Here is a 72,089-nt window from a genome sequence, read left to right on the forward strand (position 1 = left end):
CTCCCTTTCAATAGATCGTAAACGAGGTAAAAAAAAACAACTAACACATGCTATCTTTCGAATCGAAACACACCAGCAATGTCCTGTAAAGTAAGACTTGGTTTTAATATGAGAAGAAAAAAATGGCTACACATTATCCCACTGGTTATTCTACTTATTCAAATATATACAATAACTTTCATGCGCCAACTTTCGAGGCATTTTTTAAATTGTGACTGGAAGATATTAAACAAAGAGACAGCATGTTTTGTTGAAGTTTGTTCGAGTGCAAATAGGTCACATAATTTTATGTAAACTACATTGCGCATCAATAAAAAGTTTACACTTTGAAAAAGTCATTGGAATTGAAAAATATACAATATGGTGATAATTTATATTCTTCGGTTTTGGTCTCATCTATCACATGAAAGCAATTTTTTTGACAGAATGTTACACTTGAGTGAACACTGTCCATTTTTGTAAAGCTTGCAGAAATCGATATGCGCAAAAATGCAGTCATTTTGACGCTGTATCAAGGAAAAGGGGCGAAAACAAACTGACCGTGTGGTACATAATTCATACATTTTCTTTGTATTTTTAGCGAATTGAAATAAAACAGATTAATTTAGATATTTTCAACTTTGCCACCAAAATTAACATTTTAACACGAGGTAAGCACAAAACACCTTTACTCCTTGTTTGTGCAAGGTGGATTTGAGGACACAACTGAATATACACATAAGTCTATTTTAGACATCTCCAGCATTCGTTCACTAAGTGTAAACTTTTTTTTTGATACGCACTGTAGAAGCAGACTCAGGACTGATTCCAAGTTATGGTACGCCATAATCGGTTTTCTTGGATCACCTGTTTGCATTTGTAATATACTTCTTTATGTATATATAATAGATATAATTGTATTCAACATGTTCAAGTGGTATTCGTATTAAGCATGATGTACACTGTAAAAACTGTGGTGTTAAAATTGACACCAATTGGTGTTAATAGAGGACCACACCCTGAGGTGTTAAAATTACACCCTAGAGATTAAACATAACACCAAAGAGTGTAAATGTAACAACAAAAGGTGTTGTAATAACACATATAGGTGTAAAACTAACACCACCAATTTAACACCGGTGTAAAATAACTGGTGTGGTCCTCTGTGTACACCGGTTAACACCACAGTTTTGCTGTGTAGGAACGCTTGAGTGTTTCTTGAAAGTTATTTTGCCGATTTATCCAATCGTATTTGTGTACAAAAATAATCTTATTCAAATCGTTTGTAGAATACATGATTGATTGATTGATTGATAACGAATTTATTCATTCCAAAATTTCAACAAGGTTACAAAGTAAAGCAAAATATAATATAACATTATGAAATGAAATAGAAACCTTCTGAAAAGCAAAGCTCGTTGTTGAAGGTTTCCTTCAATAAATAAGACATATTAATGCAAAAAACAAAGTTCAATATATACATGTATATACATGTATATATATATATATAATATACAAATCATATCTTTCTTGTTGAAGTTAAAAATATATGTAATACACAAGTCATCATATCTTTCTTGTAGAAATTATATGTAAATCCTTGTTAAATTTTTTTTTTTTTTACATATTCTCCCAAGTAAAAGATAAACAAGGCTGGATTATATTACAAGATATGAAGAAAAAGTGAAAAGGACAAACAAAACAAAACGTTAAAAAAACAAGACGTGACAGAACGGTACAAGAACAAGGCATGACAAAAAGTTATTCAAAAACAAGACTTACGAAATAGTATACGAACAGCCAAATTGAAAAAAACACAACAACAACAAAACAGAGGACACAAGACGAGTAAAAGAAAACAGACAAAAAACAAATCTGCACAGGTAGAGCGAATGAAAAGAGACGGGAAAAGAAATGAAATAAAGGGGGGGGGTCCGGAAGAACAGAAGATCCACAAGATATCCTAAGTAGGATGAACGATGTGAGTGTTATAGTTATTGGTTAGATTACAAACCGCAAGCATAATATAGGCTACTCATGTGCAAGGAAATTGCATTAATGTAAATATGGTTTGCGAAAAAAGACAAACATGCTCGAAGAACGCGAGATTATGATGTTCAATGTATTTGTCTAGATATTCTGAATAACATTCCACTGTTTTGCTCAACCAAAGTTTTGTTACATAATGGTTTTGAACTGGTTTGCAAAAAAGCACAGCGTAATAATACTAATACACTGCAAAAACTCTGGTGTTGATTTAACACCAGCCCAGAATCTACATATGTCCACACCAGAGAAGTGTTAAACAACACCAGTTTCGTTTAGGTCTAACACCAGATAGGTGTTAATACAACACCAATTAGTATTAAAACAGCATCGGTTTGGTTCCAAACTGGTCTTGTTTCTGGTGTGGACATATATAGATTTCGGGCTGGTGTTAAATCAACACCGGAGTGTTTGCAGTGTACGGACCATGAACCAATTATAAAGTTGTCAGATTCTTTACAGAAAAAATACATAAAATCCTTAATTGCAATTTCTGTTTCTCCTATAACCCCATTGGACTGTTGCTGCATTTGCTTTGTTTTTTCTAATCCTGATTTCAATTTTAACACTGTTAATCTTTATGGCTGACCTTCGCCTTTACATTGTATTTGAAATATTTAGTGATGCTAATCTAATATATATATACTACATTGCTGTATATCTGACTTTAAAGAAGTTAGATACTGTGTTAAAGTGTAATAAGTTTATGTGTATCAAAGTTTTATTAGATACAATTTGTTTAATTTTGATGTCTATTCTGATCAATATACTTGTATTCAGAATATCTATTGAAGTTACATGTATTCTTGGTATTTGGCAATATACTCTCTACACTGTATAACATTTAAGAAATTAGATTCAGATATTTCAAAGTACAGCGCGTCCCAGAAAAACAAACAAACCGTAATTCACTGTAGTTGTTTGCTATCGGGATCATAAATTTGCTTCATGAGATGTACAAGAATAAAAGATATGCTTCTCTTCTTTCATTTGAGGCCAATGTAAAAGTTCATAATGCACGCATGGTTAAGTTAGAACAATGGAAAGAAGTGCTACCAAATTTTCTTTTGCACGAGCAAAATAACAACTTTGAGTGAGTTTTTCTTGCCTTTGCTGCAATTTTTTTCAGAAAACAAAGTTCATAACTGAAATATTCATCTTATCTTCTTTCAAATGAGACCTTGTGCGTAAAATAATGAATGACGCATGGTTGAGAAAAAAAAGTTCACGAAAACATGCTCAATTTCTTTATCTACTCGACGGATAGTTGAAAAACGACAATTTCGTTTTCCAACTAAAATGCGCAGTGAGTGCCATCTTGCGGTCGGCTTAAATGTTATGTGTGGACCCGGTGTGTGGATTCTTTCTTATTTGTAAAAAGTTGCTTAAAATGATTGGTTGAGGCAGGGGCTGTGGGGTTGCCGACTTAAAACAACCTTTCGACCCAAAAAGGGATCCCAATTTGTAAAAGGCAGGGGCCGCGGAAGCGGGGGGGGGGGCACTTTTTTCCAAAACCGTGTACAAAAACGTAAAAATGACCATAGGATTGTGATTTTTTGCATGGTCAGCCCCCACATTTGGCGCTCAGCTTCCCCCCCCCCCCTCGAAAACCGTTCCGCGGCCTCTGAAAAGTGATGCGCTCCTTTTCTGCTTCGCCCCACCCCCTTAAACATTAATCCGCCACCTGTGAAATGTATTGAAAAATAAGGGCCTTTTCACACGTTAATATTGAATCATCATTGTAATGATGATTGCTAATCTAATCGTGACCGTGCTTTGATTAGCGTTCGTGATTCTAATTACTAGTATGTTCTTGTTTGGTTTCACAGGTGTTAAATATTCAGCATTAGCCTTATTTTTCACTGGAATCTTCATTCAAATTACGATCTTTTTACCGTGTGAAAGGGCGGTAAAACGATTTAGAGAAGTTTGAGATACATAATTATCAAAATTATTATCATTGTAGCTAAACCCACAATAAAGGGCACTCCTTCCCCGGCACGAACAGCATTCAGACATTCACCGTTGTCCCAGTGTCTGCTGCTTCATCGGGAAGCGAAATATGCTTGCTTTTCAATGATCAGTCGAATAGATAAAAAATAAGCATATTTTAAGCAATATTTTCTCGACCATGCGTAATTCATATTTTTACGCATAAGGTCTTAATATATATTAAAAAAATAAGATGAATATGTGATATATGAACTTTGTTTTTCCGAATAGATGGCAGAAAAGAAAAGAAAAAAAAAACTTACTGAAAATTGTTATTTGCTCGTGCAAATGAAAATTTGGAAGCACCATTTTCCATTGCTCTAACTCAGTCATGCGTGCATAAAGAATGTACAGTTGAAATGTGCTTCAAATGAAAGAAGAGAAGTATTTCTCTCCATTCATATGCATTTTATTGTAATTCCTTAAATGAACACCTAGCTTAGCCGGGTAATATAGGAGCGCCTTGAGCACCTAACAAGGTGGATATGTGCGCAATATAAATACCCTATATTATTATTATTATTTTCATGAAGAAAATATATGATCATGATACCAAAAACCTATAGTGAATTATAATTTCCCTTTTTCTTGGACACACTGTATAGTAACTTTACAGAATCTTTATTTAATGCAATGTGTTTAAGTTTGATGCCCTTCTCTGACAATTATATTGTATTTGGAATATTCATTGAAGTTATTCTTAATAATTTGGAATAGCTATAATTTTTATTACGGTTTATCTGACTTTAAAGAAGTTAATATATCATTTCAAAGTACATTAACTTTATCGAAGCTTTATTAAATACATTGTGTTTAATTTGTCTTTTTCTGGCAATTTTATTTTACTAATAATATTTGTTGAGGCTATTCTTGGTAATTTGAAATAGCTGTATACTCTTTATTGTGTATATGACTTTATTTTTCAAAGTATAGTAAATTTATCGAAGCTTTATTAAATACACTGTTTTAATTTTGATGTCGTTTGATGTCTGACAATTATATTGTATCCAGAATATTTGTTGAGGTAATTTTTGTTAATTTGAAATAGCTACAAGCTCTCTGTTACTGCGTATCTGAGTTTTAAGAAATTAGATATTATTTCAAAGTATATACTTTATAATCGAAGCATTAGTTGATACAATGTGTAAAATGTTGATGTGTAAGTTTTTCTGACACTTATATTCAGACGACGTTTAAATCCGCCTTGAATGTTTTTACTATCTATTTGTTTGTTAGTTTTTCGTCCTAGACATGTTATATTGCTTTAGAAAATACACCCTATATGCGCTTTTCAGCAGGTTTTTTTTGCCAGAGTTTATATAAATTATTACTGATATAATTGTGTGTTACATTGATCAGTTGTTTATTGTGAACAGAAGACTGATAGCAAGAAAGAAAGAAAGAAAGAAAGAAGGAAGGAAGGAGAGAAAGAAAGAAAAAAGAAAGAAAGAAAGAACTCTAAATTCCTTAGATTGAAATAGATTGCGATCAGCGACCATTCCAGAGTTTGAATTCAAGTTTTCAATCTCATAGATTTGAAATTTAATCTTATTCGATTGAAACTTTCTCGCCAATTTTGGATTGGTCCCTGACCACAATAATTTATTAGATTGACTTTCAATCTACGGAATTTAGAGAATATAAAGAAAGACAGAAAACATGAAGTAAAGAAAGAAAGAAAAAAGAAAAGGGAGAGAGAAAATGAAAATAAGAGGGGGAGAGAGAAAATGAAAAGAATAGGGAGAAAAGAAAGAGGGGGAGAGAGAAAATGAAAATAATAGAGAGAAAAGAAAGAGGGGTGTTAACGGAGGCAAACTGCAGAGACAGAACAGCATCCAATAAAAAAAATATTACTAAAGAATAATACCCAAAGGCCCGCGGAAACGAGGGGGCAAGGGCGTAGGCTGGCTTGAACATGGAGAGGTGCAACATGGTGCAAAATGGTAAGGGGTGCAAATCTTGGGAAGGTGGAACTTAAGTTTGGAAAAATAAGCTGTTGAAATGATAGAAGAAGGGGTACAAATTTCGATTTGCTTGCCATTGTCGGAACTCCTCTGCCTCAGCGGGAGGGTGCACTCCCCAGCCATACGCCCTTGGGGGGGGGGGGGGGGGTGGGTAGTCTGCGGTGCAAACCCTTCACTCGAGTTTAGGGTCTAAATGCGCAGTCTGTATAACGCCTTGTGTACTGAAGGCCCTCTTGCTATACCAAGTTTTGTTTGTGCTAGTGTTTGCGTGGAAGCAGACTTGATGACCAAAGTTTCAATCAGGGTTGTGCCTGCAGACGGGGGGGGGGGGTGAAGCTCCAGCCCGCGCCATTTTTAGTGGCCATGTACAAAAACGTGAAATTATCATCAAGTAGATTTTATGCAGTGCTAAACTTTCGGCTTAGCCCTCCCCCCCCCCCCTCCCCCTCCCAAGCACCCACTTTCAATATTCGTTCTGCGGTCCCTGACCTTTCGCTAGCCATTTTTTCCAGTCTATGTTCCCTTTTTGGAAGAAGATGGTATTTCGCGGAAGATGTTAACGGTAGACCACGTGTAAAGTCCTGGAAGGAATGAGATAAGAAAAGTGAATAGAACTGGAGGTTTTCAGTAAACGTGTACAAAATGCAACCGTGATAATGGCCAACAAATTGTAACTTTAGGCATATTCGCCATCTTTCACCTCAGCCCTATTTAAAAATCATTCCCTGATAATTCCACATTTTTCAAATTTGCCCTCTGCCATTCAGTTGGTAGGACAATAACAACAAGTCATTAAAAATAAATACACATCAGTTCATAGAATGCTCTCTAAAAATCATCATTCTGTTGCAAACCATGCGGGGATGACTAAGACCGTTTTCCGCATTGCGCAATGTCATATCTATCAAAGTTCATATGACGCAATAAAGAAAAAAACCAGAAATGAACTTTCGTTGTTGAATTCTCTCGCATTTTTCTAAGAATACTTTGCTCGTATTATTCCATAATTCAAGTACATCGGTGTGCGCAGACCTGGCCGGACGTCCCGAGCGTACTCATCTTGAATCTTGAACCTTAACAAAAAAAAAGAAATCAATTTTCACGAATTTAAAGGTTTGTGTTCTGATATATTTAGCTGCTTCTAGTCGGGGAAAATTTGAGAGATCTCCAGCGAAAATGGCAGAGGTAAGCATTTTATTTGTTCGATATCTAAGAAGAAGGCAAACTAATTTCTGATTTATTAAGATAAAATTCGTGGGTGTTTTCTTGTAAATGTTGTTTTTACATCAATGCAAACGCACTGGTATCTCATGTTACCCGTTAACTACTGAATACCATGCGATAAAACAGCGAAGGATGGGAAGGTTAAGGGGAAACTTAAGGTCAGATACTCGATTGGGATTCCCCATTTACTAACTGTGACGTCATCACACGGTGAAGAGGAAACTTAAGGTCAGATTCAGATTTTATTTCCAACAGAAATAACATAAATATTGATACAATTCATTTTCATACATTATAACAAATATTTGCAATACGAATCATTGTCATAGTTATATTAAAAACATCAATGATAATTAACATATAAAGAAATATACAAACTATGGTGCATTTTGTAGACAAATTGTAATATATAATTTAAATAGAAAAAAGATATCTGTGGAAATGTGAGATTCAATCAAAAGCATAGCTTGTATAATGTGAACCTCCCTCAAGGAAGAGAAAAGAGGAGAGAAAGAGAGAGGGGGAGAGAGAGAGGTCAGATGCTCGGTTGGGATTCCCCATTTGCTAATAAATCACCTTTTATTCATAAAAAAGGGAATCAATTACAATAATGGGCCCAGGTTACCAGTTAAGGTTAGATGTTCGGTGGGATTCCCCATTTACTAATTGTGACGTCATCACACATCAAAAAAGATATATCATACTTGTCATAGTTACGACCAATGCAGAGGCTTTAAAGTGTCATCGACTTGTACTAAACATATTCAAATGTATACGTAACGAATAGGTTATTTTAACACCGGGGTGACCACATAATTATGGTGCTAGTGTTGGGCAGAGTTTTTTTTTTTTTTTTTTTTTTTTGGGGGGGGGGCTTTACATCATTGCAAACAACATTAAAGCTTGTCCTAAGAAGAATCACATTTTGATTATTTTTGTCAAATTCATCAAAATAATGTAAGCTGTTAAAAATAAGAAGAGAATATCCCTTCAACACAAAATACAGGCACCGAAACTTGAAATTATCCATTGGCACAATGAGGAAATACTAGAGGGGGGCTATTCTTTAAGTCTGGTATATATACTCCTGGGCCCCGTCTTACAATGACTTACGATTGATCTGATAAAGCTTAAGTATGGAAAGCCAGTAACGCCCATGTTCAAAATGCATGCATGTTCAAAATGTTTACTACAGTAGATGTATATTCATAAATAAATTAATTGTATAATTTAGTGTGTTCGCCTTTGTTTAAAAAGGCCAATTTCCAAATATCCTATAGAAAAAATTATGAGACTGATCGATATCTATAGAGTTACGATTGATTGGATCAATCGTATAACTCTTTGTAAGACGGGGCGCAGATATGCTGCCGGTCTAGTGGTTAAGGCACCGGCGTTCAAAGCTGGGGGCCCCAGGTTCGATTCCATTTTTTCGGCATTACCAATTTTTCCAAAAAAAGGGCAGATAGCTCTGGGGAACCTTGATTTAAGCTACGCCTACCATTGTTCTCTTCATGCACTTCTTTCACAATATATATATATCGATTCACAGTAATTATGTACATATAGGTTTTGGTTGTTTGATACATAACTTTTTTAAATCATATTTTACGTACTATGATCAACTTTGAACAGCAGACCTAATTTGAAAAAAAAGACCTCTCGTGATACGCCTGGACAACTAATACATTTAGTTTTCTTTGCAGGCAAACCTGCAAGAGGCCCGCATACACGGCCGGGAAATTTTGGGCACCTTTTCGACGGACGAAAATCGGAAATATTGCAACGATAACCGAAATCGACGTTTTTACATCGAGCCCGACAACGAAACGGATTTTGACTACACTAAAGGCTTCCATAAATACGTCGATATGGAAGAGGATGCTCGAGTGACGTCACTGGAGAGTGTGTTGTCTTGGATGCGAGATCACCGGAACTTGTTAATAGCAAAGGATATTTTAGACACAACAGCATCACGGTGAGAGAAAAAACAGTTTCCTTCAAGGTTTAAATTCTGTCATCATTGACGTCCTATTGTTTGAGTGATAAAGCAACTCTATTTGCAGCAATACCCTGTAATAAAAAAATGTTATGATAAACTGGTCAGGTATTGCGTAAATTTTTAGCAAACGTTTTAAAAATAAAAAAGCAAGTTAATCTATAACATTTCGTGCTTTTTTAATCTTAAAATCTTTTATTAAACAACTGCATGCTGATGTAATAAACACCATATATCATCATACAGGTAGTATTATATATCCAACAAGAACATGCAATAATATTCACTTAAACAATCCCAGGACACTATTTGCACATAAAACACTAAGACATCATGGACCTGATATTTGGAATGCATTGCCAGATTCACTCAAGCTGACAAGATCATTTTATTCCTTTAAACGAACTATAAAAGAAATGCAATTAAACCAATACCTAACAAATTAAAAAAGAAAATCATTACCATTGTTATCATTATTTTAATTAGACATTGACTTTTATCTAGAACATGTATAAATTAAAATCAAACAACAAAACGTGTTATTTTCTAAAATTCCATGCTAAGGACCAAGCATCTCCCTCCCCCCCCCCCCCCCAGTCCCTCATGCACCTGCACGTTTAAATGACAATAGATATTAATTATTTTGGCTATATTCCAGGGTTGTTACGTTTTCAAGCTTTGCTTTTGTGACGACCCTTGCAACCATCCTATTTATTGTGAAACAGAAAATACCACTTAATGATTTTCATTTATGTAAGATATATTTGATGATTTATATACAAAACTATTGTTCATTATCATGATGTCAAGTTTCAGATATGTATTTTCTTGTCCAGAATTTTGTTATGAAAATGTTGCAAAAACCAATAAATGAAATGAAATGAAATGAAAATAAAGTCACAAAGGTGTGTTCACATTGAGTTTATGGGGATTTCACAATGTGTTCACAGTATGTTCACACTATCTCACTGTGTTTCCGGTGTGATGAGTGGCGCGCAGTATGATCACAGTGTGCTTACAGTGTCCCATGCAGTGTGTTCACAGTGATCCATACGTATTTTTAAGTGTAACTTTATTTAATATTTTGTACAATGTATTTTGTTGTGAATTTTTATACGGTAAACAAAACTAAACATAACAGTTTCTCACAGTGTGTTCACAAAGTCGACAATGGATGTTGAAAGATGAGATCCACAATGTTAAACTACTCACTTTTACCATTATAAGCAGTGATTTCATATTGTGGACACCTCGACAATGTGAATGGTCACAGTGGGAGATTTCAAGTTCGGTGTTGGCCTTGGTGTTGGTGTTAGTGTTGAAATTTCGATTGCTTCCCCTAGCTCCAAAACTTATTCAGAGTTTGTAAAACTGATCCAGATTACATTATTGACATCTCAACAACCAGTGAGTGACTTTTCGGGACCATCCTCATTTTATGTTTGGTGTTATAATTGTGTAAAAAAATTGACCCAACACCTAAAAAACCAAATGGTCAACACTGAACTTGAAATCACCCACTGTGTTAAAACAGTCATTGATTTCTGTGAATATGAAATAGGCAATGTCAAAGGTCAAGTCCACCCCAGGAAAATGCTGACTTGAATAAATAGAGAAAAAATCAAACTAGCATAGTGCTGAAAATTTCATCAAAATCGGATGTAAAATAAGAAAGTTATGACATTTTAAAGTTTCGCTTATTTTTTACAAAACAGTGATATGCACAAATAGGTGAGTCAGTCGACGATGTCCATCACTCACTATTTCTTTTGTTTTTTATTGTTTGAATTATACAATATTTCATTTTTTACCTATATGACAATAAGGACCAACTTGACTGAACCATATAGTATTAAGCGATGCTAATTCCACATGTTCAGGGAGGAATTAACCGTGTCTTGACAATGAGGAGAAAATTATATTTCATACTTCATATAATAAGATACAAAAGAAATAGTGAGTGGATGACATCATAGTCTTCTCATTTGAATACCGAACAGGATGTACATATAACTGTTTTGTGAAATTAGGCTAAACTTTAAAATGTCATAACTTTCTTATTTGACATCCGATTTTGGTGAAATTTTCAGTGTTATGCTTGTTGGATTTTTCTCTTTTAATTCAAATCAACTTTTTGTTGGGGTGGACTTGTCTTTTAAATTACAGCATTTGTACCCGTGTGGGGACATTATTTTTAATACGCACTATGAAAACTCGGTAATTGACACACTGTGAAACATTTTGGTCCGTAGTGTTATTTAGAGCAGTTTTGTGTTATTTCCCCTATTGTCTAAAGGCCTTGCCCGACCTTTCTTTACATTTCTTTCTTTTGTCGAACCAGACTTAACATGGATTTTGTCGGGCGACGTGGAACGTTTAAAAACCTATTGGAAGCTGGCGGTAACCGTAAAACTGATATTCGGCTGGTAGTAACTCTATACCGCGGTACCTACTACATCTCCGAGTTTTCGGGTCTCTGGAAGACCAGCAAAAGACCCCAAACCAGAGAGGGACGTTTGAGAGCGGCTTCTTCAAAATTGTTTCTTCAATTTATAACAAGCAGTGAGTATATATATATCTTAATCTCATAACTAAGCATTGAAAGATTCTTACAAATCAAATTAAGTTGCTGAAGGCGAAGTCCATAAAAAAAAAGCAAGACAATTTGAATAGAGGATAAATATTGATCAAAATCAGATACTATTATGAAATAGGGTATTTTGAAATTTTGTCGAGCGTCAGAGTAATATTATTGACAATTAAAATATACAAAGAACAGAACCGATTGGTAACTACAAGTTCTCACCATTTCGTCCCATGGAATATCTTCTTTAAATTACTTCATAAACAAATTACGTAAATAATATTTTATTTCAGAAACTTATCAAAATATTATATAATACTGGTGAAGACATCAATGAATCATTAGTATTTAGAAAAATTGTGATAGTAAATGTCCAATAAGGGGTCACCGCATGTTTTTATTCTTCGGGGATTGTGAATTATCACATACACCCGTCTGGTTTTGCCAGAATATTTCGAAGTTCTGAGTCATTAATTTTCCTCCCAGAATATTTTGGCACGTGGTTTTGTTTGTTCAGGTATACCAAAACTAGTTTATTAGATTTTTTAAGGATTTCATTTCTTGCTATAACGAGCAAAATGATTCAGCTTTGATAGTTTATCTAATCAGAGGATGGATGCAATCAAGACATCACTGCTCCACTGAACGACAATGCTTCATATTACGCTGTGATGATCGCCCTCTGCGGTGAACATCGGATGCTGTTCAGCTTTGAGGTGCAGGCAGAATTGAAAGATGAACTCACACCCCCTCCTTGGAATTACATCAATGTACGCACAAACGGAGAACCTTCGATAAACCCGTAAGATGATTTGATCATGTTGTGGTAGCAGGAGCCGAAAAATCAGGGGGGGGGGGTGGGGGCATGGTGGGTTAACCCCCATGTTTCCAAACCACGTATGAAAAAAACAAACAATGAAAGTGATGTCATAAATGTTCATGTCAATGCAGCCTAATCAGCCCCTACCCTAGGCTTCCCCTCTCGCTTCCCCATCCCTCTCTACATAATTTATATCTCTTTTCCTCTATTTCTTGCCCTGACATTTTAGTTGACACTTAATGTGGGATAGGGCCATTCCTTACAGGGGCCACGGAACGTTTTTTTTTTTAAATGGGGGGAGGGGGCTGACTATGCAAAGATGAAACAAGCAGATCTTCCTTTTTTTTCGTTTTTGTACACTGTTTTGGAAAAAGGTAGGAGGAAGAAGCCCCCCCCCCTCCCTCCCGTCTGCGTCCCCTGCCTTAATGACCACCTGAAGCAAGTTTGTATTGTATTAACCTACTCTTTTCGACAACACAATGTATCCCCAAAATGTCTATAGGCCTATATAAAGAGTTTGGTTGCAAAAGGGGTTAGGTCCACTTTGGACCATTACGAGAAAAACCATGTTTTTTATTCTCACTTATTGCTATATTCTTATGAGAAACTAAAGTGGATGTACTACTTTATCATGTGAACATAAAATTGGGTATAAAAGAAATCTACCTGTCTTCATTTTTTTCTTATATATTGAAAAAAAAAATCATTGTGGACCTAACCCCTTTTGCAAGCAAACTGAAATAAATCCAATCTCTTTCGATAAAAAAAGTGATTTTTCTTTGCCACTTTTATTCACGTTTTCATGTAAATTTTAAATTTTCTTTGGTATCATTAGAGTGAATAAAAATTCAGAGGTTTTGAGACAGAAAAAAATAAAATTTATGAAAAGTGGACCTAACCCCTTTTGACAAATGAGCTCTTCAGAAGAGTTTGGTTGCAAAAGGGGTTAGGTCCACTCCAAGAAAATGGTTTTTTTTTTTATTCTCCTATATTGCAATATTCTTATGCGAAACCAAATTGTCATGATACCCTATTATCAGAACATAAAATTACGGTATAAAAAGAAATCTATAGACCTGTGTTCATATTTTTTTAAATATTCTTTTCCAAACAAATTCTGTGTGGACCTAACCCCTTTCGCAACCAAACTGAAATGGACCTAACCCCTTTTGAAAAGTCCATTTTAGTTCACTTTTTAATGATAATTTCAACTTGTCTTTGGTATCATTTTATTGAGCTACTAAAAATCTATACATTGAGACCAAAAATCAAATTTGATGAAAAATTGACCTAACCCCTATTGCAAGTGAGCTTTTCATATGTTATTTGGAAAAGTGTAGAGCAGACGGATTGGTGTTTTGGGTTTTACTAGTGTGTGTGTGGGGGGGGGGGAGGTATTTGATCTCGAATTCTCAAGATATACATATATATATGTTTCTTTGATGAGTTAAATAAGGTTAACATGACTTTATAATTTATTGCTTTTCATCGGTGCAGTATGAAGGCTTTAAGATGGTGGGCTCCAAACGTACTTGTCGATATTCCGGAGATCGTATGTGGGCTACGAGACGACAAACATGGCATTGTGCGAACTTTCCAGTATATCCAGACCAATAAACTATCCATCGAATATACTCAGGTGGGCCACACTCTTACTATGATAACCAATATTGTATTCATGGGGTAATTAGACCCCCCACACACACACACATACAGTTTCCACGACCAAGAAACAAAAAGAAAACTCAAAGAAAATTAAAAAACCCGAAGAAAAAAGATGGTTAAACGTGATGTTCTTTCCTAAACATCACAATGAATCTATCGCTTAATAGATTTTTATTTTGAAAAAAGATCAAAATTTTGGTTCATATTCCATGGAGTGTCCCTTAAAATATTAAAGTTATTACACCACGGATGATTACCAACTGAGCTCCCCAGGTTTCATCAAGCTTACGATTATTATTAGGTTGCTATTGACGGAAAATTATTTTGGGTGGCTAGCTATGTGGTCAAGTCCACCCCAGAAAAATGTTGATTTGAATAAATAGAGAAAAATCAAACTAGCATAACGCTGAAAATTTCATCAAAATTGGATGTAAAATAAGAAAGTTATGACATTTTACATTTTCGCATATTTTTCACAAAACAGTGATATGCACGACTAAGGCTGCGTTTATGCGACCTCAAGCCAGAATCATGATTTGAATCATGATTTGAATCATGATTCAAAACACAAACATGAATCACAATATCACAGAATCAGCGTTTAGACGACCTTCATTCCAATGCTGTTTCTCCTCAGATTCGGGCCAATCCAGTGCGCATCACTAGTGCGCAGTTTGACAGAGGAAGTTTTTCGCACGTGTTTCGGCTCTCGAAAATTATTTTGCTTCCATCAGAATTCAGTCTATACCTCATTTTGTTTACTTCTATCATAAAGGGTCCATATGCTTCTATTCATCTTGTTAGTTTATCCAAAATGGTGTTCGGAAGTGAATTTCAGCCCCATTTCAGCGTAGATCCAATTTGATATTGATACTGTATACTCAACAACAACTGAGATCATTGTCTGTCCAGTTAATTCATTTACTAGAACTTGAAGTTGAAGACATGACCAAAAAATGAAAAATAGTGGACGATGCGATGACCAACATAGAACTTGAACATGACAAGAAATGAATTCATAGTCATGTAAATACAATGAGCATATAGAGCGCCTTGAGCTTGGCAATAGTCAAACCGAAAGTAGCCCGACACAACAGTGAGGTCATATAATCATGATTGTAATCACGATATCGTTTATTCGAACATTTTCGTACGTGATTCTGCAGAAACGTCTTTCCAAACGCCCCTTTTTTCGTGTTTCATGTTTGTGATTCTAATCATGATTATATTCAATTTCGACTAAACGCAATCGTGATTCTGCAGAATCATGATTTGAATCATGATTCAAATCATGATTCTAGGGTAAAAAAGTGGCGGATAAACGCACCCTAAGTGACATGCAAATGAGACAGTCGATGATATCCCTCACTAAATATTTCTTTTGTTTTTTATTGTTTGAACTAAACAATATTTCATTTTTTTACAGATTTGACAATAAGGTCCAACTTGACTGAACCATTAGATAATGCAAATTCCACATGTTCAGAGAGGAATTAATCGTTGTTTCACTTGACAATGAGAAGAAAATTAGAATATTTCATACTTCATATAATAAAATACAAAAGAAATAGTGAGTGGATGACATCATCAGTCTCCTCATTTGCATACCGATCATGATGTGCGTATAACTGTTTTGTGAAATTAAGCGAAGCTTCAAAAATATCCTAACTTTCTTATTTTACATCCGATTTTGATGAAATTTTCAGCGTAATGCTTGTTGGATATTTCTCTTTTTATTCAATTCAACTTTTTGTTGTCCTTCAACAAGCAAGAAAGACAAAAAAATAATCCGTTTTCAAATTGAATCGCCATTGACACCAAGTGTTGACATCCTATGAACGCACACTTTCACTAAAGGCCACCGCACACCTTACGACTGTTCGCGATCCGATTTTGGAACAAATCGCATTTTGCTCATTTTCTGAAAAAGTGAATGGAACATATCATTTTTTTAGGTTAAAATTAATTGAAAGAATACTAATATAACCATTTTGAAAGATTACAAGCCTTTATTTTAGAGTAAAGGCCAAATTAGTTTCAAATCGTAGGCAATCGTACGACTGCTATGACGTCATGACGACTAGATATTAAATTCGCTTTTATTCTAAGAAGGATGATAGCACAGTCACAGATTTGAACACAGGTGTTCGTACGATGATTTAGAACATTACACAGTAAGATATTCCAAGTCTCAATATTAGCATCAAATTCTACTACATCTTATTCTGAAATCGGGTCGCAGACCAATCGTAAGGTGTGCGGTCGCCTTTATACGCAGGCGCGCATAAAATAATGAGGGAGCAATGTCCTGCTGGAAAAAAAAACACAGTGTCACGCAACGTGATCACATGTAGTGTGTTCACATAGTGGACTATGTGAACACACTGTTAAATGCTCAAATTCAACAGTGTGAAGATATTTTCACACTGTGGACACCTCGACACTGTGACTGTTCACAGCGTGTTCACACGGTCGATTATGTGAATATGTTATTCGAACTCCCTCTCACATTAAGACAATCCCGAACTATTGAATCAGTTAGGAACTCCCTAATAACTTTTTTTTTGTTATAGGCAACCGCCTTCATTTTATATGTTTATCATTCTGTATTTGTTATTGTATAGATAAGGTAAACTTAAATTGTGAGTGCTTTTGGCCATTTTGGGATAAGCGCATTATAAATTTTGATTATTACTATTATTATTACACTGCAAAAACTCCGGTGTTGATTTAACACCAGCCCGGAATCTATATATGTCCACACCAGATAAGTGTTAAACAACACCAGTTTCGTTTTGGTCTAACACCAGAAAGGAGTTTATACAACACCAACTAATATTAAAACAGCATCGGTTTGATTCCAAACTGGTGTTGTTTCAAATCTTCTCTGGTGTGGACATATATAGATTCCGGGCTGGTGTTAAATCAACACCGGAGTTTTTGCAGTGTAGTATAAAATGGATGCAAGTAATGATAATTTCCAATATTCATATTTTATTTTTCGTTTCAACAGAGAAAGTGGGAAGCACAGGCTTGCTTCAGAACAATGGAATCTTTGCTGTCTCAGATCAGAGAACTGGTACAAGAGGACAATATTAGGTAACCATGTAAACATAATTTATATGCCCCTTTAAAAAAAATGTCCAAGTATTCATGTAGGTACTGTTTAAGCTACTGAATTGGTGTCAAACTCCGTTTGTCAAGGACTTTTAGCCTACACCTACTCTAGACATGTGTGTGTGAGGGTGTGGGCGTATGTGTGTGTGTGTGTGTGTGTGTGAAATGGCGTCTTGACTAAAAGCTGGGCCAACATAATTATTGTCGAAAAAACATAAAAACATTGACATCAATCTTGTCATTTTACTCGATGATTTCCATTTATTTCGACTGGATTCACGTTCGGAGCAAGTAAAATAGATCCCACGGTGCATAATAATGGACTAAGGATTTATCAGAAGGGGTATTTAAAAAAGGACAAGACCCCTCCTTAACCCCCTCCCCCCGAAAAAAATGCCAGCTCATCCCCTGTATCCACGCCAGCTGCCCCATTCCCCATACACACACACCACACCACCCCCCCCCCCCCCCACGCACAATACTAAGTATGGTATTGCGTTAAAACCGTTGAAATTATATGTGGTAATAATAACAATAGTAATACTGATAGCGGTATATTTACCCAGGGTAGCCACTTCAGTTCCGAAAACTGTTCTCCCACCGGGCCCTGCTATTACTACCCCGGCTTTAGCTGGGCTGCCTATAGGCGCTCAAGCGTTCAAGGAATTAATCCTGCCGGGTACCCATTCACCTCACCTGGACCGAGTGCAGCACAGTGTTGATTAATTTCTTGCTGAAGGAAAACACGCCGTGGCTAGGATTCGAACCCACGACCCTCTGTTTGAAAGGCATGTAAGAACCACTAGACCACGACGCGCGCACGCGTCAATATTTTGTACCTTGCATTCCTTGCAATGACAGGGGTTACCACACCTAGCTGTTGTTAGAGTAATCTACTTGACCTACCTTCTTTCCTTCTATTACTGCAGCTCCGTCTATCATCTCCTGCTCGAACCAGTTGATGAAAAAGGTCAGGACTTGGATCATCACCTACCAAGCCGTCGATTTGTATCCCGTGGCAAACGAACAGATGATTTTACGTTCATTAATGAATCGCTTCTTCACTTAATACTCGAATCGGATTGAACAGAATAAAAAAAAATACAGAGCTCTTTTATGGAGAATCATAGTACACATCTTGGGTCAACGTCTCTGTGGCCCGTATTCTAAAGTTCGTATAACTTAGACAATGGACTATGTGTAAAGATTAAGGGAAACCGAAAATATCAAATTTCTGTTAACATGTATATTATGCTTTTTTACTGTGCTATAATGGTGAATAAAACTAATTTATTCAGCAATTATTTTCAGACGATTTGAATGATCTGTGCAACAGATAAGCTGAAGAAAACCCCAACCTGTCCTGTTGAATATTTGTGTCACAATTGGGTATCTAAACGGCAACTTTAGACCAGAGCTTAAATCATACCAAAGTTAAGAAAACGGGCCCATGAGTTTCCAAAGAACTGGCATGATATTAACCCAGCTTTCGCCTACTAATGAATCCTGCCAAGTCCCCATTTACCTCACCTGGATTGAGTTCAGCAGAGTTTGGATAGATATCCCATGCTAAGAACTATCGATCGGATCCGAATTACGACGATCTTCAGGTTGAAAGGCGAGAGTCGGGAACCACGCCATCACAGGAGACGATGGGGGGGGGGGGGGGTGAGCTGCACCCCCCCCCCCACACACACACACACTCTCTTTTTCCAAAACCATCTGATTGTGATTTTTTTGTGTCAGTCACCTGCCGACTTTCAAAACCGTTCCGCGGCTATTGTTTCAGAGGCTGAAGCAATTGACCTGCAGGCGTTGATGATATGCAGCTTGTTTGACTACTTGACGATGAATATATAGCCTAGTCACGAAATTATATCCAAGGAGCCTATTTTGGTCCTTCGTCAATTGCTCCAGTCTTATTAGAATGTTATCAACCTTTGACATTCACGTAATTAGAATACTCTTGAAAAGAATAATTATAATACCTGAAAATTTTAAGCAGTTAAAAATTCCATTACTTGAACTAACTTTAATATGATATGTTTATCCCAGAAACCATAAAAGCTAATGGCTTGTTTAAACTTCTTGCATCGATTCAGGGGGTGAGAGCTTTTCTGTTTTAATACTGCAATAACTGCGTCTGGCTCGCGGACTTCTCAAATAACTTCGCCCGACCTTTTACATCTTCATAAATTTAGTTCGAAAAATTGTGAAAGGGCATTTATTTCATTGAGCTACGTACCGTTTGGAAGTCAATTAGCTCAGCTGAGACATCGCTTATACGTCACATCCAAGCGGTAAGCAACATGAATTTGTCATTTATCTCTAAAGTAAAAAACAAAAATACAGGGAAAGAGTTGCCCGCCCCCACACATACACAATAAATTTGTGAATATACCTACGATTAAGTTATTTGGGAGGGAGATTACGAACACTAAAATCTACTGATATTTCCTTGTTTTTTGCTCTGATGGAATTTAATCATAAAACGGAATGACTTTTCTTAAAAACAAATTCCATTTTTGTATAATTGTCACAATTTTTTTATTATAGGACTTAGAAATGTTATTTGTGCTGTAACATGTCAATGCTGTCCCTGTCGTGGAGACAGAATTAGTATATTTTTACTACACTCTCTGGAATGAGATATTATTCAATTTTTAGCAATTTGCGCTGATTGCAAAATATGAAATGCGTAATATAGGTATTGTTATAATGTGTAAATGTATTATAAAGTGTGCGTGTTATTGTTATAATGAACATGTATTGCTATAAAGTGTTAGTCCTATTTTCATAATGTACGAGTATTTTTACAATGTGCGAATATAAATATTCATCACGATCAAATTATGACTTCATAGTCCTAATGTTTCTTTTGAATGTTGAATGTCCCTTCCCAATTTATTTGTATTGGAGAACCGCAATACATCCTTTTTGGGCCATTATTATTTTTTTAATTACTTGCAACATAAGTTTTTTCAAGATGATGCAATAATCGTAAGGTACATATGAAGAATTCAAAAGCCGCACATTTTTAATGAATTCATTTTTTTTGGGGGGGGGAACAAAACATGTTGTATGGTATTTTAGCCTAAAACTAGGAATTTTTCTTTTGAACTGATAAACATTTGTATTCGACATTACGAAAAATTTCTGAAGTTTCCCTCTGATAATGAAAATGCGTTCGCATAAATAATAAACTTGATATTTAATTCAAAATTGCATATACAATTGCTTTATCTTAAAAACTATATAAATCCATTGGTGCAATTAACGGTCTACAAATCTGTTGATTTAAATATATCTTTGATGGCATGTAGTATTAAAGAATAGTCGTGCAATTTTTAAATCACTCTAAGATAGTTCGGGGCAACATTACAATATTTCCTCTGAATCGCTTTTTTTTTTTTGCAGAATAAAAACAATTATCAAAAATTATCTCATACCTGAAAAAAAATATGCTTCTCCATTTATTCAATTTTTACTATACAATCTAAAACAATCATCTTCTAAATTTGGAATATGATTCCTCATGGATCGTAATTGAGCATAATGTTCCAATCCTCTATAAAAACAGCCTTTGTGTGAGCAAAAAAGAATTTTCGAGCTGTGTACAAAAAAAAACAATGGAATTGAATTGTAGGGCATTAAAATGACAACGGTGTGCCAGTTACTACTATGATAGAACTGCGCTTCAAGGGGTACTGCGGTCTGAAAATAATTACATCTAAATAAATACGAGTAAAATTCCCAAAACAAGATGCTGAAAATCTCATCGAAACCTGATAAGAAATAACGAAGTTATTGAATTTTGAAATTTAGCATTATTTGGGGAAAAGAGTTATATGCACGTCGTCATGAACATTCATTAAAGTTCGTTGATGATGTCACATTCCAAATTTCCCTTTTCTTATGTTAATAATAATAATGATAATAATAATGGATATTTAGAGGCGCTAAAAACAAAAAGTACCATAGCGCGTACAATGTATGAATAATAATTTAACATTTGCAATAATCACTACAATATTCAAGATAAAAAGGGAAATTAATTATTTAGGAAAAAGGTATGTCTTAAGGGAAGATTTGAAGCCAAGAACACATTTCATATTGAAAGAGGGATAGCATTCCAAGTCTTGGCAGCTGCTACAGCAAAACGTTTTTCGGCAGAGGAGAGTTTTGACAAGGGAATGCAAAGTCTGCAGTGATTGAACGAAGATTACGAGAGGGTGTGTATAATTTGATGGTATTATTAAGATATGCAGGCGCTAATTGATTTAGAGTTTTGTATACATATAAACAGACTTTAAACTGAATACGTTGGAATAGAGGTAGCCAGTGCAGTTCCTTAAGTAGGGGTGTGGTATGAGTTCGGGGTGTAGTATGTTATTACATGAACTCATAATTAGTTCATGTTTTAATACATGTGTGAATAATACTTTTTCTTTATGATAAAACAAGTTGCAGCAATTGATTTTCATTCATTAAATCAGTTTTCAATCATATGCTAACTTCTTGTCAAAATTTGAATAAACCCGATTTCATGTAATAAAATACAAAAGAACAAGTGGGGGATATGACATCATCAGTTTGCTTATCGAATATTCATAAAGACATGCATAGAACCGTTTCACCGGAATTATGCAAATCTTTAAATTGTCATAACTTTGTTATTCCTTGTCCAATTTTGATCAGATTTTCAGTGTTTTGTTTGTCTGATTTTCTTTTATCTGTTCAATAGACCAGTTTGTAGTTACTTTTGGGACAATTTTGGTCAAATGACCTTTCATTTCTTTCATTAAGATAGGTAGATTTCAAAGCGAGATATTACGTATGCATGCCTTACATAGCGGGATGAAGAAATTGAATAGACCAGGTGACTAGAATAGCACATCAATGAACACTCTATGAAGTTATTTGTTGCATTTCTGCTTTGAATGCATACTAGAGGATGTTGTACAATGTACTTGGCAAACTGTGAAATATACCAGTCATTCGTGGACGCGTTTTTTTGTGGATGTGAATGAAAAACACAATTCAAAAGAATATATGAATAATCAAGACATCGAATTTGGTGCTTATCTCATTAAATTTTAAACCACCATGTCACTTTAGTACAAATGACCTTCCTCTGATCATGCGCAGAATCTTCTGATCATGCGCAGAGTGGAACTACGAACTGGCTTATACATATTATCCCCAGCCTGGGGTACCCCTTTAATGGATACTAAAAAGATGACAAAAATTAATGAATGAATAATACAACCCTTTAGATTTTAAAGATTGTCTCTAAAGTCGTGAAATATTATTGTGTAACGCGGTTACACTTCGTAATTCCGAAGGTTCGTAATTCCGAAGATTCTTTATTCCGAAGGTTCGTAATTCCGAAACATGTAAATTGCCTATACCTCGATGTTCGTTAATCCGAAAACGTAAAAGGGTTCGTTAATCCGAACATTTGTGGCGTTATTCCGAAGGTTCGATAATCCGAAAACGAAATAAGGTTCGATGTTCCGAAGGTTCGTTAATCCGAAAACGAAATAAGGTTCGTTGTTTCGAAGGTTCGTTAGTCCGAAAACGAAATAAGGTTCGTTAATCATTTCGTTTTCGGACTAACGAACCTTCGGAATTACGAACCTCACTTCGTTTTCGGGCTAACGAACCTTCGGAATTACGAACCTCATTTCGTTTTCGGACTAACGAACCTTCGGAATTACGAACCTTCGGAAATACGAACCTTCGGAATAACGAAACTTCGGAATATCCGAACCTTCGGAATAACGAAGCTTCGAAATTACGGTTGTATGCGGTGTAACGCATGCATACACCGTTCAACAAGTGAGGTATAGACATAAACAATACGAAGTCAATTGTACAGTGTTGGACTCCTTCGACGGTCACCTATTACTTTTCTCACTCTATTTCTATTCTTTATCTATCTCTCTTTTCCTTTCTCTTCGTTCCTCTAATTACTGTAATAACAAACCTTTTCGCTTTCCTCTTCTCTCTCTGTCTTATTGAAACAAAACTTCGCAATTAATTTTCTAAAGCGATGATGAATTCCCTCATAAAAAAAACTCTTTAAAATCGTCTTATCTTCATCAGTATAGTGCTTCAAAGATTGACAAAGAATGCTGATCAAATTCAGTTGATGGCGGGTGTTCTACGTGAATTCGAAAAGTGGTAAACTTGGATGTTAAAGTTTAAAGGGAGGCCTTTTCATTCTTTTTTTAATCACTATTACCGATACTTCAAATTGGCTGCATAATATGTGATGTAAGGAAAGGACTACTGTTCCATGTACTCCAATACATAAAATGACTAAAATGTCTTCTTTTTTTATCAGAAGTTTTATTTCAAATTATTTTTTTCTTTCATGAGAACATGAAACAATATACTACCTGGGTATTTAGATTTTTGCCCCAGGCGAATGGGTACTTAAGAGAAAACCACAAACCCCTGGTTATTAAGTACATTGCCTGTGGGAAAGTTGTCCTTGCCCCTTGTCAAAATCTACCAAATACCCAGTTGCCAATTTAAAATCTACATAGTCTCAGGAATCTCAATTTTAAAGCAGCCATAACATTTTTAATTGCTTGTCCGATTTCTTTTAAACATTCACTATTCTGCTTTATTTACTTTTCTCATTTCTTACACAACATTTTATGACCTAGGTTGGATCTCCCTTTGACTTGACCATGTTGGGGGAATCAATATCAACTTATCTCAACCAAGGTTAACTTTTTGAAATGTCGTCATAACTTAGAAAGATATAAACCTAGTTCATGAAACTTAGACGTAAGGATAGTCATGTAGTACTTAACATCTTACCTGAGTTTCAGGCCACCTGACCAAGGTCAAAGGTCACTTAGTGTCAATAAACTTTGGCCATGTTGGGGGTATTTGTGGAGTTGTCTTCATAACTGAAATTGTATGGATCTAGTTCATGAAACTTGGACATAAGAGCGATCAAGTATCCCTAAAAATCATGTGCCAGTATCAGGTCACATGACTAAGGTCGAATGTTATTTACGGTCAATGAACTTATACCATATTGGGGGAATCAATATCGAAATCTTAACCAAGGTTAAGTTTTTGAAATGTCGTTATAACTTATTTATTTATTCATTTATTAATTTGTTCATGCATGTTCACAATGTACAATGTAAAATAATACACAGATAATATATAAATATATATATGAAACACAGGTAAATAATGAACATACAAAGGTGTTACAACATAAGCTAAAAGCTTGATTGGTTGAAGCACCTTTAAACTGGTTTTGCATCCAAGAAAACAAAATAAAAATGCATTACAAATGTTCATATTATTATTATTATTATAAGAATAAGATAGAGAAGAAAGAAAGAGAAGAATGTAAAAGTGATAGACTGCCGAGATATAACAATTAAGTTTCAAATTGTTATGAATATATGGTGTAGTAATTCAACAAAGTTAAATTCTTAATCTTCAGTTACGAATAAAAGAAAGAAAGAAAACCAAATTACTTACATGTATACATGTACGTTACTAGCACTTTACAGATTCTGTAATTTTGAAAGGAGATTGCGCTTTACAGCCAATTTAAAAGAATGTGAGGTTTTCAAATTTCGAATATTATGTGGAAGAGAATTCCAAACATCTGAACCACGGTGTCTGATTGATTTATGAGCTAATGCGGTGCGGGGATTAACCAAATGTATGTTCGATGACTGTCTTGTGCTATATGAATGGACAGTGCTGTTAGGCTGAAACATTGAAGAAAATGAGTCAGGTAGCATATTGGCATTAAAACGAAACATAAATAAGGCAGTTTGCAAAAAAAGTATATCTTCTACCTTCAAGCATTTCAGCTTTACAAATAAGGGATTTGTATGGTCTCTGTAACCAGACCCAGTACATATGCGAACTGCTTTCTTTTGCAGGAGAAATATATTGGTAATTGACACTTTAGATGTAGCCCAAAGACCATTGCAATATGAAATATGTGGCAGTACAAGAGTATTGTATATCATCAATAATATCCTATCATTAACAAATGTTTTTACCCTATATAATACACCAATATTTCTAGAAATTTTGGTAACAATATGAGTGACATGATCACTCTAGTCTAGATTCTGATTAACATACACACCAAGAAACTGTGTACACTGCCATTGTTCTATTTCAACTCCATCTACTTTAATGCTTATTTGTTTGTTACCAGTAGATTTCCTCCCCTGAAAATGAACAATACTAAGAAAGTATATAGACCTAGTTCATTAAACTAAGCAAGGATAATCATGTAATACTGAACATCCTACTTGAGTTTCAGGTCACCTGACCAAGGTCAAATGTCACTTATGGTCAATAAACTTTGGCCATGTTGGGGGTATTTGTATAGAGTTGTCATCATAACTTTGAAATGTTATGGATCTAGTTCATGAAACTTTGACATAAGAGCAATCAAGTATCCCTACAAATCCTGTGCTAGTTTCTGGTCACATGACCAAGGTCAAAGGTCATTTAAGGTCAATGAAATTTGGCCGTGTTAGGAGTATTTGTTGAATTGGCATCATAACTTAATGGATCTATTTCATGAGACATAGAAATAAGGGTAATCAAGTATGACTGATTGTTTTACACACGTCTTAGATCACATGATCATGGTCAAAGGCCATTTGGGGTCAATTGACATCAAACATATTATTTTATTATCATATGAATGTTTTCTTTTGTGAATAATTCAATAGCTGTTTTCACAGTCAGCACTGCTGCTATATTAAATCTCGTAATGCAGGCGAGACTGCCAGAGGCGTTCAACTTGTTATTCAAACCAATTATGTAGCTGGTAAAAAAACAATGTTAAAACGGCTGTTTTCGAGTCGCCGTACGGCCGCCGTAGGGGAAACTTTGATAACCAAAGTTTTCACGAATTATTTCAATAGAAATGCAGTCTTTTTCCTCATCAACATGATTTATGGGCTAAAAAGTCACATATCACTTTTCTAGAAGCCATTCATCAATGAATAGGCATAAGGTATGTGACAGGTCCATGCATTGAAAAGGCATTCATTCTTTGGCGGAAACAGCGTGTTTATGTCAATGAGCAGCAGTCAAATTGGCATGAAGTATCCATAATGAATGACTTAACATAAAGTTGAAACTTTTGATCTCAACACAAAGAAAAAAAAATAAAAGAATTACCTCGAAATTTTTAGGCTGCTAACTGCTGCCTTCCTCAGCGATGACCGAAGTGAGCCGATTCGGCCTGGTGACGTAGCGATCGATAATCAGGTCGTAGACACTCGCCCTTCGTCCCTAAAGCCTCTTTCATAATTGACGTACAACCAGTTTTCGACCGCCTGCAACAGTTTTTTCTTGTTGTTGCACGATCGATCTCTTGGTGTCTTGCGAGCACTCGCAGTCGTTGTAGACGATCACACGAACTCGGTCGTAACTGGTCGCATCTGAACTTTGAACATGTTCAAAATCCAAACGCGATCAAATACGATCGATTCACTCGCATCAGATCGTACCATCGGTCGGGAGATCATCGTGTGAGTGTTGTTCAACGTTGTACGACTTGATGCGAGAGGTGGCACAACTAAGTAGTCACATTTAGTCGACTGGAGGTCGTACAACACTTGCACATGTGCTAGCAACCTATACAGTGCGTATAAAAAAAACGGGACAGATTTGAAAAGTCTATAAAATTTTTGTTTCAAATTATGATCACTATATTTTGATATCAATAGGTGCTCTGAAGTCTTATCCTTCAAATGCCATTAAAATAATTTAGTTTCGTTCATGCTCGAGCGAGCACGGAATGTTTTTGTCTGGGATTAAAAAGGAGGCTTGCGCCAAAATGGCATAAAATGATAAATATGATGGTCGGACTTCTTGCTAATCAGCAGACTTCCTTTTAACCTTTTTATTATCTTTGCCATAATTTTCGAATTATGCGGTCAAAATTCATTTCCAAATCTACTTATTTGCTTGAAGATTTCTGTAGTTGTTCCTTTTTAATATGTTCTCTTTTAGCTTTGAATTTTCCTTCTTTAGGCAAAACAATTTTTTTTTAACCGAAGTATGGGAGAGCATGTTTTTTTTTTTCAAATCCTTTCATTGAGTGCTACAAAGGTTATGGTGCCTTTGAACAGTGGCATACTGATGGGTGGGGGCTCGGGGTGCTCCCCCCCCCCCAAAAAGAAAAAAAAATCATGACCAAGAAAAAGAAGAGGAAAGGAAAATAAGTTAACAGAAAATATAGAAAGTGAAATATGATATCATTTTCTGAATATTATGTCAAAATCACAAAATTTGATATTTTGATAAAAAGTGGAAATTTTTGCTTGCTCGCTTTACAACTTTTTAATACATTTTACCCGATCTGCCATAACTTGCCCCTCCAAAATTGACTCAATACACCATTGCCATTGAAAGACATGAATCCTTTCCTGTTTGTCCTGTCAAGCACAAAATTAAACTTGGTGAAGGATTCATAATTTGTTTCACATATAATAAAAAGATTTAAATAATTACAAATTCTCCCAATCAATAATGCAATTCTTTCTTGGGTTGACAAAAAAATCTTCTTTTCTTACTTATGACGGAAAATTCAAAGATAAAATAAGTTTAAATGAAAAACAAAATAATTCAGGTAAATAAATAAATTTGTAAATGAAATTTGACAGCATAATTCGAAAATCCTGTCAAAGATAATGAAAAGATTAAGAGGAAGTCTGCTGATTAGCCAAAAGTCTAATCATCAAATTTCTAATTTCTGCCATTTTGACGCAAGCCTCTTGAACCCCCGACAAATACGCCCCGTGTTCGCTCAAGCATAAACAAAATGTATTTTTTCAAATGGCATTTCAAAGATAAGATCTAAGAGCATCTATTAACATCAAAATATAGATATAATGATTTGAAACAAATTTTTGATAGACTTTTCAAAACTGTCCCGTTTTTTTTTTATACGCACTGTAGAGACCAGTCTTGAGACATGGTGCGATAATATACCGTTGTGTTTGCATGTATGCGACCGTTCCTCGGTGTTACAATATAGGAGTTAAGAATAACTCAAAGAGAAGGCAGAAAATATAAGAAAAATTGTAATATGAACTGCACAAAATTCAAAGGGCAAGATAATTTTTTTTTTCTTTTAAAACATAAACCAAACTTTTCCGAAATGTAATATAAACTGCACGAAATTCAAAGGGCAAGATGAGTTGTTTTCCTTTTTTGTCTTTTAAAACACAAATCAAACTTTTCCGAAATGAAAGCTAGAGAAAATAGGGTAAAGGGCATTCCTCCCTCAACAAATAGGCCCGTATACTGAATTCGGGTCCAAATTAAACCCTTCTAAGGTTGTGGTTTAATTATTAAATATAATTCTAGGATTTGCATAGCGCACGTATCCACCTTGCTAGGTGCTCAAAGTGCTCCTATATCACCCCGCTATAAAGCTAGTCTACCGATTTTATACAACTCCCAAGAATGTTCTGTAATCTGTTTGGTCCAAATCGAATCACACGATATTCAGCGAATTGCACTATTGCATCCTAAATGCACTATCTGACGTCATACCAAATGCACTATCCCGCACTCTGACGTCAGAGTGCAGGATAGTGCGAGTTCTGGAATTATCTCGAATTTACATCAAATATAGCGTTCGGGGCAACTCAGCAACATGGGTGGGGGTGTATAAAACAAACAATACACGCATTCTTGTGCATAGATGACCTAATAAATAATGAACTCAGTGCTCTACTTGCAGTGGCGTAGCTAGGATTTTTTTTCCTGGGGGGGCACTGGGGGTCCTTGCTTTTTCAGGGGGGCACCATTTTTTCCGTTGTGTGCATGTATATGTGTCACAAGGGCGGATCCGACTTTCGCCAATAGGGGACGGGGCCCGAAGTTATCTTTACCTATATTTCCCCCGATCAGTCATTTCTTAGTTTTATTCTTATAAAACAACATAAACATGAAATATTCTCATAAGCCTTATAAAAAGTGCGAGCGCGAAGCGCGAGCGATTTTTTTTTGGTGTTACTTTCATGTATTTTGTCCTGAAAATTTAATATTCTGGGCAATGTTATGTGTGATCCTAAACAAGATTCGTATGTAACTAGATGGTTACTGCGAACGCCAAGCGCGAGCAGAAATTTGTATTAACTGTTCTAGCATTATCGAAAAGGGACCTGTTAAGGACTGCTTACAGTTACCCACGAAGACGGTATATATTTCAATAATGCGAGCACGAAGCGCGAGCCATTTTTTTTTGACATTCCGACCTAAAAAATTGTAATTCTTAGCACTTTTTGTATTAATAAATGGGATAGGTATGTAACTAAACAATTGATGCGAGCGCGAAGCGCGAGAGGAAGAAAATTGAGATTTTAGACCTAAAAGCGGGACACTCTATTCATATTTTGTAAATCATAAATAGGATATAGTTAATTGGATATCATTAATAATGCGATCGTGAAGCGTGAGAAGACAATTATTGATATTCTGATGTGAAACTGGATAATTTGAGTACATTTAATATAAAGAACATGCAGGCTATCGCGCATGTTTTAGATTTAGACCTAGAATCTGGGCAGTCTGAATACATTTGTTTAATGGAACATTATGGAATACACGTAGACAATAGGAACTTGGCAAATCAAACAATTTGACCACGCAGCGTGAGCTTAAAAATGCTAATATGCAGACTATAAAAGGGACATTTTACAGCTAGAGCAAATTTGTTAATGAAAAAAAATTGATGAAAGCTCGATGTCCGAGCTCTGCCAATTGTTTTCAGGGGGGCACCTGGGGGGCACACCAAATCTCAGGGGGGGGGCACGTGCCCCCGGCCCCCCTCCCCCCCCCCCCCCGTAACTACGCCACTGTCTACTTGCAAAAATTGATATACCGCACTCGGTCCTGCGGACCTCGGTGTGGTATATCCATTGGCTCTTCTTGCACATCGTTCATTATTTGGCCCTGCATGCACTCGCTTGCGTGCATTATTTGTATACTGGTTCCCACAGCTTTTTGATGAATTACTTCCTGCCGGTACTCATTTACCTCACCTGGGTCGAGTGGACCACAGTGTGGATAAAATTCTTGCTGAAGGAAACACGCCATGGCTAGGATTCGAACCTACGACCCTCTGTTTGAAAGGTTTAATTTATTAGCTAATTCAAACAAAAGGATATGTACATACGCACATACATACGCGTACCTGGGAGGCAGTGTAGCTCAGTCGGTTAGAGCGCCTGTTCCGGAAAAGATCGTAGATCTCAACGTGCGAGGGTTCGCGTCCCGCAGCATGCCGGAAGACGTCTAACAAAAAAAAACTGATGCTAGCGTTGTGCGTTAACGTGCCTCACCGCTGTGTTCAGTGCGGGTGTGAATGCAGTTGGAAAACACTCCGTCCATCGGAAAGGACGCAAATGTTGGTCCCTTGTATAGGAGAGTCACAACCTATGCACGTTAAAACCAATACACTATTCGTCAAAGAGTAGGATGTTCACCCGGTGTATTGCACCTGCCGGTCCCCGGTAATACAATACTGCAAGAATCTTCAGGATTGAAGGAGGCAGTGTAGCTTGAAGAAGAAGAAGAAGAACCTAGCTCATTGCATAATGGATGACAGCCCATTGAAAGCCCCAAGATGCTAAATTGCATTGCTTTGAGTTCGAATTGGTCTATACCTAACATCAATCACACGAACACTCGCACTGGTTTCATTCAAACGTACGTGCAATCGCATTGCCTCACGTCGACTCTCACGACTATGCAATCAGTCGTGCAACTATTGAGACTGATATGAAACCACTCGCAATCCCTCGTGCAACACTCGCATGTGTTCGCACGACCACTCGCATGAGCACAACACGAGCATATGCGACTTATTCGTGCAACGGGGTTTACTGGTTACTTTTGTCGTACGACAGCTGTTGCATTTGTGAAAGCCTATGTGCGATCTTAAGAGATGAATAGCGATTGATGCCTGTTGCAGCCTGCCCCGCGACCAAAAGGTCGCAAATGGTCGTACGTCCATTGTGAAAGGGGCTTAAACGCTTCCGAGAGTCTACGACCTGATTAATCGATCGCTACGTCGAATCGGGTCACTTCGGTCATCGCTGAGGAAGGCAGCAGTTAGCAACCGAAAATTTCGAGGTAATTCTTCGAATTTTGCCTTTGTGTTGAGATCAAAAGTTTCAATTTTATGTTATTTTCAACCGACACAGATGGACTTTCATGATAATGAAGGACTTATTGTAATATGGTAAGGAATGGAGGACAAGTGGCCTTTAAAATAAATTTGAGAAGCATTGTGCCAGGGCCCTGAAAACGATTTTGTTTTCTTACTGGGGGGTACTGATTGAAATTTGACAAGAAAAAAAAGTTTCCTTTCAAAAATGAAGGTCATTTTAGTCCCGAGAAATTGTTCAAGCAAAAACAAAAAATTGTTACGCCTTCCGGAAATCCAGGGGGTGCCGCCTGTGGAGAATAATACACGCGACACCCCCAGGGAAATGTTAGGTTGCTTTCCAGGTCTATGCCGTGTGCAAGGTTTGATGTAAGGGAATTCTTTTTTTTTAATCGAGTGGGCCCTAATTAGTTCTTGGACCAGTCAACCAGAAGAGATGGTCTTGGCATTTTTTGTAAATTCTTTGAAGAATCGGCTTGAAAATCGCAAGAGGAATGCTTTCCTTGTATCCGACTTTGAGTAATGTAGTTCACTTTTTTGATGAAATGAATAAGGAAGGACTTGTTGTGCACATTATAGAAGAATAAACTATTACATGTTCACATGATTAAAATGAAATGAATTTCTTACCACAATGTCACTAGCAGGTACATTTACATGAAATACTACAATATATATGAACAAAAACTATTGTTAATTGGAGCTAACATATGCTATTAAACCGAGGCTAGCCCCAAATAATGTCATTAACATCGTTCAAGCAATAATTTTAAATAATCACAATAATGAACACCGAATTCAGTATTCTACTTATTACTGATACAGACAATTGCGGTCAGAAAAAAATATCTTTATTATTCATAAAACTCTTTATAAAGAAATAATTTGTTTTTAGGCAGTATATACAATACCTGATTAATTAGGAATTACTAACAAGAATTTTAAACTCTTGATCCAAATGCAAGATTAGAAATCGGTAAAGATTATTTTCCTCCAAATTTTCGACTGCACACTTCAGTCTTCTTCATGGATATTACAAGTTTGATCGCCGCCGGAAGGACGTAAAGGCGAAGAATTGGGTTAAAATGGATTGGACGGTTGTATCCGCCCCATCACGATTCAGCGAATGTTGGTGTGCCTTAGTTATGTAGATGTCTTCCTCTATTCCTCTATCAAACCATCCGTCCTCCCTTTCTAAACGCTTGGTCACACCGCCCGAAGTTTGTTGGAGCGCTCGTCACCGTGCACAAAATGGGGGGGGGGGGTCGAAAACACGAGTGTTACCTTAGCGGTGCACCGCTGAAGCCGGCGCTGCTTTATCGTAAGTTTAACGGTAGGGAGCGGGAGCGGGCGTTGGTTTAGCGGTGATGCGAGCGTCGATAGAGCGGTGTTCTGTACATGCGGGTTTTGGCTAGGCGGGGGTTTAAAGTTGGTTTAGCGGCATACCGCTTTTGACTACGGAGGTGAACGGATCTCTTTGATAGAAGTTCTGATAGATTCCAAATGGGCTCCTGGTCCTTTCTCCCCGTATTTATAGCCAAATGCTGGTCCCGCTCCGACACCTCCATACTAACGCCAAACCAAAGTTCAACACCGCGATGAATCGCGCTTCAACGCCCGACACCGTTCCAGCGATCCCGTGTCCGCTCGTAAAACGCTTACAACCGCTCCACCAAAGTTTGGGCAACGTTTAATCCACGCCCGGGCAAAGCTGGCGAAGCAGCGGTGGTCCAGCGTTCAAGATTTCTGCGTTGGCCTAGCGGACCCAAGCGTCCACGAACTTGCGTCTAGCGATGCCAAACTTTGACTGGGCGTTGTTGGAGCGGTGGTGAACTTTGCTGGAAATTAAAATTGCCCACTCCTCACCGCTCGCAATATTTTGTGCAGCTCAAAACTTTCGGAGCGGTAGGAGGGACCATCAACGGTGGCCGAGCGTATAAGGCGTTGCCTTAACGGGGGCCAACTTCTGTTGAACGGTGGTGAACGGTAACGAGCGGTGATGATTTTTTTTTCACCGCTCCAGGAACGCTCCAGCAAAGTTCTGGCGGTGTGACAAGGCCTTTAGATCTCCAGTTTGTCGCGGTCCACTGTATGTACCTGCGATTCAATGTGCTGCGAAACTTCCGACGACAAAGAGCTTGTGCAACGATGTTCCAAAAATATAGTCTTTAGGACTGTTCTGTTTCCCTTATGTAGGATATAGGATATACGCCACTTGAAGATATTCCTTGGCAAGGAATCCTATATAACACAACAGTAAGGTACCTCCGATTTGTCATGTCGTTTGGAGCTGGAAATGAATCAAAGATCTAGTTGGTTTGAACAACACTCTAAATCCATGTTTACAAAAGTTTCGTTTTTGTGATTCAGATAGTCCATTGGTGTATGATAGAGAACGGCTAATCATTTCGTGGTTCTAACACAAGACTTATTCTTACACAAGACTTATTGTTGATCTTCGGGCTGCAAACTCTGTCAATAGCCCACTTGCGTGATCGACGCTTCGAAAACTCATTAGAGACTATTCTCTTCAACGATTTCCCTTGTTCCGTGACTACTAGAAAGTGTGGATCACACCTAATTTATGAAGTGGATTATTTGATTGGAAATTCAAATACTGGTCCGGATGTGTAGCTTGGCTAATCTCATGTACGTTGATTTATCATTGAGAAGGGTTCCACATTTCCAACTTCAAGAGTTTATGACTAATATCTTCGCCACTACTTCACTTTCAGCGGTGATCAGACGGGTCATATCCCTGAAGAAGATTTAAGTGTGCAGTCGAAAATTAGAAGGTAATCGTCTTTCATTTTTATATTTCGATGAAAAATTTAAAATTATTGAATGTTTAAATTCTATTCGATTAAGAATAACCAAGATATTCTGGTCTAAACCACCAGTGGCGTACAAAATAAAATTTACGACCAAGAATTTATATTTTAAAAAAGAAAAGGGAAAAGAGAAGGGTGGAATATGATATGGATTTCTGATTTTTAAATCAAAGTTTATCGCAAAATAGAATTTTTGGAATAAAGATAAAAAATGGTTGCCCTATACCTTCGCTCGCTCGCAACTTTCTTGAGATTTTGCCATATCTGGCCCCCTCAAAATTATTTGCTCATTACGCGACTGCAAACCACATCCTCTGTTGCAACACTGCAATTATTTGGAAATGATATTAAGCAGCATACATTATATTTCCATTGATCGATGAACAGGCATGGTCCTACAAGCATCGTTGGATTAAAGTAAAATAAAGGAAGAAAAGATGCATAGACTGAGGTGAATAACGGTAGGGTGCCATATTCCTTGGTTTTAGGAAAAAAGCTATAATTTTATATTTTTGAAATTAAGATGGTATCCAAACAATGTCTGAATTACGATGATCAAATAAATTGGCCAATCGATCAATTAACGAGGTTATTTTACAACTATACTATAATTTCCTATCAGGACATATCACTGTATATAGTCATTCTTTAAAACGAAGCCATGGTTTACTCAAGATCTTTCTGACAAACAGATTTGTAGGAGAACTTTTTACATGCTCGATCCCTCCATTTACCACGTGTTTTAATAAGGCTCCATCCAAAGTTTACACGGAGACATACCCTTTCCTCTTTGTGATCGTCGTTGGGTTCACTCGGAGACCAGTCTACAAAAGAAAAGGCAAGAAGACAGAGAGGTATATAATTATAAAACAAAATTTAAAAAAGGTCCCTAGTCTCGTTGGTGTGACAAACTTGAAATATAGTTTGTGAATTCCGATTTCAATTCTGTGAGTTAAATTGAGAACATTTATGCCTCAATTCTTAAGAGTAAAGGTCGGAATTGCATCAATTATGTAGAGGTTAATTATCAATTCATTCAATTGTATAATAGAAAGCGACCATAAAAATCAAATCGAATATAAACGGACTGACTAGAAAAAAAATAATGTAAATAGACAGATATAAATTGCCCACAGACTGGACATGATATTCAAATCTACAGATCTGTATTTCCTTGGTACTTTTTCTTCTCCATTCATACTAAAGAAAACCGGTCCCAGACGGATCGATCGGTCTATTTTTATAGGGTCTGCTTCGCAGATATGTTATGACCGTGGCATAATTCCAGTTACACCTATGAATCTGAACCGACTGATGACTAGGTCATTGAAGATAAAGTAATCACGGATAAAGTTTCGATCGGTATGGAATCCGATTTGGTGGTGTGACTGTGAGATTAGAATGTTACATTACATTGCTACCAACGAAAACGACTCCAAAGCAGGCCGATGATATACGCCCTTCAGAATAACACAGAAACGTGAACTTATCAGTCATGTGTCGGTGACTTTAGCAGTAAGGCAAAGATTACAATCCGTGCAAGCCATATTACTTTGTTGTCACGCTAGACAAGACTCGAGACGTTTAAGATCTCTTGAATTATCGATCTCCGATAAACGACATGAAGACCTATTAATCATTGATATAATATGCCCTTATATCTTGATAGCCATTCAGAGACAGGAATAGACTTATACCCCTTTCATAAACCCATTTATGCGGCTAATAGCAGCATAATTTGGTCGTAAAATCGGAGGAGGACCAGAGTTATCCGCATTATTTTAATGCTGCAATTATCCGCATAATAGCGGCATCGGGACCAGATTTTGACTTTATGAACGCATTTCCAAATAATGCGGATAATTGCCATGGTGCGGTCACAAGGTCACCCTTTTCCAACACAACCGCATCGGAGGGGGCGTGTGCAGTTGTCATGACGATTATCCGCCTTTTTCAGGACGGGCGCTCGTAAAAATAGTGCGGATTATTTTCGGAGATTGTGAACGCAATTTTTATTGAATTATCCGCATTACTCTAGCTGCTAATTGGAGGATGGGCTTATGAAAGGGGTATTACGCTACTCATCCCATTTAACTTCAATAGATCGGGGGATGGGTATATCCCCCCATCCCACTTTACTGAGAGGGGGGTGGCATGTACGATCATCCCCCCCCCCCCCCCCCACTTTTCAAGATAGAACAAATGTTTTTTTTTCATTATCAATTGGTTACTACTGTTAATATATGGATTCATCTTTAAAGGCAGTCAAAGTGCTTAAATTGGCCTAATTTTGCATTCTAAAAATAAGCAAAATTTCTCGCGAATTGGCCGTGACAAATCCCTACGTTTAGATTATTGCGAAGGTTATATCCACTGCACCATGGGAGTTCAGTTATAATAAGTTAATTTATGAATATGTGATTACAATGACTTTCAAATATGATTATAAATTTTATCATATAGGAATTAAATAATCCTTTAGATACACATTCGTGGATATGGGAGGGGGTCATCTGGTATCTTTTTAGAAGCGGGGATTTTGTACGAAAAATAACTGGCCAAGTGTATTCTTCAATAGTATACGATGAGTTACTGAAACTTTGGTCAAATCAATGCCGTTGATGAAACATTCATCTGTACCATTTTATACATTCATAGGGGACTTTAAATCACAGTAATTAACACAACAATGTTGTTTGAAGGTTTGCATGGTGGTATGTACAATCGCTGATGTGGTTTACGGTACACCATGTGAAGTGTTGTAGAAACAGTGGATAGGAGAAGAGAAGAAATGGATAGGCGAGAAAGTGGAGATTTGAGAGTAGAGTATTCTTTCTTGAAAGTAGTCCTGAAAAGGACTGTAAACCAGGAAAGATTGATGAGTTGAGAACAGCTTGAGTAGTAGAGCTAGTGAGGAGATGCTGGCTTGAGTCGGCGAAAGATGGCGAGTAGAGATGATGAGTAGTAGAGAGACTCGACGTTTCACTCCTGAAGACGGACAGTCAACCTGCCCGAAACGTCGAGTCTCTCTTCTACTCATCATCTCTACTCGCCGACTCAAGCCAGCATCTCCTCACTAGCTCTACTACTCAAGCTGTTCTCAACTCATCAATCTTTTCTGGTTTACAGTCCTTTTCAGGACTACTTTCAAGAAAGAATACTCTACTCTCAAATCTCCACTTTCTCGCCTATCCATTTCTTCTCTTCTCCTATCCACTGTTTCTACAACACTTCACATGGTGTACCGTAAACCACATCAGCGATAACACAACAATGTAATAAATTTTTCATAAAATGACTTTGCTCAAAATTTGGAATGTTGCATCATCTCCCAAAATAATCTTAAAGACCATTCAAAATCCTTAATTTTCGTATTCTGTCATCATTGTGATATTTGCACCTTTTTGGAAGTTTATATTGTGGCATGTGATGGCCTATGAACATTTCATATGGCACCCTTATTCCTGATAATCATGATCCTATTTTTGTTTCATTCTCATCTCACCTTTGACCAGTGAGCAAATGAGTTTTCATTGAACAAAACTCGACTATTTAAATCCCTATTTGCTCTGTTGATGTATTTCTTGTTCATATCCTTCTAAAGTTTACGTTATTGATAATGTACCCTTATCATCTTCTGTATTTAATGCATATTTACTTTAAACGACTGAAGCAACTTTTTAAAGGCTCGTTAAACGCTCGCCATCGCCAAAAATTTCTCCCATAATTACACTCCTTTGAAAAAGACGATTTAAAAATTTTCTCGCTCGCTTCGCTCGCTCGCATTTGGCTACTAACTGCCATCCAGTGGTTTACGTCATAACAAATCCATTACGATATAACCATCGTTGTGAGTCCTTTTAGTGAAAGATGGTAGTATTATGCACGCAGTTTATACCCTTGCACATATAACCCGTGATGTGATAATTGCACACCACTTGAAAAAGGTTTTGGGGCAACATTCTTTCTTTCACCTACTGAAAATTTGCTCGGTCGCTATGCTCATTCGCCCCATTATCCAATGATAACACCTCATGAAAGACGATTTTGGTCATCATGTCTTCATTTGGATATTAAGTGTAGTTCAGTAGTTTATAACACAACAAATTCATTATTATAGCCATTGAAAAAAATCCTTAGAGGCCTTTAAATGAAAGATAAAATGATTATGTACACGGTTATATACCCCCGTATACATAGCCTCATTACATTCATTTTCAGGTCAATATATTGCTTTCACCCCCCCCCCCCCCCCTACTGCTCGGACCGGATTTACGCCAGTGGGTATGGGTCTGGAAATAACGAATTCGAGCTTTGCTCGGTCTGGAATCGGTTTCGTTGTCCAAAGTGACCGTAGCATAAAAACTTACACAAGATTACGAGATCAGAATGAAGAAATATAGACCAGTTACTCACTCCAGTAGCCTTTGGTATAGTTGGTCAGCTGAGGATCATCGGACCATTTTGCGTCTGTATTAAGACAGGTCCAATACAACGAATTATTTCCGCTAAAGCACCCTAGCCAGATATCCTCCCCTATTGGGCCGTATGCCTGATGGATGAATTCATTTTCTTCTTTCGATTCGATCACCAACATAGTTGCGTTGTACTGATTCTTACAATTGTCGGAATGCCATGTCCAGTGCCTGCAGATCGAAATGAACATGTAGCACTTGCAGCCGAAGGTGTCCCAGCCTCGCTCGCATGTACTGTTGGTGTCGAGACCTTTAAGACGATGTAAATCACAAATTACAAGCATTATTTGACGAAGAGGGCCAATAAATAAGGTTTCTAGAACCTTCCATAGAATAAGGGAGGGAAATGTAATCAAGGTTGGGTGGGGATATTGGCGGAACTCTGACGCCATTCTCTCAACCTGTTATAGCCCAGGAAAGAAGAAGCTTAACCTTAATTTTTCATATATGCTACCTCAATTTATGGTTTCTTATGTTCATTCATTATTATAGCCTTTGAAAAAAGAGCAGTTGTCAAAAAACCATCCGAAATTCAAAGGATCTTGAAAGTACAACAACTACGCGAACTAGTATGATGTGCAATAAATACTAGACATTCCTGATGCATTCCAATGAAGGATTTTCCCCTCATATTCTCATCTCAATTTTACAATTTTTGGTATTTGATTCGATTTTTTGTTGTTGTTCAGTTTGATTTTTGCTTTGCTCTGTTTTGTTTTTGTTGTATTCGTAATGTCAAAAAATAACACTGTAATTACTGATCTGACTCCTACTGAGGACCTAAACTATATATCTTGTTCAGATTCGAACGAAGAACCAAATTTTTCTCATTTTCTACCCTTCTACGAATTAGACGACACTGATTTTGAGGCCTCGTTTTTATCTACCTTTCACTCTCAAGATGAAATTACAAGCGTTCACAAATCTACGATTTCTGAAGACAACATATTAACATATTAGAATATATCGAAGAAGATGATGGTCTCTATATACATCTAAACCATCTAAATACTAATTATCTTCAGAATTTAATGAAATAGTAGGTAATTCGATGGCTAAAAAAATCAGTCTGATACACTTCAATCCACGAAGTATGTATCGGAATTTTGACTAAATACACACCTTTATATCCAGTATCAATTTTAAGTTTTCTGTAATAGGAATAACAGAGACATGGATAAATTCTGCCATTGAAGACTACGAATTCATCCATGCTAGTCGAACTTCTGGGCGTGGTGGTGGAGTTGGTTTATTTGTTAATGAAGTACTACATTTCAAAATATGCGAATTCAATGAACAATGTGAAGGAGTAGAATTTTTATTTATTGAAATTGATTGCAAGCATGACAAAAGCATAATTGTAGGGGTAATCTATCGACAGCCTAAATCGCATGTCACTAACTCATTGCTTTCTTTGATAAAGTAATGAATAATGAAGATTTTAAGCAAAAGAATATTTATCTCATGGGAGATATGAATATTGATATATCAAATAGTAATAGAAATACATCAGTACGTGATTTTACTAACGCAGTCATTTCATCGGGTTTTCATGCTCTTATTGATAAACCAACTCGAGTTACGGATAAGTCGGCTACGATAATAGATAATATTTACACAAATGTTTTTAGTTCTTTTTCTCTTTCAGGTATTTTCACCACAGATGTTTCCGATCATTTGGGTGTGCCCCAAGGTTCCATTCTAGGACCCTTATTATCCTTATTATACATAAATGATATTGTTAATTCTTGCCATGACTCTCATTTTAATATTATATGCAGATGACACGTCACTTCTTGCCTCTCATGAAAATATTGATATCTTAACTGAAATTTTGAATAGAAATCTTGCCCGAATATCTTCATGGTTCAAGTGTAATAAACTTTCATTAAATAAAAGTAAACGCAGTGTGTGATTTTTAGAAAGAGGGGTGTGCAATATCATGAATATAATACTTGCAACATTGTTTTAAAGGTAGATGGAACCCGTCTCCAATTCTATGACTCTGTGCAATTTCTAGGTGTTATATTGAGTAACACACTATGTTGGGATGTTCATATTAATTTCATTTGTAATAAGGTTTCTCGTTTTATTGGAGTTCTAAATCGACTCAAATATGACTTGCCAAAACACATTTTATTTACTCTTTATAACGCTTTCATTTTATCACATTTAACCTATTGTAACTCAATGTGGGGAAATACATATTCTTGCCATCTACACAAACTGTTTTTATTACAGAAAAAAGCTATACGTATTTGTATGGGATCAGATTATAGAGCACCTACTTCGAAACTATTTAAGTCATTAAGAACCCTTAAATTACAAGATATTAATAAACTACACATTGCTTCTTTAATGCAGCGGTATCATACTGGAACCCTTTCTCCTCAATTAATGAATATGTTTTCTTTCAATTGTAATATACATAATCACTATACAAGGTCTTCACGAAAACTTCACAGATGGAATTACAAGAATGACTTATCTAAATTTTCATTGCGTCACATTGGTCCCACAATATGGAATAGTCTGAATCTTGAACAATTTAATATTACCTTTCATAATATTTTTGAAAAGCAATATAAAAATAAACTGATCCAAAGTTACTAAGATCCTCATCGTACTATAAATTTCCATTAGTTTTGCTTTTTGTCTTGTTGATGTTTTTTATGTTTATGTATTTTTTCATTTGTTTTTGTTCTTTTGCTACTTGCCGCATCCATATATATTACAATTATTTTAAGAATTTATTTATTTTGGGTGTGTGCGTTTTAACAAGCCTTCTCCTGGCGTTTTTAGTACACTCCTTTTTCCCATTCATGTATCATTTATCTTTCGTCTTGTTTCAATATCATTTCAATGATTTGGCAATAATAGTTTGATTATCACTTTCGTCTATATTTATTTATGTTTCAATGATATTTTTTAATTTTTATTGTTTCTTTGTTTGTACATGATCATAATATCAACTTGTATTTTTAATGAATTGGAAATGAATGCTGAATTGAATTGAATTGAATTATCAATTCGATTATGAATCTGAATGATGCCAGTCGTGTAACCTTGAGCATTTTCCGCAAATGGGCAAAATCCAATATGTCCGCCAAAATATGCAAATTATCCATTAAAATCATAAAATTGTCCGCACATTTGGCTATGAAATTGTGTTGCAGGAGTGAAATACTCTCTGAAAAATGGTTTTGCTAGAATATTTCTTTTCTTGATATAAAAAATGGTCGTCATAGACCCCTTGTATACCCTTTTATGTACAATATGAATAGGGAAAACTAATTTTCACAATAATGATCACTAAACTGCAAAGAATTGTGATCTATGAACGAAGTAATGTATGAATATTATCATTACAACCAAGATATATCATGTAATGTATGGGAAAATTGCTGTATTTAATATTCCAAATAGCCGCCACTGGCCCAAACAGAATTATGTACGATGGCAATGGGGGCCTAAAAATGAACAAGAGTGAGCTCTAAAATGCATATTATTAAGATAAACGAGTGGAGTACTCACTAAAATCACAATCGTTAACGAAATATGTGATTTACTATGCCATGTATGTGATAAATGCTGTATTTTGATATTCAAAATGGCCGCCAAAGACCCTAACAGTATTATGTACAATAAAAACAAAACAAATAAATCACAAGAGTGAGCACTTAAATGCATGTATTTGTGATAAATAAATAGGATACTGTCTAAAAAACATAATTTTTAACGAAATGTATCATCCATGTTTCAAGTTTGTGTCACATGCAGTATTTTGACTTTCAAAATGGCCGCAATAGACATTGACTGTATCATGTACAATGCGAAATGGGAAACCAATTTTCACAGAAGTGAGCACCATAAATGCACGTAATTGTGATATTATTGTCTGAAAGCATATTTTTCTATAAGATATATAATTTCTAATGCCAGGTAGGTGATAAATACTGTATTTTGAAAGTCAAAATGGCCGCCTACAGGCCCTAACGGTATTATGTACAATGTGAATGGGGATTTGGGCTTTGCTTGACTAAATGGTGGTGTATGGGTAAAATACTGTCTGAAAACATGATTTCTAACCAAATATAACATATATCTTACGTAATTTAGTAATTTAGGTAATAAATGCTATATTTCAAAATTCAAAATAGCCATCATAACATGCCCTTTTGTGAAAATTATCTGTCCCCATTCAAATTATGCATAATACGATAGGGGCTTTTTGCGGCCATTTTCAATTTCAAAATGCAGCATTTATCACCTAAATTACACAAGATATGATATATCTCATTAGAAACCATGGTTTTAGACAATATTTCACTCTTACATCACAATTACATGGAATATTCATTGTAAAGCAAATTCTGTCAAAATTACGTGTCCCTAGTGACAATGTACATAATATGTTTAGAGCCTATGGGCTCAGCCTTTTTGAATTTCAAAGTATAGCATTTATTACCTCCATGACCAATATGTGATGTATTTATATAGTTGGAAATAATGTTAAAGACAATACTTTAACTCAGTAAGGCTTGTGGCGGCTATTTTGAATGTCAAAATAGATTATTTATCACTTACATGGCAGAAGAAATGCTATATTTCATAAAACTCGTGTTTTCAAATGATATTTTATTCATACAACAAGATTATGTGGATTTCTTAGTTAAGCAAATCCAAATTCTTACAAAATTATCATTCCCCATTTGCATTGTAGATAATAATGTTAGGGCCTATAGGGCCATTTGTGAATTTTACAATACAGCATTTATCTCTTGCATGACGAAATAAATTATATCTTTCGCTAGAAAACATGTTTTTAGACAATACTTTACTCATAGATCACAATTACATGTATTGTTCTTACCCATATAAAAATTAGTTTCTCCATTCGCATTGTACATAGTAAATATAGTGCCTATGGTGGCCATTTTGAATTTTAGAATACAGCATTTATCACATACAATGAATATTAAATATTGTATTTCGTTAAATATTATGTTTTTAGTCAGTTATCATAATAATATGCATTTTATAGGACTTACTCTTGTGATTTTTGGGGTCCCCATTACCATTGCACATAATACTGTAAGAGGGTTTGGTGGCATTTTGAATATCAAATACATCATTTATCAATCAGATACATGACATAACAAATTATACATTTCGTTAGCAATCATGTTTTCATTCATTACTTCACTCCAAGATCACAATTACTTGCATTAAGTGTACACTATTGTGAAAATTACTTTTCCCCATTGATATTGTACATACAGGGGTCTATGGTGGCCATTTTGAATATAAAGAAAATAAATATTTTGTCCAAAATAATTTTTAGACAGTATTTCACTCCTGCAACACAATTACATACATTTTTATAGTCAATGCGCGGGCAATTTTAGGTTGTTATGGGTAGTTGCATATTTCGGCGGCCATATTGGATTTTTCCAATTTTTGGAAAATACTACTACTAAAATACTAAGGTTACCCGAGTGGCATCATTCAGATTTGTAATCAGCTACCTCGAATTGACAAGAAACCATCACAAAATATTGTATATATATATATATAAACAATGTTTAGTCAGTTTTCTATAGGGGCTATCCTGGACTATAACAATGCTCTAAGAGAGGTTCTGTTACAACCGGCAATGTACCAGCCTGGTGTTACAACAATGCATTTACTCACACATTGAAATCAATGTTTTGATTTCACAATCCGAAAGATGTGACTGGGTTTAGTGTTAGGCTAACAACGTTTCTGTGCGGCCGGCACTGATCACTCCCCATCCCAATACTTGCCTAGAGCTGGGACCTATACCTTAATCCGAAGCCCTAGAACTCTTACCCATTATCCCAGCTTCAAACTTTTCCTATAAATGATCCAGTGGCGTAGCTAGGATTTTTTTCCTGGGGGGTCCTTGCTTTTTCAGGGGGGCACCATTTTTTCCGTTGTGTGTATGTATGTGTCACAAGGGCGGATCCGACTTTCGCCAATAGGGGACGGGGCCCGAAATTATCTTCACCTATATTTCCCCCGATCAGTCACTTCTTAGTTTTATTCTTATAAAACAACATAAACATGAAATATTATCATAAGCCTTATAAAAAGTGCGAGCGCGAAGCGCGAGCGATTTTTTTTTTGGTGTTACTTTCATGTATTTTGTCCTGAAAATTTAATATTCTGGGCAATGTTATGTGTGATCCTAAACAAGATTCGTATGTAACTAGATGGTTACTGCGAACGCCAAGCGCGAGCAGAAATTTTATTAACTGTTCTAGCATTATCGAAAAGGGACCTGTTAAGGAATGCTTACAGTTACCCACGAAGAAGGTATATATTTCAATAATGCGAGCGCGAAGCGCGAGCCATTTTTTTTTACATTCCGACCTAAAAAATGGTAATTCTAAGCACTTTTTGTATTAATAAATGGGATAGGTATGTAACTAAAAAAATGATGCGAGCGCGAAGCGCGAGAGGAAGAAAATTGAGATTTTAGACCTAAAAGCGGGACACTCTATTCATATTTTGTAAATCATAAATAGAATATAGTTAATTGGGTATCATTAATAATGCGATCGTGAAGCGTGAGCAGACAATTATTGATATTCTGATGTGAAACTGGATAATTTAAGTACATTTAATATAAAGAACATGCAGGCTATCGCGCATGTTTTAGATTTAGACCTAGAATCTGGGCAGTCTGAATACATTTGTTTAATGGAACATTATGGAATACAATAGGAACTTGGCAAATCAAACAATTTGACCACGCAGCGTGAGCTTAAAAATGCTAATATGTAGACTAAAAAAGGGACATTTTACAGCTAGAGCAAATTTTTTAATGAAATAAAATTGATGAAAGCTCGATGTCCGAGCTAAAATATATTTTGTATATTGACTTCAAAACTTGCTCCATATCAGCCTATTGGGCAAGATAATTGTGAATCTCATCGAATAGGCAATTCTGGCGCGAAGTGCAAGCAAAAGTTTTATATAGTAACATGAAAGATTTGGGGTTTTTTGCAAGTCTTCTCTTCACATTATTTCATTCACTCGTCTTCCTCCTCTTATTTTCCTCTTTTTTTTCTTCTGTCTTTCTTCTTTTCCTTTTTTTTTCTTCTTTCTCCCTTTTTTTTTTGCTCTGCCAATTTTTTTCAGGGGGCACGTGCCCCCCCAGCCCCCCCCCCCCCCCGTAGCCACGCCACTGAAATGATCAACATGATACTTAAAAATGTAAAACCGCGAAGTGATCTAGAATTTTATTCCCTTTTCCCCTTTGAATACATGGAATTACCCCCCCCCCCCCCCCGTTTCATGCATTAAGAAATTTAATTTCAAAGGAACCGGCGTGTCTTCTTGAAACTGATCTGTACCTAATGATGCCATGCGAAAGTCATACTGGGAATCAGACTCCAGAGTCCAGACGGTCAAAAGTTATTAGGCCTACGTTATTATCAATGACAGACGATTGGTCGGTTTGGAGTCGGTTTCGTTGATGTGACTGTCGCCTTGGAAAAAAAGCTACTTACATTCCTTAGTGGGTAAAGGGGTTGTCGGGTTTACTGTGGTATCTTCAATTCCAACGTCCACAGTGGTATCCAATGTCCAAGATTCCGCCCCCGTAGCTGAACCTCCGGTTATGTTTATATCTGTGGCAAGATCGAATGAAAACAGATCATTAGTTTGAAAATAAAAAATGTGAACAAACATAATTCTGTGCTCACTTTTATGCGTATTACATAACATCTCAAATTTGTTTGATACCTGAACATTGTTTAAATGACACTTAGGTTGAACATTTAGTTCTAACATGTTCAGTCCACTCCATAAACGTGTGAACTGTTAGGCAATAGCCCACCCACCATCGTGATTCAAACTCAGTTCATTCGAATTCAGTTTTCAAAACAAATTGAACAACATTTGACGTTGGTGCTCATTTCCTAATACTGCACAATCCACGTTGCATTTTTATCATAGATAATGCATTGTTGTAAAGAGGAATAATCATGCCTTACTATGTTACCATATTCACATTTGATGATGGAGCGATAACAATTTTAACCCTCTCAAACTTGAGTTGCGGAACTTTTTGCGGGGTTTATTTAAATCTTAAAACAAGCTTCAAAATCATATTTTGCAGTATAAATCCTAAAGTTTGCATAGGTCTACATTTACAAACACTACAGTCACAATACTGTTATAAAAAAATAATTAAATAACATGTAATTTATCAGATATCTCTCATTTTATGGCAAATCCCCCACACTGTCATTCTTTAAGGTGTCATACGGGTAGCTTCAGTGACTTCATGGTTGAGGCAGTCGAAGCTATCCTTAGTCTCTTCATACATGTCATATGAGCTAGAATAAGGGCACGGATTTGACACACAATCTAAACAAGAAAGATTTTTTTAAATACTCATAATAAATTGTAAATATGAAAATTGATTTCTACTAATTTATTTTTATCATAATCGGTCGCAGGCAGTTAATTATGGATAATTAATTATGGATAATTCAATCAAATATTTTGTGAACTTCATACTTATCAAAGGTAGTATTGATTATTTTAAAATCAATATTTAATTTTGTATATAGTGTATATACATTTGTGTTACAGTGTTTATATCTAAATAATTTTATAGAATTTTGCTGATTATTTTACTCTACTTATATCATATTACCCTTGTATACAATTTTGATAGGGGGTCTACATTTTACAAGCTTTTCTTTTTAGTAGGCCCCTCCACTTTTTTCATTTCATTGCTACGTTTCAATCCTGCATGTGTTATGCATTTTTTCATTGTAAAAATGATTTATTACGAAATGTACTTTGATGATTGTGGAATATGAATATATCAATATCAATAAATAGAAAAATAACCCACACTTGCGCTTTGTCATATAATTCACAGTTCGATACTCACAATGTACACTTAGGGGGTGTTGCAAGAAAATATTTGCGATCAATTGCAAATATTCTTTTGCAATTTTACAACTGATAGATCAACATTAGCTGTAGCAAATGAGATTAAACTTCTTGTTTCAAGGAGCAAATTAGCAATCAATCACTAATTTGCAATTAACTGCAAGACATATGATTGATTTAGGGGCCAAAAATTGACTTGCAATTGATTGCAAGTTTCTTGCAACACCCCATTAGACACACAACTGCTCCACGTACACGGACACACACTCACACACGCACACAAACACGCACGTACTAGCTTAATATGCTTATCCTTATTCCCGCTAACAAAAAAAAAACCCTCGATCATTACCCCACTCGTACCCGTCATCTATACCTGTAGCCCCTATTTTATTCTCTTACACACGCTCACCCACATTCACACACACCTGCGAACACCAACACACACACCCACACACGCTCATCCTTTTCTCTATCAGATCCACCACCGACAGTTTCATTTATTCCCGGTTTTATTCTCTCTTCCTTTTTTTCTCTCTCACGTATATTACATTCACACACACGCACACACAATACATACCACATTCACTCCCCCCCCCCTGGTAATGAACATACTAGTACACACACACACACACACCTTTTGTACGCACCCTAGGGCCTATACCATACATCAGTGGCGTACCTAGGATTTTCCACAGGGGGGGCAAAAAAATTTGACAAGCAAAAAAAAAAAAAAAAAAAAAAAAAAAAAGGTCTTCGATCACAAATAAAGGATTTCGTTCCAGAAAAAAATTGACAAGCAAAAAAAAAAAAAAAAAAAAAAGTTCTTCGATCACAAATAAAGGATTTCGTTCCAGAAAAAAATTGACAAGCAAAAAAAAAAAAAAAAAAAAAAGTTCTTCGATCACAAATAAAGGATTTCGTTCCAGAAAAAAATTGACAAGCAAAAAAAAAAAAAAAAAAAAGGTCTTCAAGCTCGTCAGGGGGGTAATAAAGGTCTTAAAGTTCGTCATCAGGAGGGGGGCCAAAAAAGGTTTTTCAAGTCCGTCATGGGGGGGCAAAGATACGTTTTTGCATGGGTTGTGACTCGTCAGGGGGGGCAGAGTGCCCCCCCTGCCCCCCCCCCCCCCGTAGGTACGCTAGTGCCATACATGCATATGCCCTCAGACACGAGGGTTCAACCTAGTAAATAGAAATGCACGAACCTTAAGAACCTATAACGCATATTGATAACAAATATAACAATTTCTTCCGAATGTGTGTTCGTGCATGGTTTACAAGGTCTCCTTGGGGCACACCCGTCAGACAATTCAAAGTACCTGGAAAACGGCATCCGAATATCCGCGACTCGTTCGCATTGCTTGCTCGTCCTGGACAGACAGTGATAGGCGCCGATCTCTGGATCAACTTGAGAATGGTTTGAACTAATTGACCATCGGGTGTCTGTTTAATGGGACAGAGATTCATGTTGACATCACCTTCATCTACGCGTTGAAGTTTTCCTTCTCTGAAAAGGTTGATTGGTTTCGAGCAGGTCGAACCGAGTGATGGAGGAATCGTTGCAACTGTGTTTTAATGGGATAAGAAAGGTGATGAAAAAATATTCATGTATAATCAGTTCAAGTCGTAATGCTAAACCCTTCAAAAAAAGTTTGGAAATCTGAGTTTGGACATTAATTTCTCCCAACTTCTAATTTTACACAATGCATATTTGACATCATTCGAAAGATCATTTAATTTTCTTTAACATGATACCATGCTTGTTATGATCATGCCATTACGAAAAGAGCAGGATTCAAAAGTGTTGGATTAGGTCTGAATTGAAAAGCTGCAAAACGAGCAAAAAAAGTTTGGAAATCTGAGTTTGGCCATGAATTTCTCCCAACTCCTAATTTCAATATAATATCAATATTTCAAGACACTGCACCTCCATGTTAACAATAATCATATCATGTAGGGTATCATTTTAAAGAAAATTAAATGATCTATTCATTGATATTAATTACACATTGATATTTACTAGAACCGAGGAGGGAATATCGATCAAAATCAGATTTCCAAACTTGTTTTTTAGGACTTTATATGTTCCCATGAATTGCCGATCTGTCACCTCAATCAGAACATGGACCCCGAATGATCCTCCCTAAAATGAAGGTGGGTAAAAAAGAACATATGGAATACACCTATCTTTTTAAAGGTATTTATATGTTTACAATGAATTTTACTTCTCTTTTCGTAGGATTATTAATTCATGGTCATCTAGATTCATTCAGAAAATAATATGTTAGTTATCCACACAGAAACACATATACCACATGAGTTTTGTGTTTAAGAACCCAAATGGAAATAAGCCTTTCGGATTTCATGGGTTATCCTGTCGAGGTATTCTTCCCATTCATTGTATCTCATATTGCTTGTGATATTCTCGACGAATAAAATCGATCAATCAATCTATAACTTTTAACTAACTCGGTTGTGGTGATCTCAACATTTCTCATTTGGTAATATTGATAATCCGCTTTATATAGCGCTTAATACATCGGAGCGACGTATCTAAGCGCTTTACAGATATATTATTACCCCGGTCATCGAATTCAATCAGTCATTCCCCCACACAATGTGCGCACATCCTCCACTCCCTGGGGGAGTATCAGTATCACACAGTATTGGACAAGCTACAATGACTTTCACATCCTACCGGGTACCCATTTAGCACCTGGGTCGAGAGTGGCAAAGTGTGGATTAACGCCTTGCCAAAGGACGCCAGACCGTGGTGGGATTCGAAAACACGACCCTCTGTTTACAAGGCGAGTCAGAACCACTACACCACGGCTCCTCTCGGTAGGCGTACTGTACATATAATGTTTTATCGATTCCACACTCAATAGGAATTTCAGTTTTACTCGGATGTTATCAATTTTATCAAATCCCAGCCATGGCGTAGTTTCGTTCAGCAAGAAATTATTCAAATTGTCAGTCAGACTGCAGGTTCCAAGAAAGTGGCTTCTGTCATCCAAGTGATATTCATGACTTGAGATGTTTTGCATATTTAATGAGCTTGATGCGAACCAAAACACCTCTTTTCATTCGGTCATTGCTGCTCTGATTGTGCATCGAATTTCATGAATTTGGTACCATTGTAAAGAAGAAGAATCATTCTTTCAGGTCATGTGTTTGAATTTATTCAAAGATTTTGTAATATAGGTTAAAATTTTGATCTAAAATATGCTACAAAATAAATATTTTCACCTGACAAAAGCTGCTATTTTCACACTTTATTTTTGTTTGAGCCCAAATGATTTTTATATCATGATAAAGCTGAATATGTATGCTTTGAAATGATATAGGTTTCAAAATAAAAATTGGTTTAATCGGGTCAAGATCACACTTTTCATTTACCAAGTACATAAAGCAGCTTGAAAACAAGAATACTGCACTCTGATTGGTCAAAAAGACCACACAATGGCAAATTCCAACGGTTCCAGTGCCTGGGGTCGTGGGAAGGTCACACTTCCCATGTGGTAATCTCCTCAAATACCCCGCGCCTGTTGTTCTGTGAACCTTATCCAGCCAATCAGAACTCTGGATTTCATGCAAGTACAAAATTTCAGAAATCTCGTCTTGTACCTTGGTGGGAAAAGTGTGATCTTGACCCGATTAAAAGGTGCCGCATATCAAGAGTGGCATTGTGAGAAAGTACAGAAGTTCAGCTTTATGGTGATATAGATATCATTGAGGCTCAAAATAAAAGGTTTTGCACAATTTGCCAAAGAAAACAGAGGAAGAAAATTAAGTTTTGAGGCAAATTTTCAGGCGAGAAATTTACTTATTTAACAAAATATTGTATAAAAAATAAATGACCAATATTAAAGAGTAACTTTTACTCGATGTGATGGTGCAATAATATTTCATTTAACTTGAGGTTAAAACAGGTAAATTCTTAGAGAAAGAAAATCTCACGAATCACGAGATTTTGCAAGGAGGAGGATTCAGCCACGAGATGATTTGGATGAATCTGGCCTTTTTGCTCATTAGCATAGGGACCTGCGGTCTGACTGTTGTGCTGCACTCAACCCAGGTGAGGTGAATGGGTACCTGGCAGGAATTTATTCCATAATGTGTTATGCGCTATACAAGAACTGACAATTATTATTATTATTAATCATTCATAATCAATCTCCGGATTCAAAATTGATTTATTTTGCACTTTCCGCCGCCATTTCATTTTATTTGACCCAGTTTGTTTCGGCACAGTTCGTGATTTTTGTTCGTTGTCAACGTGTCAACGAATCTCAGATAAGTTGGTGTTACGGCTTTTGTGTATGTGGGGTGTCTGTGTGTTGGTCTTGGGGATGTTTATACTGTAATAGTAATATGTTGGTTTGTGGGTGTGTGTGCGCATGTGTGTCTATGGGTGCGAGTGAGAGGGAAAGAAAGAGAGGGGGAAGAGGTATTCATCATGTTAATAGGTGCTCATAAAAGATAATGGAACTTCCTATCTATTATTTACAAGCATCATGTACACAGGCTTGGTGGTTGCAAAGAATACCATGTGCTTAGCTAAACGATTTTATCAATTTTAGAAGTAAAAAATATGAACTTCCATAAAAGGCCCATTTGGAAGATGAAATAATACAAAAAACATGGCAAAAAAGTCTATAATGGGTAATATGTCTTCGTCATTTATTGTTCATATTCTTGATTTTCGTTCCTTTTATTTATTTTTCTTCCACTTTATCATATTTTTCATTTGTACATTTTATACCCTCTCCAAAGTCAAAGACAACCATTGTATCTTGGGGAGGAGAGGATGAGCATACCTTTATTATTTATACGTAACTGTTGTTTGTTACAGAACCAAAACTAAAAGTGGTTAATGAAAAGCCCTTAAACGATTTGTTGTAAAATATCCCGCCCGTTCAGCTTCCACCTCTGTGCCAATTTAAACTGTGTTGCTTAATTATCCGCAATAAGATTACATTAATTCTATGCTATTGATGATTGTTTAATCATTCTATAATGTATATCATGTGAAGTTCAAATGAAATAAAGTCCCCTTTAGTGATTTTTAGACAAAAATGTAATACATATATATATGTATATATATATATATATATACATATATATATATATATATCTGCGTAAACTTAATTGATTTTAATAGCTATTGGATAATCCTAATTAAACATTACCAATGTAAAACATTTTCTTTTAAGATACATGTATACCTATATTTAGTAAATTAATCCAAATATATGCATGGTAATTGTAAAGCCATTATGTCTTTTACATCTTCAGATACCTGAATAAGGCCCAACTAAATGGCCGAAAGCTTGTACTAATAAAAGTTGAAGAAATCCAGGCTACGTCTCTAGCTTCAATGCTTTTGAGCTTCTTCGCCAACATATATATATATATATTCTTCCTTAGCACTGCGAATGTCATCGAATGGTTTACAAAATTACCTGATAAAGACACGCTCACTTTTTTGGTCTTCGACATAGTCGACTTCTATCCCTCTATCTGCCAAGACCTCCTCCTCAAATGCTTAAAGTGGGCTGAAGGATACACCTCTCTCAGTAATATCGAAAGAGACACCATCATGCATGCTTGGAGAACTCTCCTCTTTGACAACAGCAACAAACCTTGGATAAAAAGGGAGGCACAACGCCAATTCGATGTCTCAATGGGGGCCTATACGACGGGGCCGAAATCTGCGAACTGGTAGGCCTATATGCCCTATCGCAGTTGGAAACCAAAATAGATACAGTGTCGGTCTATACAGGGACGATGGACTGGCCACTTTAAGACGCACCTCAGGCAGCAGGGCCAACAGAGCTAGACAAACACTCATCAAAGTCTTCCAAGAACTCGGGCTGAGAATAACAGTGCAAACCAACCTGAAACCGGTAGACTACCTAGATGTAACCTTAGATCTCGAGAATAACTCCTACCAACCCTTCAGAAAACACAACGACACCCCGATGTATGTGAACGCCAACTCCAACCATCCCCCTATCATCACTCAGCAAATTCCCACATCAGGACAAGCAAGACTCTCATCCCTATCTTCAAATGAAGAAAAAATTAAGACCGCAGCACCGGTATACAACGAAGCCCTGAGCAACAGCGGTTACCATGGTGACATCAAATTCGCCAAAAACCAAAAGTCCAACAAAAACCAGGAAAAAAGGCCAAAAAAAAGTCACGTGGTTCAACCCACCCTACAGCAGTAATGTCAAAACCAACATCGGAGGGAAATTCATCAACTTAGTCGAAAAACATTTCCCCAAGGGACACAAACTGCACAAGATTTTTAACAAATATACTGTAAAAATTAGCTACAGCTGCATGAAAAACGTAAATTCGATCATCAAATCACACAACGAAAATGTCATCAGAAAATCAAAAGAAAAAGAGGACCCTTCGGAAAGAACATGCAACTGCCGAGTGAAGGAAGACTGCCCTCTACGGGTAAATTGCCTGACAAAGTCGATAACATACAAAGCATCTGTCACACACGGCCAAAGAGATAAAATCACCAAAGTGTATTTTGGCCTAGCAGGGGGAACTTTTAAAGATAGATTCAGAAATCACACAAAATCTTTCCGAAACGAGAAATATAAAAACGAAACAGAACAGATCTAAACAGATCTAAATACATATGGGATCTACAAAAGAAAGGGGAACAATACAATTTAAAATGGGCAATAATGAAAAAATCCAACTTGGCTATGCAGGGAAGTGGAATCTGCAACCTATGCTTCGACGAAGAATGCATCCATTGCCCCAACCGAGGGCCACCACCAAATCCAATTAGCTTCAGTGTCCTGATGAGCCGCCTGTGACCGAGGTGCGAAACCATTGGTAGACCAGAGGTGAGGAAAATTCCTATAACGCTCTGCTTCAGTTGAAACATCGAGCACTTTCCCTGAACTTGATACATTTCAATTTAATTTGTATATATATACTCCTCAAAAAAGTTAAGAAATCTGACTTTGACCGATTATCCCTCCTCGGTTTTAGTAAATTAGTAAATATCAATGTGTAATTAATATCACTGAATAGATTTAGTTTAATTCCCTGAAAATGATACCCTACATGATAATGATTATGGTTCACATGGAGGTGCAGTGCTTTGAAATGTGGGGCGAGGTCAAAATTAAAAAGTTGCAAAATGACACAATATTGAAAGTCACTGTTCGTTTTTTCCGTGGTGATGAGTGAGTTTGTCAGTGGTTTTATTTTCATGCACCTTAACATCAACATTAACATGGAATCAAACACACCTCTGCACAAGCAAACACATAACAAACACACAAACATGCATGGGTATTTCAAACCACGACTCAAACCATGTTATCGCACAGAACCATCACCACATTAACAACAACAAAACACCCCAAAAAATGAAGAAGCATATGCTTGATTTGAATAGAGTTTCCTCTCTATTGACACAGACAAAAAAATCATATTCTTTATTGACCCTTCATGACTATTTCTGCTCGTTTTGCAGCTTTTTTGTGTGCTTGGGGCGTTCCCCCACGGCACCAGGTAGAGTTTCAGTGCAGCTGCCCTTGCAATGTACCATTACATTGTTTTGGGTTAGTATTATGTCATTGTGTAATTTTGCATTGTACATGTATATTATCTGTAATGCCTTTATTTTTGTATTTTTGTTATATATTGTTCTTTGTATACCAACAACCGGAATATGATTTTAATGCCAATGTAATTTCTTTTTATTTTGAGCATGACAATAAATTTTGAATATCTGAATATCTTTTCAATTTAGACCTCATCCAACACTTTTGAATCCTGCTCTTTTCGTGATGGCATGATCATAACAAGCATGGTATCATTTTAAAATGAATGAAATGCATTGTGTAAATTGGGAGTTTGGAGAAACTAATGGCCAAAGTCAGATTTCCAAACTTTTTTGAGGTGTTTTACATTTACATTTTTGGGGAAAACTAAGCGGATATAAAGTAAACATATTTACCTACTACCATAATGACCAATGATATCCACAATCGACTGTAAAGCCTCATTTTCGGTTGCACCTGCAAGTCATTTAATGGAAGAAAAACAAATACGTGTTAGTTTAGTCACTACCCATCATGTCTATGCTACCAAGGAATGATGAAATTGCCATAAGCTATTATAAGGCCTTGGAGTGGTTCAGGAATTACCTTTCCAATCGAAAACAATTTGTTTCATGGAATGACCATTCTTCCAACTTATGTGACATTAATTGCGGTGTGCCACAAGGAAGCCTTTTGGGACCTCTTCTTTTCATAATATATATTAACGATTTTTGCAGATCATCTGAAATTTTGTCTTTCATTATCTTTGCTGATGACACCAATTTATTTTTTCTGATAAAGACCCACACACTCTTTTTCAAACAATCAATCAAGAACTGTCTAAAATACTCGAATGGATTAGAAGTAACAAACTTTCTCTTAATATTGAAAAAACAAAATACATGTTGTATAGTAACACCTTAAATTCATTACCTAATAGTATTAAGTTTGATAATTTTCAATTGGAATGTGTATTTTTAGGTGTCACTGTAGATAATAAACTTTCTTGGAAGTGTCATATTGACAGTATTTGCAAAACAATTTCTCGTAATATTGGTGTCATGAATAAATTAAGAATGTTCCTCCCGTCGACTTCCTTACTCACACTCTACTCTTCTTTAGTATTACCATATCTTCACTACGGTTTTCTTATATGGGGAAACACACATCAAACTTTACTTAACAGGATTTTATTGCTGCAAAAGAAAGCACTTCGAATTGTTTTTTTCTTCTCACGTACGTTCCCACACTGATCCTATTTTTTTCGAAAACAAAATTTTGAAGATCAGTGATCTTTACCTACTCCAGCTTGGCCAATTTATGTACCAATACGATAATAATAGGCTTCCTTTTATTTTTCATGACATGTTCTTAAAAAATAGCTCCTCACACAATTACCCTACGAGACGTCGCAATGATCTTCATTCGCCTATGCTTAGAACGCTGTTCGCCCAAAATACATTTATATATAGGGGCCCAAAATTTTGGAAGTCTCTTCACCCTGATATCCAGTTTTCACCTTCTCTTAATTCATTTAAAAGAAAATTAAAATTCATATTGTTGCATTCTTACAAAACCTCACATTGATTCCTTTACCTCTTTATTTATTTATTGTTCACCTGTTTACAGGTTACCCTCGGTGATTGTGTTAGATTGACTACACTTCTCTCATTCTCTCTTTCTCTCTCTCTCTCTCTCTTTCTCTCTTTGCCTTTCTCTTTCTCCATTTCTCCCTTCTTCTGATTTTCGCAGTTTGTGCAGCAATGTTTGTTTATTTTTACTCTGTTGTGTTGTGTGTCTTATTTTCTGCTGTTGTTTTGTTTTGTTGTGTCTTCATTTCTTTTTTGTCTCTGCTCACCTTTTAATATTAATTTCCTTTATTATAATTATTTTTTTATATCTTTATTTCATTAACTTTTTTGTATTGCTGTTTGCTTTTGGCCCATATAGATTTAAGTGTTATACTTTTTTTCTTCTTGAGTGGTCCACACTTTACAAGCTTTGCTTTTCAGTGGGCCACTCCATTTTTCCAACATATCTTGCATATTGTTATCATCAAATTGGAAATATTATCTTCTGTACCAGGTGTATATTCTTTATATTTGGTTTATTTGAATATTTATGTCATTTATATTTTCTGCTGTTATGTTTTATTTATTGTAATTATTGCATTATAAATTTTGTTGGAATAATGAATAAATGAATGAATGAATGAATAAATGAATGAATAAGTCCTGTCATATTATTGGCCAAGATCGCGTCATCATTGAATCAAATTTCATGGAACGATCCTCGCGATTTGTTTTTTGTAAAAGGTTGTATCTTGCTACTCAGATTTGGCTCATTTATCTTAAGTAGGTCAATCATCGTTGACATTTTTAAAAAATCTGAAAGTTTCCAATTATCATAGTTTTGCTTTTATAATAGAGCAAAAGACAGAAGCCTTGATTAAAATTCTTGTGGTAAAACATCTACGGTAGAGGCACAAACTTATGACTATGACAGTTATGTGGAAAGCACAATCTGAGAATCATTTGTGTCATAATTTAGGCAAATTAATCCTAAAATGGGGGCCTATTGGTAAAAAATGAATGATAATAGTAAAGGATTAGTGAATGAATTATTAAAACCAACATAAAATTTCTTACTTTGAACAAAGTAACGCGATATATATATATATATATATATATATATATATAAGTGTGTGAAATTATACATGTACAACAGCTTTGGCAACTCTTTTATTTAAATATTTTGTGAAAGAAATGGATAAAGAGAACAATAAGGCACCGGCGTTCAAAGCTGGGGGCCCGGGTTCGATTCCCGGCAGAGACATTTTTCGGCATCACCAATTTTTTCAAAGGGTAGATAGCTCTGGGGAACCTTGATTTAAGCTACGCCTACCATTGTTCTCTTCATCCATTTCTTTCACAATATATATATATATATATATATATATATATATATTACATAGGTTATGTAGATTTGAATCAGTGATAGGTCAATACGCCATCACGTGACCATAGCTGCGAGGATCGCATTTTTTATATTCACTAAAGAGCCGTCACTCGCTGCTTACAATCAACATAACATATACACACACATATATATATATATATATATATATATATATACAGACGTGTTTTTCACGACTGTTTCAGAAACGGATTTTGAATTCTCTTTTTTTTTTGTCACATCATGGGCACTGACGAAGAGTGTGACTTTACCTTTCATTTTTGAGAGCTATGCTCCTTTTAAAATCTACGATTTTATATATATATATATATATATATATTATAATAAGCATTTCTTAGAGACGCATAATACCTATATAAAAAGTCTTTATACGTGTAGAAGAATTATTGTTTTCTATAGGGCTAACACATGTGTTTCTTAAAAAGATATGTTTTTAACACAGATTTGAATCTGTTGAAATCTGTTATTGATCTTATATTATGAGGCTCATTGTTCCACAATTTTGGTGCCATTTTCCCAAAAGCTTTGTCATCAAAAGTCTTGGACTTTACTCGTATTTCAGAGAGAAGATCCTCTGATTGTGAACGAAGATTTCGACTGGGTTGATATTTCTGAATTAAGGAGCTTCAAACATGTCGAATATAAACCAATATTCTACAATATAATTGTACTCTTAACCGAATCGTCAGTAGATTGTCAGTGCACTTACCGTATTGCAACCCACTCCAGAAATGCGTGAGACAGTAAATTGCAATGACTGCCTCATGCACAAACACGGAACTATACCTTACCGTTGTGATGTATATTTGTGAGCACTAACGTCAACTTAATTATTTTCTTGAAATATAAAGCGGCACTTTTAGCTCAACGTTTGCCGCCTTTTTGAATCACGTTGAGATATATTTTACGACTGTGCCCTTTAGGTGAAATTGCATTAATAAACGGAAGAGGGATAAAACGGCACTTTCAACTCAACGTCTGGCTTCTTTTTAAATCACGTTAAGATATATTTTACGACTGTGCTCTTCTTGTGAAATTGCATTATTAAACGGAATATAGGGTTGTTGTTAATCAGTAGGCGCCTATAGGCCTATGCAGAACGTGTGCATAAAACACACACACACATCCGCATGCACACACACTCACAAATACACGCACACACCCTAACAACAACCCTATTCCGTTTATTAATGCAATTTCGCCGTATTAGTTTATTCATTCGAACAAACCCATTCCCAGAATGTTTACAAAAAAAAAGTGTATGAATATAATTAACCATCTTACACTGATTCTAAGGAGGGTAACTACTGAACTTCCTTCGCCTAAAGTGGGAAGAAATGTCCCTTAACTTTGGGGCTATGTGAGTGGCTGAAGAATTAAGGTGATTTTACTGAGTCAGGTGATGAATTTGATCCCGTCAGGAGATGTCTTCATCAATGCCGATTTAATTTTAAATGAGCAGTTCGGGGTACACTTTTCTGGGAAGATATGGAATGTTAAATATACAGCATATCCACTGGTAGTAAAGCATTCGACCTTCTGATTTCATCGATATTTGTCATGATTTTTTTTTTCTTAGGTGCCATTTTGAAATACACGAGTCTATGACAATGTTGTTACGCTCGTGAGGCACCAACTCGTCCTGGACAGGATGTGATAGACGCCGGTCTCTGGATCTGCTTCAGAATAGTTTGAACTGATCGACCGTCGCAGGGGCCGCGGAAGCGGGGGGGGGGGCTGGGGGGCTTCAGCCCCAACCCCACTTTTTTCCAGAACCGTGTACAAAAACGTAAAAATTACCATATGATTGTGATTTTGTGCATGGTCAGCCCCCACACTTTTGGCCCAGCCCCCCACACTTTTGGATCAGCCCCCCCCCCCCCACTTTGAAAACCGTTCCGCGGCCCAACGGGATAGGGATTCATTTACCCGCTGGATCTTCCAATCTCTCTAAAGGTAGATGGTTTTCATACAGGTATGGCGGTTCGAGTTGAGTGATGAGTCTTCTTGCAGTTGTTTTGTGAGCTTGATATGATGCGAATAATCTCCTTTCTATATGCCTTAGATTTGAAATCAATCCATTCAAATTGTGGTTGGGGAACAAACCAGAATAAGTTCGAACAAACGATTTATTTTTAACTCTATATACGGTTGAAAATTTCAATATGATTTTCAACTAGTATCTCATTGCATGCTAAAAAAAATTTAAAGACTGTGGCCCGTATTCTGAAGTCGGGTTTAACTTAAACTCGGGTTTAAAGTTGTGGTTTAAGTATGGATAGCAAAATTGTTACATAAATCACTAACATTAAATATATCATATGTCAGCCCATTCGGCTCTCAAATCATTCATAATTGTCTAGGAAGTATAAATAGATGATTGTCTTACCATCGGTGAATCAGGAAAGAGCACAGTAAACATAAGAAAAATACAACTTAATAAACAAATTTGACAATTTTGGCTTCCCACAATTTTGCACAGAATTAGACCATGGTCTATAAAGTTAAACATGACTTCAGGATACGGGCCTGTATGTTAATGAGAATACCTGCCTCTTGTCTATAAAAGGGATTGGTTAAAGCGTAAGACTAATCTTTTGGTGAATATTTGTCCGAGCACGATAATGGTTAACTTTATTTTTAAATGGTTGATTTCGAACATTTTTATCGGTGGATCAGATATCCATATTGGTTATTTTTACGACTCCTTTTTAAAAAGTGTATAGTGTTAATGGGCATTCACTTAGCGGTCACGCTACATTCAAGTGACCGTGAATATACTGCCATTACAATTCACACTTGGAAAGAATCTTAATCACTCGATATCGCAGTTTAGTCCTAATTTTCATAACTTTAATACTAAAAGAAAATACGTCGTTTGTCCAGAGTCAATGACTAAAATTCTGTATTCACTAATTTTTGACATAATTGATCCTTGTCGCGACGGGCATTTTACAAATACATTTATTTTGTTCCTGAATCCTCCGTACGTCACTGAGCGAAAAGGCCTATCATTTCTTCTGGCTCGGGAGTATAGCCTACAGCTTGATAAGACAGTCTGTGTTCGCGGAGATGGAGTAGAGAGGGGTGGAAGCACCCTTTCGAGGCAACCGGGGAGGATTTTCTCGGAAAGGTGGGTTGAGGGAAGGAAATCAAATTAATGCACCCCTTGGAGAAAACTGGGGGAGGGGACTTTTTATACGAAATGGTACAAGAGAATGTCTTTGTTAGTTTGTTGGGGATATAGAATTCAAAAAGACTACATTAATTAATTCATTGTAAACTATATTAATTACACAAATTTCGCGTAAGCCCTCCTCCGATGTCTCAAAAAGATGCAACTACCCGAACCCAATCCCCGCTCCGCTAACGCAAACTGTCGTCACATGCCGGAGCCACCCCAAAATAAACAGTAAATCGCCTAACATGATTTTTTTTAAGATTTTTACTGCACTTGTAAAGGCAAATCCTAAGCTTTAAAATGATATATAACTTGTCAAAATTGATCAACAATTACTTACAAAAGTACTTGAATGAATGCAAAGGAAACTAAGCGACAGCTTCATAGAAAAAGGAGAAAACAATGTTTGAAGTTCAGGGTTCACTCAAGCATGAGAGTGCACCCTGTGCAAATTCAGTGAAACTATGAAACTTCCAAGCAATCTTCAAAAACTTGTTTTAAAGAAACTCTTGTATTTTGTTTTCTATACAACTGTACAACTTAAAAATTTGACAGTATGAAGAAGAAGCTATCTTTCAAAGAAACTTTTTGTTGGGGGGGGGGGGAAGAATAAATCATTATTTTCGCTATTTGCAGAGAACCTCCCCAGGCAACTCGTTGTTAATGGTTTTGGGATGGCTTGTTACATATGGAATGTGCTAATTTGCGAAGATATAGGTAAATTATGGAAACCTGTATGACTGTCACGAGCGAAACTGCTCTAATTAACTTATTAATCTACAGGCTACTTAACCACCCTGAATAAAAGACCAAAGGATATTCAAGATATAAATGAAGTGATCAATTTAATGTCACAAAATATAATTAAGCCATTAACATTGAATCGTTGAGAACATAAGTATATTGGCAAATGGATATTCAATAAATCTTTGCATATAAAAAATCATAAAATGCCATATATGCATAAGAGGAATATACTCATCATTGATTGTTTATGGGAAGAGATCGATCTGAAAATAGCAAAATACAACTTTGTTCATTTTAGTAAGGATAATTGTATTCACTTTGAGGAATGGAGTAAGATAAGAAATATATGTAATTTGGTGACAAAATGAGCAGAATATATATATGTAATTCTATCTTTCTTTCCGAAAACAGACATGCCATATTAAGCATAAGAATTGTATTAACATTAAAACCATATAAACCAAACATTACTTACAATTCGGCATGAGTAGAAAGGAACCTGCCCGCACTGTGGCACACGCCCTTTTCCTTGGTTAGGAAACACCCCAAAACGGACCTTCCTCTCCAAAATCAGAAGTCAGAGTGAGCTGGCTTGGCTTTTCTTGCCAGCACACCAAACAGAAATATGTAACACAAAGAGTCTGTCATCCTACACACCTGTTAACCTATAGTCTACTTATTATGACAACCCAGCCTGTTGAAATACCAGGCAACCTATCATGCCTATAGTTCAGTTACTAAGGTATGCAGTCCACATCTGTACATGGAGTTTAACAAAAGAGTTTAACAAAACATGGACTTTAACAAAAGGGTTATCTAACTTTGAATAAGATCCTACAATTACTCCCCAATTTAAAGAAAATGCTCTGATTTTCTTCCAGAAATGAGTTTAATCTTATTCAATGTGTAAAAATATATGATTCGCAGGATAAATGTGAAATATTAATATGCTCACTATATAGCACAGTAATTTACTACCTTGGTTTAGGTGTATAAAGAATCGACTTAAATGTTTTCCAAATTTAAATCAAATTAAATCAGTTTTATTTTGCAATACAATTTTCAATCTTTTAAATTGCATGCATTTCAATTTTCGGTGCCTTTTTTCTTACAACCTACTGAGAAAGTCTGCTCCTACGTTCTCGGAGCCGCGAATTGTCTCAATGCGGTAGCGAAATGGCTGGAGGGAAAGGGCCCACCTCATTACCCTACTGTTGATACATTTTGCTCGATTGAGGTATAGAAGTGGTCTGTGGTCTGTTTCAAGGACAAAGTCTGTACCTTCAAGGTAAACACGGAATTTACTTATTCCCCATACCAATCCGAGACATTCACGCTCAATAGTCGAGTAGGCTTGTTCACGCGGAAGAAGCTTGCGACTTGCATAAGCAACAGGCTGTTTCTCTCCATCATGCTCCTGAAGGAGTACAGCACCAAGTCCAGTAGAAGATGCATCTGTTCTTAAAATGAACTTCTTCTGAACATCAGGCAGACAAAGGATGGGGCTCTGTGTGAGACTTTCCTTCAAAACTTTGAAGGCGGCCTCTTCTTCAGCAGTCCATTTCAACTGGTTAGGCTCCCGGTTCCTTGTCTTGTCTGTCAGACGTGATGCTTTCGACGCAAAATTTGGGATAAAGCGCCGGTAATAGCTGGCTAATCCGATGAATGCACGAAGCTGCTTCTTAGTTTCAGGCTTCTTAGCATCACGGATCTTCTCTACCTTATCCAACATGGGTTGGATCTTACCTGCTTGGACAATATGCCCTAAGAATTCTACCTTTGTGCAACCGAGTTGGCACTTGCTGGGTCGAGCAGTGAGCCCTGCTGCTCGCAATCTTCCCAAAAGCTCATACAAGGTAGATATGTGTTCTGACCAAGTCGAAGTATGAATGAGAATGTCATCCAGATAATTAGTGACGTGTTTCATGTCTGCCAACAAAGACCTCATAACCCTGCTAAAAGTGGCAGGTGCATTGACCAAACCAAACGGCATGACACGAAACTGGAACAATCCACTTGGACTCTGGAAAGCTGTCTTTGCTTTGGCATCTTCTGACAAAGGGATTTGCCGTAGCCTTTGCTTAAGTCCACCTTAGAAAAGTAACGAGATCCAGAAAGACTAGCGAAGATTTCATCTGCACTTGGCAAAGGTTCTGCATCAAATATTGTGATGCGATTCAGTCTACGGAAATCTATACAGAAACGATTGCTGCCATCTGATTTCTTTACTATGACTATTGGGGACGAATAAGGTGAATTTGACTTCTCTATCACTCCCATTTTGACCATCTTCTCTGTCTCATCCTGTATCACAGAACGAAGTGCATGTGGGACGGGATATGGTCTTTGTCGAATGGGATCAGCAGAAGTCAAACGAATAGAATGACTGCCTAAAAGTGTTTTACCTGGCACATCAGTCATTACATCCGGAAAATCCTCAAGTAGAGAACTAACTTCGTGTCTCTGTTGAGTCGACAAATCAGAACCAAGTTCAACATCATCAATGGTTTCCTGTGCTTCTAACACTGGGATACCTATCCTTATACTACTTGGAATAGAGGGGGTCTCTTGACTAGTATCCTCATACCCATCTATAACTGAAGCTCCAACAACTACCTCTAAAGCTCCAGCAGAAGTGGTATCTTCCTCAGACTTGTCAACAGACGAAGGAACATCAGGCTTTTCTGCCCGGTCAATGTATCTCTTTAAGAGATTAGCATGAAAGGTTTTCACTTTTCCGTTCATGTCGAGACGATAATCAAGATCACTCAATTTATGGACTACCTTGAAAGGACCCTTCCATTGTAACAGCAATTTGTTGTGATCTGATGGAAGGAGAAGCAGAACCTTATCTCCGGCAACAAACTTCCTAACCCTACTCTTGGCATTATAGTATCTCATATTTCGCGAGGTTGACTTACTTAACTCTTCCTGTGCTACTTCCATGGTACTCTCAAGCCTATCCTTAAGATCAACAATGTACTGATATGTAGTCTTCAATTCAGAATCATTAGCCTGACCACTCCAAAGTTCCTTAAGTATCTCAAGAGGACCTCGAACCTGTCTGCCATACAAGAGTTCGAAAGGCGAGAAGCCAAGTGAAGCCTGAGGGGCTGCTCTGTACGCAAATAGAACAGGTGCCAAGTATCGGTCCCAATCACTTGGACGGTCTGCACATACTCTCTTCAAGATCTGCTTAAGTGTTTGATTAAACCTCTCAACTAACCCGTTACAAGCGGGGTGGTAGGGTGTGGTTGTTAACTGTCGAATCGACAATAACCTCCCTACTTCTCTCATCATCTCCGAGGTAAATTGGGTACCACGATCCGATAGAATCTCTTGGGGAACCCCAACTCTACAAAAGACCTCTACCATAGCTTCAGCTACTGTACAAGTCTCAATGTTTGCCAACGCAACCGCCTCAGGATAGCGGGTTGCATAGTCTACTATTGTGAGAATATACATGTTCTTTCTAGCAGTTACTGGTTTAATTGGGCCTACCAAATTGACAGCTACTCTAAGAAAAGGAACATCTATCACAGGCATCTTGCCTAGAGGGACCTTAGGAATTCTGTCCTTGGGGACTGTTCGCTGACAGATATCGCAAGACCTACAATACCGAGTAATATCTGCTTGGACACCAGGCCAATAGAAATTAGCCAAGACCTTATCAGTTACTTTCTTTACACCTTGGTGACCCCCCATTATACTCTCATGAGCTAACTTCAACACAGCTTGCCTATAAGGTTTAGGAACAACTAACTGCCTAACTTCATTACCACTAAGCACAGACTTTGGTTGAAAAACCCTGTGTAACAATCCACCATCAAAGACAAAATATGAACTATGTCCTGAAATTTCACTATCTTCACGATCTTTACTATTCAAACTAGCATACTCCATTGCTTTCTTTAGCGTTGGGTCAGCCATCTGAGCCTCTTTGATGTCTTCTGAAGAAACATCAGGTATGGCTGACGGAACCTTCAAAGTCGGCCGTGGCCGCTGAGCTTCACGAACTTGAGCTCGAGTCTGAACTGCCATGTTCACATTGTCATGCGACTTGCATGGTTGACCAGGTTTCCAATTTGGAATTGGATCATTCGCTGGTCTCACATTGTCAATTTCACCAAGAACTACGTCAAATACAGGCGTCTCTACGCACAACGCTTCTACCTTGCCAACAAACCAAGGAGAATCAATGTTGACCCTAGCTATTGGGAATTTCCTAATTGTTTGGTCAATTAAGACACACCACTTAGACTGACCAGTAAACTGTTCTGGCAATATCAGTGACTTCTTCACGATTACACCTGAACAACCTGTATCCCTAAGGACACTCACATCATGTGATTCAAGTTTTCCATTCCTAACTGGAAGCTTATCATGCCAACGTCGCTTACAAGTAGCACACATACTAGTGACTTCCCTATGCTTTTCTATTTCTAGAATTTCTTTAGAAGGAGATTCAATATACTCAGCAGAAGACACTAAGAACTCTCCTAACTCTACACTATCAGTGATCTGAGTTTCCTGAGACCCAGAAGAACTACAAGTGGGACAACTACCTGATGTCTGTTTCCCTACTAAATCTTGAGTTTCTCTTAACTGATTCTTTTGGTTCCTACGCTTACCTATCGGTGGCTTCTGAGAACTAACTAAACTCGCGCCTTGGAGTCTAACATTACAATCTTGCGCAAAATGACCCATTTTGTTACAAACAAAGCATGGACCCTTCCTACGATGGCCTGATTGTTCACCCTTAACCTTGTTCTCAGCAATTGGCGCATTGGATACCGCAGTACTACCCTTAGGTTTACTCTTATGGTTCAAGTGGGAGTTCTTTTTAGGTACTCCATAGTGACCCCCATGTGCCTCAACAAATGTATCTGCCAGACCTGCCATTTCATCTGCAGATTTTGGTTTTCTTTCTTTTAGAAATAATGCTAGTGCTTGACCTCCTTTTTCTAAGACTTGCTGCATTAGAAGTAATTGTACAATACCATCATATGAGTGCTGAGCTTCAGACAATTCTATCCACTTATCTAAATAATGGGACAACCTCACAACAAACTGACTAGGAGTCTCTCCTACCTCGGGATTAGAAAATCTGAACTTCTTACGGAAATCATCTGCCGTGAGTTCAAATCTCTTCAACAAAGCATCCTTCAGTGTTGCATAATCTTTTGCCTGATCAGCTGACAACCTTGAGTACACATCTAACGACTTACCACGAAGTAAAGCACTAAGACTTATGGCCCAGCTAGTCTGTGGCCAACCCTGATTTTCAGCATAGCGTTCAAATCTATTAAGATATGCATCCATACTATCCTTTCCTTCCGTGAAAGGAGGGAGTTTAGGGGAAGGGGCCAAAGAACGACGGTCACCGTCACTACTTCCTACTTCAGAACTACTCTGGATACGAGCTAATTCAAGTTTCTTATCTAATAACATTCCCTCTTGTTTTTGTAACTCGATCTGTTGTTGCCTATCTTCCCTAGCTGCATGTCGCTCATCTCGAGCTAATTTTTCTCTCTGTTCAACAAATGACAAAAGGTCTTGACCTGTAAAGCCTAACTCTCTCCCTAACTCAAACAAATTTGAATCCATGGTTGATCCTAAACTGTTAGAAATAGATATGTTAGGTTAACAGACTCTTTGTTTAGAATTTGCTTTCTGTTACCAATATCCCAATGTCACTTGCTTGTGCCAGAAGCTTGCAACCACAGTGCGAGAGGTCCCGTCTCCTCGAACCGTCACAAATGTCACTGATCTGAAATACCTAATCAGAAGGACAAAACCAATAAACACATCTCATGAACATACATGTTACACTCGCAAATTTCAACATCAATAAGCCTTGAAAATTTATAGGAATATGACAGTTAACTATTTCCCTTCAACATGAATTATCCTTGACTTTAACTAGGAATTTTACAGCTAAGTACTTTCCGGACAAGCCCCCAAATGTCACGAGCGAAACTGCTCTAATTAACTTATTAATCTACAGGCTACTTAACCACCCTGAATAAAAGACCAAAGGATATTCAAGATATAAATGAAGTGATCAATTTAATGTCACAAAATATAATTAAGCCATTAACATTGAATCGTTGAGAACATAAGTATATTGGCAAATGGATATTCAATAAATCTTTGCATATAAAAAATCATAAAATGCTATATATGCATAAGAGGAATATACTCATCATTGATTGTTTATGGGAAGAGATCGATCTGAAAATAGCAAAATACAACTTTGTTCATTTTAGTAAGGATAATTGTATTCACTTTGAGGAATGGAGTAAGATAAGAAATATATGTAATTTGGTGACAAAATGAGCAGAATATATATATGTAATTCTATCTTTCTTTCCGAAAACAGACATGCCATATTAAGCATAAGAATTGTATTAACATTAAAACCATATAAACCAAACATTACTTACAATTCGGCATGAGTAGAAAGGAACCTGCCCGCACTGTGGCACACGCCCTTTTCCTTGGTTAGGAAACACCCCAAAACGGACCTTCCTCTCCAAAATCAGAAGTCAGAGTGAGCTGGCTTGGCTTTTCTTGCCAGCACACCAAACAGAAATATGTAACACAAAGAGTCTGTCATCCTACACACCTGTTAACCTATAGTCTACTTATTATGACAACCCAGCCTGTTGAAATACCAGGCAACCTATCATGCCTATAGTTCAGTTACTAAGGTATGCAGTCCACATCTGTACATGGAGTTTAACAAAAGAGTTTAACAAAACATGGACTTTAACAAAAGGGTTATCTAACTTTGAATAAGATCCTACAATGACCTATTAAAGTGATTGGTTAACATTGGTTTGACTTTAAAAAAATCTGAGCTAGAAGGTCACACTTATCACCTGTGTCTGTGATATGTCACAAAAATGAAGCCCAGAAAAAATTGCGTTCTAAAATAATTATTTAGTGCTTCAAAAATTGAAATATAAAGTGACCGAAAACACCATCTTAATTTCATCCCATACACTTATGTGTACTATTTAGGCGTCTATAAGACGCCTATTTACAAAATCGGGGTTTGCCTTGTAGTTTTAGCTTTTCATTCTCAATAATGGTTGTTTTCAGGGTTTATTAGTTCTAATACATGCACTTGTACACATGTTTCATCTTGGTTTGAGAATTTTTTAAATCGGCTGCTCACAAAGTTAAACAATACCTTTAATAGTTGAATATCGGACGAATAAATACTAATGAATTCAACAAATGGCCCGTCTTGAATAGCCGAAGTCCTACTTACCAAAATGACTAGCACGTATAATGTGGGGAGATTGAAGAGTGGCATCATGAATTCAACTACTACTCTTTTGAATCAACGCTCCCATGCACGTATCAAAGTGCCAACGAGGCACCAATAAAAAAAAAAATCTTGATCGCCTTCACACGGGAGAAAAACTTACTATTCCATATCATATGATTAAACAATTAACACATTGTACTAAATCAAAACTCTGAATTGCCCATCAGTAACTTAATTCGCAAGAAATGGATAAAATGGATATGGTGCTGCTACTTTGGAGAACTCCACAGTTGGCCTGAAGTGAAGGATCTGTATTTAACACAGATTATCGGTTCACATAGCCTGTGAAGATACAACGTACTTTTGTTTTGGTATCCCCCTATAAACTGTAACAAAATTCTATGAATTAGTAGTTAACATTTAATGTATAACTATATAAGTATAATTTATTATTTGAAATTATTTCTCTTTTTTCATTAGATTTAACTTGTCTTTTAATTTACTTGATTTATTTGGGTTCAATATCCATTTACGAAAATTCACGTATATTGCTAGCTTGCTTCGATTAAGTAATCTAACTCCACTTTAGGCAAAGATAATTATTGGCTATAAAATCATGTTAAATGCACTAATATTTTTCAATTAACGCCTTATTTAAAAAATACATGAATATTCATCAAGAGCTAATAAATGCTTTTTTTAACTGTCATATCTATTTGTGTTTGAAATCGTTTTGGATTAGGGTTTGCAAAATATTTTATTCTTTTGTTGAATCAAAGAAAGGGTAACATTAAGTAATCAATCATTAAAAAAAATGATTTCTTTTTAGGTTTTCGGAAAATGTTGATATTATTTTCACTGTTTTATTTTTTAGGATGAACCGGTCGCTTATAAATATAAATGTCAGTACCTATCATGTACAGGTATAAGTAACAATCTGTGGAGTGCTCCAACGTAGGAGCAACATGTATTGCTAATTAAGTTAATAATGGACAGTTCAGATTTTGTTTATTGGTGCTTCGCGGCACTTTGGGAGCGTGATTCAAAACAGTGATATAATTCGTTGGAGTAGGAGTTGAATTCATGATGGCGCTCTTCAATCTACCCACATTATACGTGCTAGTCATTTTGGTAAGTAGGACTTCGGCTATTAAAGTCGGGCCATTTGATGAATTCATTTGTATTCATTAGTCAGATATCCACGTATTGACAGGTCATACAGGTTTCCATAATTTACCTATATCTTTGCCAAATTGCAAATTCCATAATTACATAATTGACAAAGTATATAACGCACAAGATTGCTGGAAACGGCTGCCAAATTGGCCATTCAGAATATTATTTCTACAATGTCCTTTGATTAAATTCGCTTTCACAGACATGAATACTGCAAAATCCTGCACACCTAACGTGTACCATTCGGGAAAATTTGTCTTTTCTGTTTGCGGCTAAGTAATTATGCAAATATATGCATATTTTGGAAAATATGTTATAATTTGATAATTTCAGCTCAAATGTTTATAATTTCTGATCACATATATATGTATTTCGTTTTTTTTTTTTTTTTTTTTTTTGGCAAAATGAAGTGAAAACATTCTGCTGAAAATGAGATGTCCTGTGTGTTTCTCCATTATGCTGGTCAAATTGTCCCAATTTGTTAAAACTCAGAACTAAACCCACATAATTATAAACCATCTAATTTATCATTCTGCCTATCAGTCAAACCTTTTGAAAGCCAGACTGTGATGTTCTAAAGTCCACAACGAACAATAAATTTACTCCATGTACTTCTAACAATAAATTTGATCATTGGACTTCATTAACGGATTACATGTGTATCTCCATATATAGTATCTTTACATTAATGCAGTTCTGCATCTGCCCTCTCAAGGACTGCCGGTTCATCGATCTTAGAGACATCCAGCTTCCCTAGCTTGATACATCTTTACCTTCGGGGTCTTGAATGATCAATGTTATTATCCTCGATTGGGTGTTCCACTATAGATAGCTTGATTGGTAGGGCAGGTAGATAAAAATCATCTCTAATTTTAATCAAATCAATTTAGTACAAAGTATTCTGCGGAGGCAGTTCGTATAGAAGTCATCGCCGTGTTTGTGTTTTTGAGATATGTCCGATTCTCATGTCACAGATCCTTAGAGAAAACCTAAGTTTTAGTCTTGAGAGAGAATCTGCTGTTTGACCAGATTTTGTTTAGGTGTTAGAATACTCGGACTGCACCTTTCCAATACCACAGTGAATTTCATGTGTAAAGTCCCCTTGGCCATTTATCGAACTTCTGATATTCACACAGGTAGCTGACGTCTTCAGAAGATAGCCTTTTAGTATTTGAAAACGAAGATATCTTTCAGAGGATGGTGGGTTCCTGGCATGTTTGGTGTTCCTGTGGGTTATTATCAATCGACGTCGTTTGACCGGTATTCAACCCAACAGCATCCGATAGCTTCTTCAGCTCTCATACGCGGCAT

The 72,089-nt window shown here is 36.5% G+C and overlaps 2 protein-coding genes across 2 annotated transcripts; one reads left to right on the plus strand and one right to left on the minus strand.

The window, feature by feature from the left end:
* Positions 1 to 6,898: 6,898 nt before the first annotated feature.
* On the plus strand, positions 6,899 to 20,842 carry LOC129258237 (decapping and exoribonuclease protein-like). Its single transcript, XM_054896543.2, has 7 exons — positions 6,899 to 7,166; positions 8,912 to 9,183; positions 11,546 to 11,766; positions 12,398 to 12,590; positions 14,106 to 14,247; positions 17,287 to 17,372; positions 18,320 to 20,842. The coding sequence occupies exons 1-7, from the start codon at positions 7,158 to 7,160 to the stop codon at positions 18,474 to 18,476; spliced, it is 1,080 nt and encodes a 359-aa protein (XP_054752518.2). The 5' UTR covers positions 6,899 to 7,157; the 3' UTR covers positions 18,477 to 20,842.
* Positions 20,843 to 31,980: 11,138 nt separating this feature from the next.
* Positions 31,981 to 55,911, minus strand: LOC135153999 (uncharacterized). The gene is made up of 5 exons (XM_064099020.1): positions 55,836 to 55,911; positions 49,153 to 49,398; positions 46,435 to 46,554; positions 38,838 to 39,146; positions 31,981 to 35,245 (listed from the first exon to the last, which is right to left on the minus strand). Exons 1-5 carry the CDS (start codon positions 55,882 to 55,884, stop codon positions 35,088 to 35,090), a joined length of 882 nt encoding a protein of 293 aa, XP_063955090.1. The 5' UTR covers positions 55,885 to 55,911; the 3' UTR covers positions 31,981 to 35,087.
* Positions 55,912 to 72,089: the final 16,178 nt, after the last annotated feature.

The sequence above is a fragment of the Lytechinus pictus genome, chromosome 4, assembly GCF_037042905.1.
Source record: "Lytechinus pictus isolate F3 Inbred chromosome 4, Lp3.0, whole genome shotgun sequence".
NCBI classification, from domain to species: Eukaryota; Metazoa; Echinodermata; class Echinoidea; order Temnopleuroida; family Toxopneustidae; genus Lytechinus; species Lytechinus pictus.

Excerpts from the sequence above, each read along its gene's own strand:
- LOC129258237 (XM_054896543.2), top strand. Across the intron at positions 12,591-14,105 it reads GGAGAACCTTCGATAAACCC|TATGAAGGCTTTAAGATGGT; the intron begins GTAAGATGATTT and ends TCATCGGTGCAG. Across the intron at positions 17,373-18,319 it reads GTACAAGAGGACAATATTAG|CTCCGTCTATCATCTCCTGC; the intron begins GTAACCATGTAA and ends CTATTACTGCAG.
- LOC135153999 (XM_064099020.1), bottom strand. The coding sequence starts at position 55,884 with ATGAGGCTTTACAGTCGATTGTGGATATCATTGGTCATTATGGTAGTA. Across the intron at positions 49,399-55,835 it reads ATTGGTCATTATGGTAGTAG|TTGCAACGATTCCTCCATCA; the intron begins GTAAATATGTTT and ends ATTAAAACACAG. Across the intron at positions 46,555-49,152 it reads ATTCGGATGCCGTTTTCCAG|ATATAAACATAACCGGAGGT; the intron begins GTACTTTGAATT and ends ATCTTGCCACAG.